This window comes from Mauremys reevesii, linkage group 8 (assembly GCF_016161935.1).
Source record: "Mauremys reevesii isolate NIE-2019 linkage group 8, ASM1616193v1, whole genome shotgun sequence".
NCBI classification, from domain to species: Eukaryota; Metazoa; Chordata; order Testudines; family Geoemydidae; genus Mauremys; species Mauremys reevesii.
The window spans coordinates 60,802,519-60,874,607 of NC_052630.1; the positions used below are offsets into that span (position 1 = coordinate 60,802,519).

The following is a 72,089-nucleotide window of genomic DNA, read 5'->3' on the forward strand; positions in this document are numbered from 1 at the left end:
TGAATAGTTTAAATAAGCACCTGAAAGTTTGGATTCGTAGCTGAACTACTTCATACACTTTATGGGATAGTACTTGTCCCACTGGTTTTAGCAGCTCAACTTGATGATGTCTACTCCTGCAACTTTCCCATTTTTTTTAACGGCTTCACATTTCTTTCTATTTTTTAGGTCTGCAAAACTAGCCTCACAGAAACTATATCAAACATTTTGGTACATTTGATAGTGTGTGTCAACTTTGATAGTTAACAATAACTGATATACAGTGGACTCTAAATCTATTACATAATTAATTTTACAAGGGATCAAACTGGGAGAGGGGGGCAGAGAAAGGAGTTGATACTCTTCCAAGCTGCACCCAAAACATGAGTTCTGCCCAGAGTAAACAAAATAAGATGATATTCGCAATATGTCAATTGTGCAAATGTTCAAATTAGGATTGTGCATGCTCTTTGAGCTCTGCTAGGTTCCCTCAGCCTGACTTCTCCTCAGTGGGACTTGCATGTGGGCTTTATTGGACTCAGTATTGAGGAAGGAAAAAAAGGAAGTAGTACTATTCAAAACACTACCCACTTGTAGCATGTAAGTGTAAATGGGATGAGTAGAGTCAATTTATGAATTTGCCAGAGTGCCTGTTAGATTTTTAAGATGAAATCTGACTAGATTTGCCAAATTGATAAATGTTTCAATGGAATTTAATAAGGATAATCCCTTTTATTGAATACTAGATGACTAATTTTTAGTGCTACGTTCTTCTCAAGTCAATTTTTACCTTGGACAGTACTTATCAAAGCATCTTTAGAGATACAGGGGAAAGTACAGCATCACCATTCATTCCTGTCCATGGCTTGTTCCTCCAGTACGCCCAGCCTTGTTGTGTCTCTGTGAATTATGTTCCACCATCTAGTTGGTGGTCCGCCTCTAGATCTGACTGACTTTGGTTGTGTTTGCATTATTTTCTTTGGCATCCTATCATATCTTTGTGTCCTAGAATCTCTTGACCATTGTATCCTTGTTGATTCAGCCAATCCCATTCCCTGATTTCACATCCTACACTTCTTCTAAATTCTTCATTCCACTTCACACCTGCCATCTTTTGAAGAATTCTCGTCTCTGTTGCCTCTAGCTGTTGATGTCTGTTACACGCAATGCAGCTGCTTCCAGAGCATGAAGTAATGCTGTTAGTATACTGGTTTGATAAAATTATGGATTAATTAAAAAAAAACATGTTTGGTACCAAAGTGAAAAATTATCAATTTCTGATCAGCACTTGTAACTAAAGCACATCTCCTATTAACCTCATTCTTGATGGAGCCATCAGCATTGATCAAGCTTCCTAGATATACACAAGATTGAACTTGTTCTGTGACTTTGCTGCTAGGCAGTCATTTGGTATCTACTCTTCCTCCTACACCACCTTATATATTTATTCTAATGTTTTGATAGTACTTGTCCCACTGGTTTTAGCAGCTCAACTTGATGATGTCTACTCCTGCAACTTTCCCATTTTTTTAATGGCTTCACATTTCTTTCTATTTTTTCTGATGGTGGTTCAATGCAAATATCCCTTCTGCCTTGCAAGCTGCCCTGTTCAGGTAGCATGTCTTAAATATTTGCATTTGGGTGAACTACAGTGTTCAGCACTTTGTCAACATGATCCTTCCATGCTTCCAGCACCTCTTTGGCATTTGTTTTCAGTTCACTAGTAGCCTTTCTTATTGCTTGCATTGTTGGCCTGATCATGTTTCCCTAAAATTTAACCCTTTTGTACATCATTTCCATATCTTGTTTTTTTCTTGATGTCTTCTCTAGTTCTTGAGTGTCTTCTTTCCAGAACTTTTGCTTGTCCAATCCTTGTGATTTCTTCACTATTTTCTGCAACACCTTTACTTCTATTTTCCCAACAATCCTGGCCTTTTTACACTTTTCTGGTAATATTCTTGTTTTGTTGCTTGTCCAGCTTTTCCTTGTTTGATTACATCTTCCAATAACATCCTCCACTTTATTTTTTATCACTTTCTTTAATATTTTCCATCCAGTCTGTAGTAAGATTTCTTCATAATCACAAATTAATGGCCTGAAATGACCTCCAAGCATCATCTTGTATCCCTTCTTCATAAAGCTATCCTTTAACTTATCAAGATCAAATCTGGCTCCAGTTGTGCCCATCTTTTTTTTTTCTTGGACTTCAATCTTTCCCATTAGTAATTCATGATCATTACCATACTTAGCATTTCTATGGATGCTAACATCCAAAAGTGACCTCCTATGCCTTTTATTTATGATTTAGTTAATCTGCTTTTTGGTTTGACCATATGATGACTTTCATGTCACCTTGTAGATATCTTTGTGAGGAAACCAAGTACCACCAATAATCAGACTGTACATCATACAGCAAGTTCTTAACCTTTCTTCATTATTGTTTGCCATTCCAATGCCATGTGGTCCACCACTATTCATTTGCTTACCACATCCGTGACAAACCTTTTCATTCATATCTCCCATTATCAAAATCATATCATGATCAGGAATCTCATCTACAGTGCTGTCCAGTTGTTGATAAAATTTGTTCTTCTCTTCCTACTCTGATGTGTCTGAGCAGATCACCGTTATACATAATTTATTGTAGGCAGTAGTAAATCTTGCTATGCCAATCCACTCAGATACCAGTTTCCAGCTATTCATTGAAGTAACTTTTTTCACTGCTATAGCAACCCCATACCTATGCTTTGCTTGTCCACTTAAATGTCCAGAAAAAAAGGAAAATAAAATTTCCAGCTGTGAACTTTTCTGTAACCAACCAATGTGTGTCCTGAATGGCAGCAAAGAAAACTTATAACTTCCATAACTCCTCCACTACTTGCTCAGTCTGGCCTGGAATGAACAGAGTTTTGACATTTCCGCTCACAATATGTGTAATATGTTTAGACAAAATCCATGACCACTTCCATTTGCTAGACTTGGCAGTCCTTTGCTGAAATCCGTATAAGTCAGTCTGACTTGCTGTACTGTTTCTATAACAAGTAAAAACAACAAGGAGTTGGGATTTTTTACCCACAAAAGTTTATGCCCAAATAAATCTGTTAGTCTTTAAGGTGCCACCGGACTTCTTGTTGTGTTTGTGGATACAGACTAACACGGCTACCCCACAATACTATAACAAGTAAGTTTAAGATGTAATGGCTTGTTAAGGTGGATTGGCCTATCTGACTCATAGGAATGCTAAATCATAGCTTGTTTGCCTGGTGGTTTGCATCAGTGGTTGCACCCTAGCCCTCTTGTCTTCCATGGCTAATGAGCTTGAGTTGCTTGTGTTTGATATCAGAGTTTTCCTTCTCCTAGACAGACTTACCTAAAGGAGCCCAAATGAGCCTTGTCTGCCTCCATTTGAAATCAGTTTCCCTTCTCCTAGAAATAGTTGGTTCACAGCTATTATGGAATAAGTGTAGGTACAACATTTCTGGGTATCCACAAGACTGGTTACCCCATCTGCCACCCAGGGGACTCGCCTCTGTACTGTTGCATCCTAGCATGAGGTATCAAATCAGGACACTTAAAAAACACACTCTCTTTTTGCTGAATGAATTTGTTTTAACCAATCAGTTTTATTAAGTGTCCACTTTTATTATCAAATCAGAACATGTAATAAAACTTGTTGATTGGTTAAGACTAATTCATTGTACCCCTGGTTCTTGGTGAATCAACAGTTTTTAAAAGGGTATATAGATTAATTTTGGATACCTGATGATCTAGGCATGTACTGAACACAATATATAGTTTTAGAAATAATTGACTTCAATTAGTTTGGGGGCCAAGCAGTTATACCCTGGAACAATAAAAGAAATGAGCAAGATCTTTTATTCCATCCACTTAATATTAATCAGTTATCAGTTATTTAGTATTTCTTATACATTTATCCCATTTCAAGTAATTCTCCAAGAAGTAATGTTGCTCTTTGTCTGAAGGTATCTGCTGTTTCTAGTATTTGATTTGAAAAGGACTAGTTTAAAGTACCAGACTCAATTGCTTAAACATTATTTCTTTAGTGTTCCTGTAGGCCAGTTTACTTGGACTTACAAAGAAAAAACATACATACAACATTACTTAGTACAATCTCAACATGTAGTTCTTTGTGGTCTCACTAGAAAGAGCTCAGATTCAACAAGGTAACTTTCAATTATTTAGACTAAACAAAAACAAAAAGCAATACAATGTCTGAAGTGAAGTCTTGCCACTTCCTCTTAGCCTTGATAATCTTGTTGGAGGGGATAGGCTGTCTTCATGGCTGATCCAAACGCTGAAGACCACACAGTGACCTCCATGTTTGTGTCCTATTTCAGGGATCCTTGGAGGGTGGCTGTCCTATTATTTCTATTAGATGCTTGCCAACCAGCTCTTCGAATCCCGCTCCCCAGTTTCCCTGCTACTTCCATCAATATCCAGTAGATGACATCAGTGTATAACAAACTTCTTTGATCATTCTCTTGTCGGAAGCTTCTTATGTTTTATTCATTTCAATTGTATCGCTATATTAACTCAGAATATTAATTGAACTTCCTTTTAAGAAATTTCTTAATTAAAGGACACAATGGGTTCATCCTACATAGAAAAACAGGATTTTACCTTTGTTTGTCGATCTTTGGGGGCTTTTTAGGTAACTAGAGATAGGACTTCTATCTGTATGCTTCAATTTTGTAACAGTAGTTTAAGATATTGTTTTAACAGCCCAGTTTCTATTACTGGGGGAACAGTGATTCCTATTTCAGTTTATCGGGATCCTTAGTCAAGGTGTCTCACACATTATAATTGGAATGTTGATCTCCCATTTTCTCTAGTTTCTAAGAAGAAAGAGAGTTTGGAATAGCCACAGAGGTGATCAGTCGTGACTTTGGATGTCACTGAGAAGGGATCAGACTGATAGCTTTTCTATCTAAGGGTGAGAAAAAACTATATTTATTAACCATCTATTCAAGGCATATTTGACATCTCTACATCTCACAAACACTAAAACGAGACATCATTCCCAGGTCTAGTCTACATTTAAAATGTGCGTTTTGTATAGCTATATCAGTATAGTTATACCAGCAAACCCTCCTAGCATAGATACAGTCTATACTGGCAGTGAAGTCCTTTTTGCCAGTATAGCTTATACCAGTTCCCTGAGCAAAATAAGGTATACTGGCACAAGTACACTTTTGCTGGTATAACTACATTTCTTCTAGGGCTTTGACATAGTTATATAGGACGAAAAATAAATGCCACCCCTAATCAACAAAGCTATGGCAGCAAAACTTTTAAGTATAGACCAGGTCACCATAAATTGTGCACATCTGCGACCCTCCTCCTTTCTTCCACGAGGAATGAAATAATTAACAATGTTGACACTTAAATTATCATCAAATTACACCCATTTTAAGACCACTAAAAGAGTCAGGAGAAAGTGTGATGTGGCCACTTTGCACAGGTGGAAATGACTACATGGAGTTCAAGGTGGTGGAAAATTGGGTATCAAATTTCTAATTTGAGTCTAGCACCCTCCATGAATTGATGTCAACATGATTTTGTTGATGCCTCATCCATCATGCAATATTTCATTCTCTAGGATTGTGGGACAGCCTCCTAGTAGAAAAAACCTTTCTCTGACCATAGCCCAGTTGATCCCCCAGCAACTCATAAGCAGTTCCTGTGGAACTGAGATCAGCGGTGCATTGGAGCATGCATTCCCAAGCACTTGTCTTGAATCCTGGCCCCATACCATGCATGACCCATGCAGGACCTTAAGGTGGAAATGGATAGACTGTGCCACATAATTTCTCGAATTAGTTTTGCATTATAACTTTACATGATTTCTAGTTTTTCTACAGTATAAATTGCCACATTTTATTAAGGAAAAGCATATAACTGTTATAAGACCAGTTGCCCATTAGTCCACAGAGTGGAGTTCTTTTGTTTTTAAGGTAAGTTTTTCAGTTATATGATACTTACGCTAAGGCTTAACAGATCATTTTAAATTCTTTATTACAATTACTGGTAATTCATAATGATTGTCAATTCTTTTAAGCACATTGTTTCCTTGTTTTTAATGCAAAATTAGCATACATTTTAGGATATGTACCAACCAAATTGGTTTTGCAAATGTTATAATGGCCCACATCAAGACCATATTTATTTGCTGGATTTACCTAAGTGGCATGTAATAGCTTTTCTTTAATAATCTTGATTTGTATTGCTATTTAATAATTTTTAGCCACACTATTTACAAAATGAGGCACCAAAGTAAGTTTGTGATCATATATTAATAATGCAGCAACCCTCCAAAGATAACAAGTTAACCAAATCACGTATTAAAATGTATTAATACTGAAAATATGATTATGTTGTCCCTTGGTAAAGGTAGTTAATGTCATGCATTTCTTATTTTGAAAAAAATAGTGAAGGCTTGTACTAATTTTGAGTTGCTGTAAAGAACTCTGATTAGATGCATGAATCTAACTCAACAAATACCCTTTCCTTTACCAGAGAAAGGAACTTCATACTATATTTCTCACTTCATTTTATCCCTTTCTTTTGCATATTCATATCCAGAGTAGGGAGGGGATGGAAGAACGGAGGGATAAATGGGAGACAGGAAGAAATGGGAGGAGGGGAGTTTAAGAACACACCTTTAGTTTTTGAAACCAAAATGTTTTAGGGTTTTGGTTTGTCATCAAAGACAAAGAGGTGTTGCCAGAAACTTTGGGAAAACTTTTTTTTTCAATATACCCCAGGGAAAACAATAGATATTTTTCTACTGTCTTTAACTGTTCTCCATCTGCTCCTCCAACCTGAGATTCTGGTAGCCCAGCAAGGAGACATGGGAGAGCCAACCAGCCAGACTTGAGCTGCCTTTCCACCGAAGTCACCACAAGAAGGAAAGATGTGGAGAATCTGTTCAGTAAAGAATGGCTTAAGCAGGATCAGCACTAGCCATGTGGGGTGCTGAGGGAAGCCCAGATTCAAGCAAAAGGGGCAGCCAAAGAGGTTCCAAAGGGTCGAGGAAGAATAGATGAGGTCCTTAGGTGAACCCTATCCCCATCTCACTTGACTAGTTATGACCACTGCTCACTGTGTGAAATCATAATAGTTATTTCTTGGGGCTGTGTTTGTATGTCTAACAGATGTTTGAAACATAAGCTGAAAAACACAACATTTTCATTAATACCCCTGTAAAATTCCAGGAAGTAAACATGGGCATTCAGGAACACGTGCATGGTACCTCATTGATGCACTGTAACTTTTTTTTTTTTTTTTTTTTTACAGAGTATTATGTTTTAAACTTCAGACTAAGCTTTGGATTATGTTGGTTGATTTTGAGTGGACACAATAGTCTTCAAGTTACTCTTCCCACACTGGAGGAGTATAACTCCTATAATTGGGGTTGTAGTACAAGTACATGCATTTACATATTACAAAGTCACTTTCTGTGAATAATTTATAATATTTGCAGTTTTAATAAGCATTCTTGCCAGTTACCTTAAAGAAAATGAACACACAACTAGCATAATCACAGATAAAGTGCATTTAATTCAAGTGAATATTCAATGAAAATATTCACCCAGCTCCTCTTGTCATCAGAGAGGTGTTCAGACAAGGAACACCTTTTAGTTTAAATCTCTTTGATTTTTCCTCACAACTTTTGCTGAGTTGCAGTCACACTGTTTATGCCTTTACGCAGGAAAAGGGAAACATTTTCTTTCTGTTCTTTGAAAATTAAGAGAATGCTGTAGAAGTTCAGAGAGAAACACAAGATCCCCTCCAGAACTTGTTCATACAAACCACAAGAAAAATGTTAAACTTATCTTTAACTTATCATTAAAGGACAAATGGGGAAAAGTTTCAAAAGCAACTAGGAATGTAAGTCACATAGATGCATTTGAAACTTTTACCCAACATCTCCAGGGTACTGGAGAGGTAAAATATTGGGCTTGCACCACTTCTCCTCAGGAATGTTCTCTGAACTTCTTATACAGAAAACAGATTGGCAAAAGTAATAATTCCCTACTGTGCATCACTCAGTCAGTCCTCCTTCCCCAGACAATTAAGAGAGAGAGGAAAAACAAGTAAACAAAAGTTCCTGAGGAGACAGACCATCCTGTTGCAAGTAAATCATTACCATTTCTGATGAGAGTATACATGACCGGTTACTATTCTCCTTGGGCCCAAATCAGCTCATGTTTAGTTCAATAGGAGATGGATATATGGTTCCTTATCAACTTCTGGTCATGTCTCTTGTATTTGCTGGTTGGCACTGCTTTCTTCTTCCAGCTTAATTATCTGATAAAAAATTTGAGAATTACATGAAACATATGACATGTTGTACTTCTGTGCATCTCTGTTCAGTTTATTTGGGCCAGTCCAGGCTTATTGCCTCCTGCAAGATGATTAGTGTCCTCAGCTTCCAATGATTCTCTATGGAAGTTGAAGGTATTCAAGATCTTGTAGGAGAAAATCAGCATATTGCAAGATCCAGCCTCTTAAGCTTTTGTATGATCTTGAAGTTCTCTGCTGGAACATTCAGAGTCTATATTAGGCATCCATTAGGTTCTATTTCAGGAAACAGTGATTCTAAAGTCATCCATGATTTTCCAGTCTCCCGCATAATTTTCTTCACCCACCCTTACTCTTGTTAAAGAAAGAAAAATGTCATATAATTTATTTTATCCCTTTCACAGAATTGCCATTAAACATGAATCTGACACCCACACTTCACAATTATTTCAATATTTTCTCTTTAATTAGTGTGCTATTTTATTCCCTTTTCCCTAAGTTACTATAATTTGCAATATTTTTTTCTTCTAACAAAAATTTATATGACACTTCAAAAATGGTCTAGTCAAAGATATCCAGATCTCAAGTAGGCCCCATTAACTACTTCTGAGTATGACAATATTTTTCAAAGCCATATTTGCCTTGCCTATCATATGGCTTTACTTTAAGTTTCTCTTAAGAAACCCATATGAATATTCTGAAGTTTTCCTCTTGAAAGAAAATAAATTGATATCTATTAAGAATATAGATGATTAATCTTGGAGACATCCAATGACAAGGGTCTAGTGGGCTGCAGATGAGAACACACAGATAGGATGTGCGTTCAAGACCCATGATTCTTTTCCTGGTATATTTTGTTCATGCAGTTCTATCTTGCTATCTTGTCCACATTTAAAAACAAAACAAAAAAAAAAGCCGCACAATAAATTGATGATGTATGTTCTAGATAAGAAGATCAGACCAAATCTTTCCACATTCTCTTGTTATGAGCAGTTTTTCATCTAATCCTAATGAGAGAGCGTAACCCAAGGAACATAATCCTAGCTCTCATGAACTTTCATGAGGTTTCAAGTAGAGTTCTAAATCTGATGCTCACTGTGTGGTTTTCGGAGTCATTTATTCTATCTGCTTCAATTTCTCCATCTATGAAATGGGGATAATATTTACCTTCCTAGAAGTTTTAAGGTTCAATTAACATTTGTAAAGCACTTTGACCATGAGAAATACTGTACAAGTGCTAAATATTATCATGCTTTTTCATAATTTCAGCAGCTGCAGTCATATTATTCATCTAATGGAACAGTGAATGTCTTTACTACTTTTTTTTTTTAAACTCTACAAAATTATTTGGCACAGATGTTTCAGAAATTTTGACACACTGGGGACTTTCATGTTGCCCAGTGATGCTCAGATTTGCACCTCCAGCTGTAGGGTAGGTCAATCTATTACTATTCCGAACTAGGAAGATCAACTAGAAATACTGTTTTTTGCCAGACCTACTAAAGGATTTTCTGAAACTGCACAGTTTCAGAAATATTTACAGAAAACATGTGGTTCTTAAAAACACTACAAAAATATTATAAACTCCATGTTTCCTCTTTTATGAACAATTGGTCGGATCCTGAAAATGCACACCATTGAACACATACCCAGAGAAGCTCAAACAATTAATGTTAAACCTTATGGTTCAAAAAACCTAGAATTGATATTACCAAAGGAAATAAAACCTGTGAAACAAATTTTCCATCAAAAATATAGGTAGAGAAGTTAAGCCCTTTTATATGTATCTACATGGAAAACCTACATAGCATAACTGTGGTACTTACAAATAATTATATAATATATATTTTATCAGTCACAATGTAGCAGCTGAAATTTGGAAATTCCATTGAAAGCCAAATGTTAATCTTTCTTCTAGCATAATTAAAAAACATGCTTCAAACCTGAACCCCTGTAGCAGAACACTTTTCCCATTATGAAAGAATAATTTTGTGTGAGGAGGTATAGATGCATGTCAGCCCTAATAACTGTTTCATGACATAGATGCATGTTTCTCAAAGCTAAGCACTAGCTTAGTGTTGCTGTACTCTAAAAATGTGGCATCTTCTTATTCAAACGATCTGCTGTCTCTGTATTCATAGTTTATGCCCTACTTCCTTATTTAAGTAAGAAAAATAACTTTGCACTGCCTTTCTATTCCTATAACTTCGCATATCTAACCCAGTTAAGAGAGAGAGAGAGAGCTGGATTCGGCTCTCTTGTATACAGTCAACAAAATTGTTCAGTGGTTTATAACTTTTTACACCAAAAGTGCTGAGCTCGCTTAGAAAATGTGACCACTTTTTTTTATGGCTAAATGGAAGCTGACTGAGCTTTTCTGAAAATCACCCTAGTAAGTTACCATTGGGAAAAACAATTTGCTTAAAACTTGCACCTCCACAAAGAAACATTTTTTCCTCTGGGTCAGGTGGGTCAGCGGTAGTAACATCTTCAGGCCTCTGTTACATAGCTAATCAGTTCCCATTGAAGAATAAGTCCTGGTTTTCTTCTATTTTAGAACTGTGCAAAACTCAATGGGTTTGATTTTCAGTGTATGTAAAACCAACTTTCTCCAGATTTCACTTGTTTTTAGGTTGAAACCATAAACTAGCATCAAGTTTTAGTTGGTTTTCATTGAAAATCATACATTAGTCCAGATTTCTTGAAATTTGGCCCATTCTCACTTAATACTTAAATTTGTTCGGACTGCAACAGATCTCAGCAGTATATCCTTCATTCACTCGTTCTAATTCTACCTGTTTGCCATATGGTTATTCTTAACAATTCAAGGTTTATAAACAGCTCCTGGAATCACATTGTGACTCAAACATTAGATTGTCTAATGTAAAAGCACAAATGTTATTCTCTCCCTATGGTAAAATTATTTGGCAGGTGCTGCAAATGCCATTTCATCTCCTCACTTTTATTATTTTCAACCTTTGTTCTGTCCCTAATATAAACCTCTCTTGGCTTTTATAAAATGTCACTTTGCCTTTTCAGCCAGTACTATAGGTCACGTCAGGCACAGCCAAGTTGTAGTTATAGTAAAAGTTTGAACATATGACTGATTATAGGAAAAGTAACATAATAAACTGTCTCATCCTGTGTTGTGCTTACTTGTCTCAAAAGCACTGCAAAAAGTATTCCTGGGCTCATAATGCAAGACTAAGGAAAAATATTATATAGGAAAACATTATAAATCTTGTTAAGAAAAATGTATTTGATTGACTTATTACATGACAGTATTTCCTAGAGACCCCACCTTGCATCATGACCCTAAGCTGTAAGGGGTCTGCTAAGTGCACATACAAGGCAAAATGTGTGTCATGAAGAGCTTACCATCTAAACGGAGAGACACAAGAGCGTGAGGGGAAAGAGACCCAGACAGTAGAAGGAACTGACCCAACATCAAACAGTAGGTCAGTGGCAAAGCCAACAGTAGCTCCCAGTTCTTTTGCTTTCCAGTCTAATGCCCTTACCACTAGACCATGTTCCTCATTAATAAAGTGCTCTAATATAGCAGTGTCCCTTCAGAGATTTCAAACCACTTTCCAAAGGAGATCAGCATTATCCCCATGTTTACATATGGGAAAACTGAGGCACAGACAGAGGAAGTGACTTGCCCAAGATCACCCCACAAATCTGACAAATCTGGGACTAGAATCCATAACCTATGAGTCTTAGGCTAGTGCTCTAGTCACTAGGCCAAAGAAATAAAGGACTGACCAGCTAGCCTCACTCCACTATCAGTGAATAAAGTGAGGGACAACAATAATGCTGGTACTCCATTTTCTGACTACTTAGTTCATGCTAAGATTTCAAGGAGGGTTTCAAGGAGATGTTTGTGTCTTGGAGATCATAATGAATTTTTCATGTGAAGGACATTAATATCTTGTGTGAAGTGTATTTCCTTGTCTCTTGGAGGTAGAAGGAAGTTCTTTGTGATGATGTTGGCTCTGCCACAGGCAGTGGGAAGTGCTGTGTGGGCATCAGGGTATGGTATCTTAGCATAGTGCTCCCTCTGAGAGGTTTGCCTTAGGTGGGTATCGCATTTCCATAACCTTAACTTGCTTTATACAAAGATTTTCTTTTCAAAGACTGATATTATTTCATTTAAATTAGAGATTGGTTGGAATAATTAAAAATGATTAAACACATAATGAAAACTGACTAGTTCCACCTCTGACATTTTATTTGCGTTCTGCATTCGTAGCTCTAAGATATTGAAAATGTCCTCAAACAGAAACTGTATTCCCTTCTTCTCAATTCAAACTTCTGTCCCTTTAAATAGTTATGAAAGGCATTCCCTATTCCCTAGTCTCTCTAGAAGGGTATGGCTTTCTCAGTAGACAAAACTTTCCTTTTCTTTGTTTACTCAAGATTAGGGTAACTTCATTTTTACTTTGCACAAATCAGGAAACCTGTCACCGAAGGGATGTAGCAAGTGCACTTGGCTTGGTATTGCTGGGATCAGGGAACTTTCCTGGCTGCTTATTCCTCTCTATCTTCAAACAAAGGCGCGTCACTCCCTCTCCTCCCCCTTGACTTTGTGAATTTAACTCAAGGGGAAGGTTGGCTCAAGGATTTGGAGGGTACGTCTACACTGTGATAAAACAATAAAAGACCTGTGGCACAGCCATGGCTGGCCCAGGTCAGATGGCTCAGGTTGTGGGGCAATAAAATTGCAGTATAGCTAGTCAGGCTTGGGCTGGCACCTGGATTCTGACCGTGTATGGGATCTCAGAGCCTGAGTCAAACTGTGAGACTTGTATGGGGGGGGGGGGGCAAAGGGTTATGGCATTGCAGACAAGGTCCAGTGGGAGGCCTTTTGGCCTCATCTACATTAGAAAATCAAATCCCAATATTCCATCAGTTGCCAGCCACGGTACAGTTGTGGTAGTAACTGGGTGCATATCCATTAGAGTATATAGGGCTATGGTGCTCCTATCTGAGCAAATGGGGAAAATGCTAGAATCCCATCCAAACAAGGAATTTAACTGAACCACCTCTGGCAGGTGCTGTTACTAATGAATCTAGTATAAAATGTAGCTGCACCTCTTGGGGAGGGAGAGAAAGCAGTACTGCCAAACCCAACGATTCCAAAATCAGTAGGTGGTTCCCTCCAAAATAATGAGACTCACTTAAAAATAATGAGATTTTACGTTCTGAATTCTTTTTACTTATCCTCTGGGTATTAAGCACTGGGGTCCATTCAGGTCACATTTTCAAGCTTTTGTCTGAAACCCTGGGGCTAGAATTTTTTTTTTTAAATATAAGATGAGATTCTCACATTCACATGACTCCAGGAACCGAGCTTTTAAAAAACAAAAACCCACAGCAAATATTGCAAGATGTGATTAAAATCCTGAGCTGATATAGTACTTATAAGTTAGAATATGTAGTTTACATTTATACTAACATACTTCTTGATATAAGGACTGGAAGGAACACGGGGGCTCTATTTTCCTACTGCCTGTCTCTTTAAGATTTGGAGCAGTACTGAAGAGGTCAAAAGAACACAGCTTTGGTGAACATGGGTACGGTCACAGATGCTCTGGGAAGATGCTCCAGAAGTGGGACTTGTGCAAACTCTGCGCGATGGGGAGAGAGAGAAAACAAATATGGTTTTAATAAAATGCTCCAGTTAAAGAGAGCCTCTTGATCTGGGAGAGTAACAGAAATACAACAAGCCTGGAGAGAGGTGGTGGTTGAGCTCGACTGCTCTCAATTTCTTTCTCTATTTCTTGAGGTGGCCAGTGTATAGAAATTTAATAAAAATAACACAACTCACGGCTTTTTTATAGACTGAACAGAGGCATAGGCATTTAGGACAGGGTCATTTTTGATTAAGAGACATAAAGTGAGATTGAGAGACAGTTATTTTCTTTACAGAATAAAAAGCTGAGCTTCTTCCCTCCTGGAGCCTTGCATGTTCTCACTCTTCCCCTCTGACAGCTTGCATTGCTGTCCTCTAGCTTCCTTTTCACTGTCTCACTTTCCAAATTGCACCCATTTCAGGAGACTGTAACCTTTGCAGATCCATGAGCTGACACCAAGTTATTCTTCCAACCAGTGAACATTATTTTCTTTTTTCTTTTTAACAGTTAGTGCTTTGGTATTTTCCCCATTATTCTCCCACTGGAATAATAAGGATAACGAAATCTCATGCTTGGGGGAATAAAATGATTGCTGTTGGCATTAGGAAAAAATCCCCCACCCCTTTGTAGAGCACTGTACAGTCAGGTAGGTGTGTTAATAGGGAAGAGAGGGTTCGAAATATCAGCTTCAGGCCACAAACACAATCCAGCAAACAATTCAGGCCACAAATATAATCAATAATCTGATTCAGGGAGGGAAATGTTATCTACCTGATCTGTCAAAAATATCCGATAGGCCCTTCAAGTTTGCTCCTGCTTTTCCAAATGTTTTTACTTAAAATAAATCTGGAATTGCTTCAACAGACTTTACAATGAGCTACAGGAATAGCTATCCCAGCACACTTTAAATGATTTCAAATAGTCTTTAGCAGCCTGCAGAAAGCACAGCCACAGGGCTCCAGTCATTCTCTTAGGCACATCTTCTGTTTTGCGTTCTGTCAAAAAGGGTAGTGAATTCAGTGTATAGTGAGGTTTTTTGTTTGTTTGGTTCCCCCAATGGACAGATTTCTTGGCTAAGACAAGCCAAGATGGCAGGCACAGTTGGAAGAGTTAAGTATTAAAATGTTATCAAAAGGGCAGCAGAAGTGACTTGATTTGCTGAGTCCAGAGGATTAATGTGTCTTCAAACAAAAACTTGGGTGGTTTGCTTGGCTGATGCAGGACTCAGGACAAAGTTCCTCCCCTCCCCCCTCTAAAAAAAAAAAGTCAACGGTGTCACAGTAAAAGAAGCAATTTGAAGGGCAATCATACAAAAACTCATGGAAATAAGGACTAGATAAATGGGAAAAGCATTACAGGGATTTGGTTAGTTTACACCACCTGTGTGAAATGTCTTCACTGGAGCATGTGATATATTCTGATTATAGACTCTGGTGCCAGATCCTCAAATGGTGTAAAGTAGCATAGCTCCACTGCCCCTCTTTATTTACCAAGGAGCTTCTAATGGGACTTTTTTGATAATTTATCTTACAATAAACATTGTAGCTGTCCTGGGCAGGGTGGATATTTTCAAATCCTCTTTAAACACACATTGCAAAACAAAGGATTGGTTAATGGCATTATTTCACCTTGGAAATTTTACATGCAAGGAAGCTTAGCTCATGGACTTGGAAGCTGAATGAAGGAAATAAAGTCTATATGGGTATAACTACATCACTCAGGGGTGTGAAAAATCCACCCTCCTGAGGGACATAATTATACCTACCTAACCACCAATGTTTTGCATAGCCAGTGATTGTTGGGGTGAGGAGGAGATCCTTCTCTGAAAGTAGGCACCCTGTTCCCTTCTCTTTCTGACCTGGAAACTGAACTTCTCAGTTGCTGCTGTTTACTTGAAGAGGGAAAGAAATAGGGAGAAGCTGAGGCTGCTACTCTTTCCTTCCTGCCATCAGGGAATGGGGACTGAGGGAACTAAACAGCCCCTGGGCTACGATGACCAAATGTCCTGTTTTTAAAGGGACAGTCTTGTATTTAAGCCCCCTGCAGGTGTCCTGAATTTTCTTAAAAACGGGCAAATTGTCCCGTATTTTCTGTCTCCCCGCCATCAGTATGGGCAGGTCCTGCTGCTGGTTGGATCCCTGCTTGCCCGCCCCGTCCCGTTTCCGGCTGGCACTGGCTGCGCACTGCAAACTGAGGTGACTGGTGACTGGTGGTCAGGTGCCAGGCGGCGGCCAATTACTTGTCGCCTCTGCTGCCTACCCATTGGCCTTTTACATGCTCCCCCCGTCCCCTCTCTGCTTTTCCCCTTTACCCCCTCAAGCCCTGCTGCTCCTCCATATCCCCCTTGGCAGGGTGCATCCCACTCCCAGTGCTGTGCGGAGAACCAGCCCCTGGTCGGCGTGCTCAGCTCACCAACAGCCTCGCTGGCTTCCTTCCCCCACTGCCTCTGGCTGGGCTGGCGACCTGGGAAAGCCCAAGACCCTGTGGCTCAGGGCACTGGCCAAGAGGAGCCAGTTCCTGCATATGCACAGTGCTGGCACGGGAAAGCCTCTCCATACCTCAGCTAAGCTCCTGATGGGAGGGGAAGCAATTTCCAGCCTGTTCACACCCCAACCCTGCAGGATCCACAGAAGCCCACCCAGGGCAGGGGCTTAGCAATCTCTTCACCCAACCCCCCCACTACCCTGGGTCCTGCCCAGGCACCCTCCCTTGCTGAGTCATATCTCTGTCTGGATTCCTAGAAGCCCCTGCAGTCAGATTCCCTGGGCTTGGTGCACAATGCATCGTTAGGACTTAATTCCTTCCTGCCCACGCTGTATTCAGAGGTGGCTGGGTTATGTTGGTGGCTAGCAGCAGCCTGGAGGTGTTAGCTTCCTTTCCACACTGTGTGGGCAGGAAGGGACAAGTTGCTTCCAGCTATATGCGGGCGGGGAAAGGGGGAGATGAGTTCTGCAAAGACATGGGCCAGGTCATCCCTCCTCCGCTCCCCCTAAGCTGGAAGCAGATCTCATCCCTACCCTTCCGCAAAGTGCCAAAAGGCTGCTGCTGGCCTCATTCTGAACCCTGGCAGAAATCAAGGGGGGGGGGTACATGTAACCCTGTGTGCCCCCCCTTAGGGGGGCCTCGGGAAGACTCAACGGCAGGTACCAGGAGAGGTGGGACCGTCCCTGGGGCTCAGCCCGGAGTGGAGGGCTGATAGCACTGGGCAGGGAGGGTCAGGTAGGTCAGTCACCACCACCCCATGTGAGAGAGGTATACAGGAGTATGTGTGTGTGTCACCTCTCCCCTTGTATGTGTGTGTGTGTGGAGGTCTTGGGGGGGGGGGTGTCACCCCTTCCCCCTGTGACTCCTAAAGCCTTAAATATAAGAAAGTAAATAAAAAGAACCCAGCTACACAGTATTTCTTTTTAACAGGGGCTCAGTCAACCTGATATTAATTTGAATGTTTGTCCCACATAGTTCTGATTGATTGCCATTGAACTCTCTTGAATACGAATAATTTTACCAGGTGTCCCATATCCAGCACAGGGAAATATGGTCACCCTACCCTGGGCACTATTGCTGGTAGGCTCTATTGCCTCTTTCTCCCTCCTTCTGCCACTGAATTGAACTGGAATTTTACCTCTCACATGTAAAGAAGCAGTATTGGCCTAAAATATATGATCTAGGGCCTCTCCCCTGTTTGACAATGAATTTAGAGGGGAAATAGGGTTGTGTTGTCTGGCTAGTTTATAACCACCTTGGCTGTCTTTTTGTACTGCTTGGTAGTGGAAAAGATTTAATCTTCTGTGGGGGTGTGTTTTGTTTTTCACTTGGGACCAATGTTCCCTGTAAGCTGTGTGCACATTTGGCCATGCAGTAATCTTGTAACTACCATATTCCTCACATGGCCGGGAGTGTAGCCAATACCCTGGTCCTGCTCTACTTGCCAGACCTCAATCTGTCAAAACTGTGGCACCTCCTACTGTTCCTGAGGACAAGGAAGTGGGATGGACCCAAGACTCACCAGCAGAGAGGCGGAAGGAGTGGGGTGAGGAAGGCAAGGACTCCTGGAAGGAGATAAGATGGGGCTCCCTCAAGTAAGGGCTGAGGTAGGGGGCTGGCCATAACCTGGTTTCTGCATCTTGGAGATGACAACCCAAAGGGCAAAAGCCCTTGATTCCGATGTTTTGAAGAGTTTCTAGGAGAATACTAATTTGAATAACAATGCTAATAAGTTAAACACCTGTTGCCTCTGCAGATATTGATTTTAATGGGAATTCCAGGAATAAATCCCTCTACCACCTTTCAAAAATCTGGGGACGAGTGAGAACTGAGTAAGATGATGATGTCTTTTCTTTTGATTCATTTTCAGAATTCCCATTATAGTTAATGGGAGTTACACAGTTGGTAAATGAGATTCTGGCAAGATAGCAGTTGGATACTTAAGAATTTTAGAAAAGTATCTCTTTTTTATTAGATTGTTCAAAATTGACATTGCATGAAACTATATTCTTTATTCAGCAATTAATTTTTAGTTATTGATCCAATTACTGGGATAAGTGTAGATTTGTGTGCTTTTGTGTTAGGTTGAAAAGAGAAAAATCTACTAAATAATTTTAGTGAGTTATGATTGCTTAAGAGATGATAAACACTAGAGGATGATCATTCTCTGCCAATATATAAATTGGATTGACCTTAATAAGAAATCACTATTGCCTGTTCTACAAATAATGGAAGGGTGGGGAAAAAAACAGTATATCATATATATTGTGATAGTTCCAAGTCTTATTAGAAATGAAATGCTGGCATAATATGAAATAAATGGCTATAAAAAAGTTAAATGCATCCCAAGATGATAAAATGTGTCAAACCATATAGGCTGTTCATAGACGCTTTTCTACTTTAATCAGATGTCTCAAACTTTCAGCTGGTGAAACTAGTTGAGGTGAATATGCCTCTAATACTTACAACCCAGAGAGAATAATCTCCTTACTTCAAACTATTATGGTACTATATAAAATCAGAAGACAATAACAATCTATTCAATCATAATAAAAGGAAAATATCTGAAACAGCTAATCACCAGATATTTTTGTGGGTCTGATTCTCACTTACATATATTACTTTACACTGTTCTGGCACTAAAAAGGGACCAGATGTAAATTTAACTTGCACCCGCTGTAAGACCACTTTTCCCTGCCAAAGCAGTGCTTAGGCAATTCAAAATGGCTTAATTGTAAATAAGAATCAGGCCTGGTATCCTCTGTAAACAAGAAATTAGTTAACATTTTCCTATTATGCAATTATACAATAATAAAGTACCACTATGGACAAAATAAAGAAACCAGAGACAAATTACAAACACCCTGTTAGGTTATCTCTTGGTTTGTAAGTAGGCTTATATAGTGCATACTAAGTTTAGACAGTAGTTCTGAATGTTCAGATGTGCTAGATTCTCACTATAGTGCCTGGCTCCTCTTGTCTAGATAATTTTCTGAACATCAGTATAAATACAATTGACAGGAGCATGATCAGAAAGAAAACCATGCAACCCCCTCCCTCTCCACCCCATACACATACTTTTTAGGTTTCAGGCTTCAGATTCAGCAAAGTTAAATGAGGCAAATGTGGGTTGAGGGCAGTGTTTCTATGTGCAGCCTGTAGTATTAGATACATGAATATAATATATATTCTAATTTTGTGTCAGTATTAACATATACATATACATTATTGATATATTCACTAATAATATACTATGCTCTGAGGATTATTTGGGCAAAAAGAATCAAGGACTAAAAGGAAAAATTAATTCTTTAGAACTATCATTGATTTACTGGAAAATCCTCTTTATTGCAACAAATCCTATTAAATTCTTGTGTGCCTCCGACATCATACACACCTGAAGTCGATGGGACTACTCATGTGAAAGAGTTTGCAGAATCAGGCCCTACTGATTCCATTAAAATAGTTTCAATAAAGTAAATGATAGGCAGTCAATGGGACTACACACATATGTGTTTGCCGGACTGGGCCCATTGCTTGTTATTCCAACCGAAATGAATAGAACCCACCCCTCCATTATATTTCTTCTGGGTGCCTCCATTATAGTTGATACGTTACTGATCATAAAATGCTAGACAGCTCAAGAATATATACAAATTGAAGCTGATACAGTCAACTGTTTTTCATCCACTTCAGGTTTCAAATAACATTCTGTGTATCTCCTGTGGTGTGTTTCCCATCACAAATATGTAACCATTTACTGTTAAATATCACTGCAGAGAAGCTGGGATTTGAATGCTGTATCACCCTGAAAATGTAAAAAGCATGTGGGTCTTTTTAAACCTTGAAGATAATAGATTTCCCCCTACCTCTTCCCCCGCACCCCCAAATCTCTCATTTATTCAGTTGATGTTCTGAGGGCATTTTCCATTTCCAGTAACTTTTCAATACACTGGGAACAAAAGTTTCAAAAATGGTATTGGAAGATCATTATCTTCTGATCCCCCTAAAAGCCTGTTTAAATTATGTTTTCTGATTTCTGCTTTCCTGAAATTCTAAGTCCATTCTGATCCAAATGGTTTAATTTGTCATCTGGGTAATTACTTCCTAGGTTTACTTCTACGCCGCTCACTTGTAAAATGACTACTTATATGTGTAGTTCAGCTAAACAGTTTGGAAAATTGGGGGACGGGGGTCATTGTATTTAGCGTTTTGTATTACTTTTCTTCTACTGTGATTAATTAGTCCACATTTGAAATGTTGAAATGTATTTGTAAATGTTCTGTTTATCTGCATACCACAGCTAGACAAATAGTTGAAAATGTTGCTTCACTGCCCAAGGAGCAGTGTTTGTTAAAAGGGATCCAAGCCAGAGAAAAGACCATTAATTGAAAGGGCATCTTTTTTAGAAGGTTATGCTCGTGAAGATATGGACTGAGCCACACTCTGTAGTATTATGTATATATAAAAACGGTGGCAGATCCTCAGCTACTGTGAATTGGCTTCAGTGAGCTCAGGTCCTACCCCCATATGTGTGTGTGTGTGTGTGTGTGCATCTCTCTCTAAGGGCTTGACTAAACAGAGACGTTAGTGCAGAGTAGATAGTGCTCCATAAATTTGCTCCCCAGGTTGCTGTGCACTAATTCCCATTGTGGATGCTTTCTGCTCACTATAGAAGTATCCTTGGGCAGTTTAGGTTAATACACTAAGTCCATACCCAAACATCCAGGGGAGAGCAGGTACACACTCAGGCATCTAGCCCACGCGACTGCCTGTACTACCCCAGCTACATTGCTATTTTTAGCACACTAGCTCAAGTAGAGCTAGTGCAGGTACATCTTTGTGAACTGGGAATCACACCCCCAGTTGCAAGTGTAGATGTTGCCTTAGTGTATAGTAAAAGTGTCCACATGGGGAGTTAGGGAATAGCAACTGCTGCACTGTAAACTTCCACTACAGCTCACTGAGCACTAATTTCTCTGTGAAAACAAGCTTAACTATTGTATGTAGTATGGCTCAGTTCTACACCTTCATAAAATTTAGCCAACTGAGGATCATTTATGGATTATAGTTAGAGAAAAATATAATTGTCTTTTGTGTGATCTCCTAGACCCAGTGGTTTCATTAAAAATTCCATATAGGTTCTGTTTATATCTTAAAATGTATTGCAGTCTAAATCCTCCACACACATCCATTTTCAGAGTGTTCCTTGAGCCGAAACAAACAAAGAATTAGCCACAAAAATGTATTTCATGCCCATACATTTTCTTGGAAGGAAAAAGCCTTGATAGGGCAGATTCAGAAGAATATTTTGAGACATAATTTTTTTGGTGGATAAACCACACAGTGTTTTGCTTTTAGGTAAACAAATCAACATTTCGTGTCTGATCCAAAGTCAAAGGGAGTCTTTCTGTTGACTTTGGGCTTTGAATCAAGCCTTGAGTACATTTAAATGTGAAACCGATATTTTGTTCCAGAAATCTTTACAAGTTTGTAGTGACTGAATGAAAGTTTTCATAGTGACACCTCTAACAGCTGAAGTTTTTTTTTTTCCTCTCTATGGTACTAATACTGTATTAGCCTAGAGAGTTTATACTCCCCCCACATTGTGCCATCAACATGTTAGTCTTGTTTTAGAGAGCCTGCTTCTAGTGAAGTGAGTCTAGTTCATTCTCCTTAGCTAGTCACTTATTCTTGGTGCTGCCATCAAATAGTTTGCAAATTGGTGTCAATGTATTCTTTGTATCCACTAGGAATTAGTCTAATGCCATCAATTCATTTAATATTATTCTACAGACAGTACCCATTGTCATAGGGCCTTAAACACCTATAAGACCAAAACAAATAACCTAGAGATGAAAAAAAATAATAATTAAAAAAAAACTTTGTTCGGCTATGCTAGAAGGAGGACAGGAGACAATGGCTACAATTTTATTCCTAAATGTCTGTGAGTACCCAGCAAATAAAACTGTACCATGCAGGTAATTCCATAATCATTTACATATACCCAGGTGGCTACTGTCAGCCCTCAGCCTTTATCCATCCTGGTCTCCAGCCAATCTGCTGCTGGGACGTCACCATCTCCCTTTGAATGAGCATTAAGGGAGTCAATCTCCCTCTTTACAGTCCTCCTGACATATCAGCCATAGGAGTTCTGAACCGCCCCCTGTTTCTGCTCCAGTAAAGAATACTTCCCTTAAATCCTTTACTAATCCTATCTGGTCACTGTATCCCTTCCCTGTGGAGTACCTGCACTGGACATCCACCACAAGGGGGTGCCAGCAATTAGCTTGGTTTCCACCTCACAATGCCTTCATTCCTGCATAATTCTGATGTCCTGTATGCTATCTCTGAATAAGACATTACTAACCCACCTATACATTTGGCCACCTACCTATTCACATATCTTCTAGTCTGGTCAAATCCAAGGAGGTGCAAGTGTTTGGACCGAGGATGTTTCCAGGTGGTCTTAAATTTGTTATTCTGCCTAGAGATGGTATTTGTGTTGAGCAGGTCATGCTCCACACATTTGTTGAGGAGAAGAATACCATTGGGGTTTACCTTTCTCAACCCTTCTTTGCCTATTGTACCGCTCCAGAGTTGGGAGTCCCATCCGACTCTGGCATTGAAATCTCCCAGGAGGATGAGTTTGTCTGGCTTAGGTGTGGCTCTGAGGACTGCATTCAGAGTGCTATAAAACTGCTCCTTGTTGTCTTCCTCATCATCAAGTGTTGGGGCATATGCACTGATGACCGTGGCATATTGGTTATTGCTGAGCTTGAGCCGAAGAGTCATGAGATGCTCGTTGATCCCCACAGGAAGCTCCAAAAGCTGACTGGTGATCTTATTTTTATGGCAAAACCAATCCTGTGAATGCATCTCTCTTCAAGTGGCTTTTCTTTCCAAAAGAAGGTGTAGACACCTCTATCCTCTTTTAATTGGCCCTCATCAGCCCAATGTGTCTCACTAAGAGGTGCAATGTCAGTGTTGAGTCTTGCCAATTCTCTGGCAATTATGGCAGTTCTTCTTTCTGGGCGTTCACTGTGCTGAGAGGCCATAAGGGTGCAGACATTCCAGGTGGCAAAATTCAGTGTCTGACTATGTTATAGTCAGAGCCTGAGGTTACGCCAATGTCCTTATAACACGAGCCATAAGAGGTACAGATCACTGTTGGACAGACAATTGATTAATTAGATCAATCATGTACCTGCAACACGTGCCACCACATCCAAAGACTAAGCAATTGGTACAACATCAAAGCACTTCAAGACCAAGCCAACATCTCTCTAACTTGCCTGATAACATCATTGACATTCAAGAGTACTGTAATAAATTTAAAAATACCATTCACAGTGCATGTGCTGAAACTATAGGATATTCCACTCATCGGCACAAAGACAGGATTTCCTCGTTTTCGTCAAACCAAGCATTAATTCAAGAGAAAAGAACTGCATTCTGGAACTGGGAAAATGATTCCTCTATCCAACGAACACATGAGGCTTATCACCTGCTCAAAGCCAAAGTCCAAAGGAGGCTATGTGATATCAAAAATAAATGGTGGCAAGCAGTGTTCCCTCTAATTTTTCCCATCCATGTGCGCAATGAATTTTGTTATGTGAACCAATATAGAGGTGATGTGTGACATATCACTTTCATAGTGGTGCACACAACAAAATTCATGTGGTGGGGGGTGGGGCCGAGGGGTTCGGAGTGTGGGAAGGGGTTGGGGCAGAGGGTTGGGGTAAGCGTTGTGAGGGCTCTGGCTGGGAGTGTAGGCTCTGAGGTGGGGCTGGGGATGAGAAGCTCAGGCTGGGACAGAGGGTTGGGTGCAGGGGGTGAGGGCTCCCGCTGAGGGTACAGGCTCTGGGGTGGGGCTTGGGATGAGGGGTTTGGGGTGCAGGAGGGTGCTCCGGGGCTAGGGTGGGGAGAAAAGACTCCTCCCAGCTCTCTCTCCCTGCAGAAGCACCTGGGATGGGTGGGGAGAGGCACCTCTCACATCTGTGGCAGCTCTGGGGATGGGGCTGCAGGATAGGCGCCCCTCCCCCAGCTCCAGCAGGTCCGGGCTGCACCTGGGGCTGGGCTGGGCCTGGGGGCCAGGCTGCACCTGGGGCTTCCCCAGCCATGGCAGGTTGTAGCCTGGGCTAGGTTGGAGTTGAGACAGGGGTGCCCTTTTCCCGGCCAGTCCCCAGAGGGGTTCCATGAGCACCTGTGTGGTGCTAAGTAGGCTGCTGCATGGCCATGCAGCTTACAGGAAACTTAGGTGGCAAGAGAAGACCTCTGAGATCCAGGATTTCATAGACCATAATGACATGAGAAGCTTCTTTCAAGAAACAAAATATATATATGTGTCAAGCTCCAAAGGCCCAACCCCCTTACATTCCCAGGATGACTCCACTCTCCTCAATGCAATGAAGCCATTAAACAATGCTAGAAGGAACACTTTGAGAGCCTACTAAACTGTGAATCCACAGTCTCTGAAGACACCATCGAGTCTATTCCACAAGGCTCAGCAATGGAACAGCTTGCTGATCCCCCATCTTCTGAGGAAGTCCAGCATGCCATCACCCAGACAGAAAAAAAATCACAAGGCACCAGGCCCAGATGGCATCCCAGCTGAGGTTTTTAAATGCTCTAGCACAAACTTTGCCAGCTCCTTGCCAAAATCTGGACCTGCAAAGAAATTCCACCTGACTTTAAGAATGACAACATTGTTACAAAATTCAAGAAAGGGGACAAACCTTTGTGCGGGAACTAAAGAGGTATTACCCTCTTCTCCATCGCAGGGAAGATCCTTGACTGGATCCTACTAATCCGACTTCTCCCCCTTGCCAAGGAACTCCTCACTGAATCACAGTGTGGCTTCAAGACTTCCTGAGGCACAACTGACATGATCTTTGTGACACAACAGATTCAGGAGAAGTGCAGAGAAGAACACCAGGAACTGTTCATTTCATTCATCAATCTAACCAATGCCTTTGACTCTATCAATTATGATGTCCTATGGAAGGTGCTGTGTAGGTTTGGTTGTCCACAAAAATTCATTTCCATCATCAGACTACTCCATGATGTGATGACTGCCGCCATTTTGTGCAACAGCTCAGAGACGGAACCATTCACCTTTTGCACCGGTGTCAAGCAGGGTTATGTCATTGCTCCAGCACTCTTCTCCATTTACCTTGCCGTAATCCTGATTCTCATCCATAACCGCCCTCCTGATGGAATCAGGATTGAGTATCATATGGATGGTCAACTCCTCAATCTCCGATATCTCCAAACAAAATATAAGATCATGAGAATTGGCATCACTGATAGTGTGCAGATGACTGTGTCATTCTTGCACACACAGAGGCCAATCTGCAAAGTATCCTAAATCTTTTTGCAGATGCCTATCACAGCCTGGGTGTCTGTCTCAACATCGGGAAAACCAAGGTACTCTACGAGCCCTCACTTGCACAAACTACTTTTCGTACTCCACAAATTACTATCAGTGGAGAACCCCTGTAAAATGTGGACCATTTTCCATACCTTGGCAGCCACCTCTCCCAAACCACCAGCATTGACACAGAAATTGAATACAGGATCCACTGTGCCAGCACATCCTTTGGAAGACTATTCAAATGAATCTTCAATGATAGAGCTCTGCAAAGAGGCACCAAGATCTTGGTTTGCAAGGCAGTTGTCATACCCACCCTTCTCTATGGGTGTGAGACCTGGGTAATCTATAGAACACATCTCAAGCAGCTGGAGTGGTTCCAACAGCGCTGCCTCGGGAGGATTCTCAGGATCTGCTGGGAAGATTGACACACTAGCATCAGCAGTATAGAAGTGCAGGTCATGAAACACCAACTCTGCTGGGCTGGCTATTGTGTACATATGCCTGGCACTTGTCTCTCAAAACAAGTATTCTTCTCTCAGTTAAGTCAGGGAAGAAGGGCTCGCGGATGGTAGTGGAAGTGCTTCAAAGACATACTGAAAGTACACCTTAAAAAGGAAGGCATCAACCCAGCAAAGTGGGAGGACTCAATGCAGAACAGAACACACTGGTGCTACACCATACATCAGGCCACAGCTTATTTTAAAGAGAACAGATGTGCTCATGAGACAGAGAAGCAACAAAGGAGAAAAGAAAGGGCACAACAGTCCAGCCAACAACTATGTCTCCTCCAAGATTGCACCTGTCACTTCTGTGGGAAAATCTGCAGGGCACGAATTGGGCTCCTTAGCCACTTAAAAACCCACCAATGAACCCCCTTGGCAGACATCATCCTCACATTGAGGGATTGCCGAAGAAGAGTCTGGTCAAACCATGGGGGCGCCACAGCTCCCTACTGCACCCTTCATTGCAACATGTCTGATCAAATAATTTTTCACTCCTGAGAAAAGTTCCAAGATCTGCCCCAAGTCCCTTTTAGCTCTGTGCATTAAGTCCACATTTTTACACATGCCCAAATCATCTTCACTGAGGTGAACCACAAGTAAATCTGGTGCCTGCCCATGGGCTACCACAGTGTACAGAAGGGGCTTGGGCTGGTTCTGTAGCATGTCCCTCTTATAATTCATATAGCAGCTAATAGATTTACTTGGAAATTCTCAGAACATTCATTCTGTATTCAGACTAAATACTGGTGGCAGGGGGATGTTGCTCTACATTCTTAATATGTAACAAGGTACCCTGCTTTAAGTACAAATCTCAAATCAATGTACAGTGCCTTTATTGCAACCCCATAATAGTAATTGAAATGTTTTGTGAGGGGGGGTTAATGTTATGTTTACAGCAAGTCTTCATATGTCTGTTGCAGTATGTTCTGTATTGGCATGCTCTTCTAAAACAATCCTTATGATTGGTTCAGAGTGAACCATTTTAACTTTTCAAATGAATTAAAACAAGGAGCAATATTACTGCCCTGGGAAACTGAGACTCCTTCCCAGCAGGAAGAGAGTCTGATGACAACCCTTCAGGAAGGAAGAAGTCAATATCTGCCCCAAAGGAAGTTGTCAGATGAATTATGACAGAAGGAATTCTGTAAATTTGTAGTTGCTGCTATTAAAGAAACTAATTCTGCTACTGAAAATTGGTTTGAGGTGGACTAAATTGCTACATCTTGAATGTAACATTCTCCTGTGCCAAAAGTCTGAATTAAAGACAATCATTGCCAGCTCTTCTTTATTAGTCAGTTAACTGTTCCAAGTCCCAAAAGGGACATAATATTAAAGAGCTGTGTCAAGTAAGCATGAATAAATACTGTTGTATACTAAAAGCATTCAACTGATGCAAACTGTTCTATTCCCTGAGATTCCTGTAGGGCGAAGAGGAAGCCATTTGGTCTTTGGTTTGCACTTCACTCAAGCTTAGTGTTAGTTATGCCTTTGAGGTAGCCTTGACAGATGGGACATCAGAAAATTTACTTCCATTGCCATGTTAGGCAATGAACATGGTACAGGGCAAGGGGTTCTGTGAGGGTTCTACTGCAGAATTAATATTGTTCTTAGATTAGTAGAACTAATCAAATGAATCAGAGGGGTAGCCGTGTTAGTCTGGATCTGTAAAAAGCAACAAAGAGTCCTTTGGCACCTTATAGACTAACGGAAGTATTGGAGCATAAGCTTTCATGGGTCAATACCCACATTCGTCTGACGAAGTGGATATTCAACCACAAAAGCTTATGCTCCAATACTTCTGTTAGTCTATAAGGTGCCACAGGACTCTTTGTCGCTTTTTAATAAAATGAATTAATCTGAACTCATATAATGCAAATAGGTTAAACACATCAGGCCCAATGGAGCTCTGAGCAATACATTTCCTTAGACACTTTTACAGCAGAGAGTTAAATTACTACTTATTATACCTATGGTTTCAGATCCAGATGCCTAGGGAAGTACTTTGTTTCCTCTAGAGTGAATCAAAATCACAGTTTTGCAACATTTGTAGTAGAAGACTATCTTTGTCTATGTAACAGAAGGACACTATTGCTCAACAGAATTTATCTTGTAGCTGAATCAAATCCTGAAAGCTTGGATTCAAATCCTGATCTTCCCAAAATTTCAGGGATGTTTGGAGCTGGAGTTTTTGTTAAGCCATACCTTCAATGTATCCTAAACTTTCCACTGTAAGATGAATAGTGTGCATTGTTCTTATGGAGAATCGTTGTTTATAGAATGGAAATACACTGCCACTGCAACAATATATCAGTTTGTGCAAAAGGGACTGCTAGAACTTTTGATTTTAAGCCTTCTGAGGGAGGAAATCCATGGCCTATTTTCAGAGCTGATTTATCACTGTTTTTCTTTTACCCAGTCTCTCCAAAAAAGCAGCATGTGAGCTTAAGAGATCATCAGAAGGGATGACCTAGTAATGGAAAAAACACTAAATAAAACCAAGAGAAGAGGAACAGAGAACCCCTAGGGGTGTTGGTGAATGTCATAAAGAAAACAGTTGGCAGCACATAAGGAATTGAAAAGTGGCGTTGGGACTTGCGTATAGCACTATATGTGCATATACCAAATTTTCCTACAATATCTTACCAACACAGGTTATTAATATAATAGGGCTTCAATTAGGAAAAGTACCTGTCCCCCAAAATCGCACAGTGAGTTGCAGTGCTGGGAACAACTGCAAGATATTGTCAGTAAGCGTGTATCGGGATAAGTGGGGAATAAATAGTCTAAAGGCCCGACCATGCAACACACTACATTCAGGTGCACTCCTGCACACACACACACAATCCCAGTTACTTTGCAGTGCTCCACTGGGATGCAGGGATCTGCCCACCGAGAACTCGTTGGAGGATCAACATCTAAAGGACTAACCTGTGAGATGGTGAGTTCCTTTAACCTCCATTGGCTTTAATATAAATTGTGGATTCTTGGCAGTTGACAGCATTAGTCCTAAAGAGAGCAAGTCTAATTTTTTTTCCAACTAATATTTTATTTGGTTAACTTATTATAAACAGAGCACCAATGGGGCATTGATTCCTTGACAATGCAGCGGTGTGGCAGTGCGAAGATTCACCGGCACAGCCCCTCCTGCTGGTCGTCCAGGGAATTGGCATTTCCAGCCTCCAAAGTGCCCTCTGCAGGCCAGTGTCCCACTTGCGGCTGGGCCCGGGTCCCTCCTGGTCCCCGGTGCCCCTTTCAGGCTGGGGTACTGCCCCCTGGCAGTACCCTCACAAATCTGGATCTCCCCGGGGAACCCTCAACCACCTATCCCCACCTCCCCTCAGTCTATGGCTACTGTCAGTCTCAATCTAGCCCCCATTCACTGAGGCAGACTGCAGTGTAAATGCCACTCATCACTGGCAAGGGGGGTTGGACTTGCTGCCTCTGCCTACGTTTGGGCTGCCCTCTGCAACCCCAGTACCTTTCTCTGGCCTTTAACAAGGCCTGCAGCCTGGGGGGTTTCTAGGCTGGTGCTCCCCAACTCCTCTAACCTTCCCCCAACCCTGCTCCAGTCTCGGTACCCTGCTTAGCTCCTAGCAGCCAGGCCCATCCCTCTCCACATCTAGAGAGAGAGTGTCTGTGTGCTCCTGGCCCAGTGCCCTCTTATAAGGGCCAGCTGGGCCCTGATTGGGGTTTGGCCACATCTGTGGCTGGTTCCCCAATCAGCTGAGGTGCACTGCTTTTCCTGGCAGCAGCCCTCTCACAGCCTCAGCCCTCTCCCAGGGCTGATTTGAGCCTTTTAAGGCAGGAGCGGGTGACCACCCTGCTACAAGCAGCCTTGGGGCCCGCCCACTTCCCAGAAACCCAATAGGTACAAGCGGCCTTGGGCATTGGTGCACTGGGGTCCCTCCTGTTCTCAGCCTGTGGTACACAATAGTTTAGTCTTCTGAGTTCTGTAACACATTGGTTCAATTTTTGTTGTTGGACGTGGTGTGGGGATGGCTGGATGGAGTTTAGTGGCTTGTAAAATACAGGTGGGATCAGACTAGATGATCTGGGGATTCCACATTTGGCCATAAACTGTGACAGTTTTCTGTAGCCTGTGTCTACAATAATTAGCACTACATGTTGTATCAATAAAATAAATAACTGAAACTGAAAAATCCCCTCCACAGTATGAGACTCACCAGGGTTGTACTGAGGCAAAGAGCCAGTTGGGGCTCAGACAGTCCTGCACTGACCTGGCAATTCATCTTCCCATTTCAATTGAGTTTTTTTCATCACGGGGCTAAGCTCCCTTCCTGCAGTGAGAGCAAAATGAGATGTAGTTTACAGCCTGACTCTTCTTTATATCTTATGGCTTAGATATTAGAGGGGATCCAGAAATAATTGCAATGAATAATGAAAACACTCAAAACATGTTTTTTTGTTGAGAGTGTGTCTTCCATTGTGTTTTATGAAGATTTTAATGCTCAAAGAAGCTCATTTCTAAGTGAAAGTAAATAGAGCTAGGTAAAAACTTGGAGGAAAAACTATTAATGAAAATGTTACTGGATACTTGTTTTCTGCTGAAATTTCAACTGAAAATTTTATTGAAAAATCAAATTTCATCCATTTCCAAAAAGAAAAAAGGGGCTTTGAAATGTCAAAATCCAAGGTCTGGAATTCACAATTCAAATTTCAAAATTGCCCATATGTCCAAAATAGCTAGTTTGTGAAGTCACACAGAAATGCACATTCAGAGGGATGCAAACGCACCTGGAAAAAGTAAATGGAAAATATTTTCCATTTGAAAATCTGCCTTAAAAGGTTACAGCAGTATCACTCAACTCATCTTCCTGTGTGTGTAGAGCCTGATCCAAAGATCTCTTTGTCAATGAAAGTCTTTGCATTGCATTCAATGGGCTTTGAATCAGGGCCTTTGTTAATTTTGCTTTCATGTTTCAGTTGGAGACTATATCAGCACTAATCAAGGAGAACCAGGATTATTAGCATCAGCTGAGCTTTTCATTTTTAGAATGGATTTTTTTTTAGTAGAGTCTGATTTCAAACACTTGTTAGGTTCAGGCATCCCACATGTCAGTACATAGCACCTGCTGATAATTATTGTACAGCTGCAAATTAGAGTAACGTGTTGGAGCACAGCCATACCATACAATAAAAACAGTTCAAAGGATATTCCGTACCAAGGTTGTGACAGTAGTTTCAAAAATATTTTTTTAAAAAGTATCATTCATTGGAACATTTTTGCCAACAGTGAGCGTACTGCTGTACATTAAATTCTTGATTATTGATGTGGAGTGCCATGGTGGAGGAAGATAATAAAGTTTATTAACTGTATACTGAAGCAGTGAAGTTCACGATCAATAAAGTGGAACCTCTTATCTTAGAAGAATATGAAAATCTTATTTTCCTTTGTACTTAAAAAAATGACATCAATAAATAATGTGTAGCACACTATTGTTTATGTTGAAAATAGTTCAACAGTAAAAATGACCTATTCTCCTGCCTGAGATTAGATTTCAGCTTGGTTTTGTGTTCCTAATGTGACTTTATCACATTTCAATGACTTTTAAGCTGTTGCAAAGGTGAGGTATTCCATTATTGAAAGTACTTACACTGATTGTAAAGTGATTACATTATTTCAGTCTAATATCATTCTATCTTAATCTAACGCTCTTGTAACCCTTTTACGCACCCAAACTACTTTGTATATGGTGCCTTCTTTCCTGCTGAATAGAGAGTGATTATTTGTGGTTCAGGAAAAGGTCTATTAGATTGATTGACATATAAAAGCAGGACAATAAATGAAAAACTGAAGGGTTTTTTTTTTTTGTTGTGGTCCTTGTTGAGGGTCACCACTGCTTCAGAGATGAATTTAACCATAACATTTGTAGTACCTGCATGTAGAGATTTTTTTTCAAGCTTGTAAAACCATAGCTAACTTTTATTATGGCTCAAGATCAAAAACCCCTTATTTGCTGATTCTGTCATTTCACTTCCTATCTTATGCCTCAGCAGGATCTATTAGGAAAGCGAAATCAATAAGGTCTAAGTATTCTTGGATTGAGATGGGTTAGAATTGGTCAGAAAGAATACAGCGAGAGACAGCAGCTTTAAGAATAAAGAAAGAGTTGGGAGTAATTCTGACAAGCAGTTATAAAAGAATGGTGGGTGAGGTAGAGACTCATCATAGTTCCAAATTAACAACACTGGAGGGAATAAGGAAGGAGTCATCTTATTAAAATTGTTTATTTCATTGCTATTGCAAGCAGGTAGTAATCAGGACATGGGCCCAAGCTACAAAGTTCAGATATAGATCCATATCTGGACCCATCTGTAGTAGCAATTAACATAAAAAAGGATATGCTAACTGTGGGGTTGTGACTTTAAGCCATAGCCTTGCTATCATGGGGAGCAGAGATGCATTGGACAGGTAGTAGCTCCTCGTGACATTATACAATGTATCCAGAAGTGTTTGATGAACATCACCCACCATTAAACCATGTTACAGGATATAGAATTCTGTGCAGCTAGGCTTGGAAGGCTTTGATTTGTATTGGTAAATGTGGATTTCTTCATGCACACAAAAATCAATGAAAAAATATTTCCAGCAATGATAATCAACATTTACAGACAGGCAAAGTAATAAAAATGCTGCTTGAGAACTTATTACATTCAAAACCCAGTGATTTAGACTTTTGAGTTAGTCTAGCAAATGAATTGTGAAAATAGGCATGATTTGTTGATTTAAGGATATTTATTTTTGATATTTTGATGTGATGTTGACAACTTGAGTTTTAACAGTTTATGCAGCTTTCACTTTTGGAATCTCAACCTCTACTGTCCTTAAATAATTGTCTGACCATCCCATAATTTCGTGTATCTGTGAAAATTTAAATCAGTCTTAAAAAGCTTAAAAATAAACATTGATACTAGCTATCACAATTACCCCCTCTCCAAAAAAAAATAAATTCTTCCAAGCCCCATGCCAGCTCAAGTGTGATTGTTATAGTGGAGGGAGCAGAAACATTCCTTGGCATCCTCTGAAGTTATTTTTAATCAACAATATTTCAGAGCCCTAGGCAACAATGACTAAGGCTTCTAGGCACTACCATTAATAATAATAATCAAAAACCCAGGATGCCACTGTGCTAGGCACTGTACAAAAGTGTTCAAGTTTTTTTATTAGTAGGACAAAAGGGATGCCAAATACGAAGAAAGCAAATGTTAACTTTTTATTCAGAACAGCTTTTTAGTGTGGCAGACTCCATAGCGACTAAAAAAGCAAATCTGCCTCTCTGCAGGCAGAGATTGCCTGAATACATAGCTAGGAGATACGGGGGGAAGCATAGGCTCTGGCGATGGAGGATAGGAGGGCTTTTTGAGCACTAATAAATATCTGTGCTTTTCTGATGCCACTTATGGTGTGGGAGAGCTCTATATTTTCTTATATGGGCCTTAGCTTACATCAAAATATTGGAGCCAGCCCCTTTGTGGTACCTGAGCACCAATATGTGTCTTCAAAGTAACCATCTTTTACTAGCTGAGAATTCCCCTTCAAAGGGGAGCTCTCAGCTGGCCAGAGACTAGACACCCAGCAGCTGTACTACAGCTACCATTCACGAGGCATGATGGGTATGTCAGAAGAGGGAAGAGATGTGGCCAGACCTCACCATGCTCCAGCAATGCTCACACTGTGCTTCTGCCATAGGGTATCTATAAAAACTGTAGCCAGCTGACATAAGTCAGAGCAGAACTTTCTTTCCCTTAATACAGAGGTTCTCAAACTGGAGGGTGCAGAATGTATTCTATGGGGCATGAGATGCTTTGAGGGGGGAAAAACTTACTGTGCACATTTTACTCACAATGGGGAATGACTAGCAAAGCTGGTTCCTCCAGACATATCAGGTCCTCGGATGCCACTGTGCATTTGTCTCTAGATGGCATTGTGCATGTTTATGGATTTCTATTAAGCTTGCATAGCATTATACAAAGTTGTTGTCATGTGTACGTTAATCCATTTACTACAACGTGGTGTGCACATTTAATTGTAAGCATGGACCACAATCACAGTTTTGCTTTTGCTCTTATTATAATGGATTGTTGGCTCATCTGTGTAACAATAAGCCAACTCCAGTGAAAAAACAAAGAAGCTGAAATTGATTCAAGTGAAGCACCACTGCATATATTGGTATATGTACTTGTGTGGTGGGGGTAGGAGGCGTAAACTAGTACAGACACAAAGAAGGTGGGTGCAATAAAATAAGTTTGAGAACCTCAGTACTGCTTTAATAAATGCTGAGGTTCAGGGTGCTGCAGGTCTGCCATGAGAATCAAAGAGTTGTAACTGGCTCCCTGATGCCCCCCTGCTGTGACAGAGAATCTGGGCCACTAGTTTCAATCAGCTTTTACCCTCTGTGGCAGGGGCAAGCAACCTACAGCACACATACCAAAGGCGACATGCAAGCTGATTTTCAGTGGCACTCACACTGCCTGGATCCTGGCCACCGGTCCGGAGGGCTCTGCATTTTAATTGAATTTTAAATGAAGCTTCTTAAAAATTTTAAAAAACTTATTTACTTTACGTACAACAATAGTTTAGTTATATATTATGAATTATAGAAAGAGACCTTTTAAAAATGTTAAAATGTATTACTGGCACGCAAAACCTTAAATTAGAGTGAATAAATGTAGAATAGGCACACCACTTCTGAAAGGTTGCCGACCCCTGCTATACAGTATTGTAGGGTTGGTTGTGTTGTGTGAAACCCTGAACATATGGTGATGAGAAGCAGGATGTCACAGCGGCTGCTGTTGCTCTTTCTGTTGTTTGCAGAGTTGTAATTTTCAGATCTTGTTCTGCAGAGAACACATTTCATCCATAGTTTTCAGATATAAGTCACTGGAACCATAGACATTGCAGGCCCTGTATTCTCAAAACTGACAGTCTAAAGTTAGGTTACAAATTCTGCAATTAGGCACATAAAGGTGGAATTAGGCACCTAATTGTAGACACTGTCTTGAAAATCTTGACCTGGTGCTAGTTTGGTTACATAATGACAAGGTCAAGTGTCCTGTCCTGTCAGTGCCTGTATGAAGAACGTACTATTAAGGCTAAAATTTTGTCACAGATATTTTTAGTAAAAGTCATGGACAGGTCACAAGCAATAAAGAAAAATTCACGAAAAGAAAAATTCACGGAAGCTCTGACCTGCTCCTGCCTTTTACTAAAAATATCTGTGACAAAATGGGGATCTGCAGGTCCCCACACAGCCTGCAGTGGTGCAGCTGTACAGCAGCTAGGAGCTCTGGGGCCCCCCACTGCGAGTTGGGTTTCAGAGTTCCAGGCTCCCCCGCTGCCAAGGGCCGAAAGCGGTGGGGGCCCTACTGCCTGCAGCAGCTGGGGGCTTTGGGGTACCCCTGCTGCCTGCAGCTCTGAGGGTCCTCCTGGCAGCCGGGAGCTGTGGAGGGCCCCTGCCGCTCAAAGTAGCTGGGAGCTGTAGAGTATCTCCACCGCCCGCAACTCCTGGGGCCACTGCTGTTGCCGGGAGCTCGGGGGTTCCCCCGCCACCCACAGTGGTCAGGAGCTGTGGGGTACCCCCACTCCCTGTGGTGGCTTGGAGCTCTGGGGCCATCAGAAGCAACGGGGGTATCCCTCAGTTCCTGACTGCCGCAGGCTGAAGTCACGAAGGTCGCTGGAAGTCATGGATTCTGTGACTTCCACAACCTCCGTGACTAAATTGTAGCCTTATTTACTATCAATCGGCTACACTTGGTACAGTACTGGCATTGGTACAGTAAAAATATACGTACATTTAACAGCAAAAGACCCTGCTGTGTGACGAGTCAATGATACTTAATAGGAGAGGAAATGAAAAGTTTATTTTGGAGGTTGGATCTTCTTCATTCTCCTCTCTTAAGTAGTTCCCCTGCAAAGTATTTCAGCCATTTGCTTAAAAAAAAATAAAGGAATAAGAAAAGTAGCTCCAAAAATCAAAGTATTTTTTAACTTCTTGAAAAGTTAAATTCTGAAGTACCAGAGTTGCAATGTAAAGTTCTGATCTGAAGCCTATCAGATGTAATGGGTTTTGGATCAGGCCCTAAATACAAATCTAATTTGGAGAAAATAAAATGACAGACCTTTATTATGACTTGTGTAGCTAAGTAACTGAAATGAGGAGGTGTCTTTGTATGTTCTGTGTACTGCACCTTTAAATGTTGAGTTTCTTCCTGCCTGCTGCAGAGGTAGCCAAGAGACACCTGCCACTTTGTGTTTCATTTAAGATACAGAATGTCGCCGTTTGTCAGTGCATTTTTCTCTCTGTCACCATACATTTTTTCTTGGTTTTATTTAATTCTCATCTAGAATGCGAAATACTTGTTTTTCTCTTTGTGCGTGGGGAAAATAACATCTTGCTTCTCTGCAAAAACCTATCTGCTTCAATCTGACTTCCAGCCTATCTTCAGACTTCATCATAGCCGTGTGAGCACTTGTGGCGTGAATATTCACAAATGTATGCTTATCAAACATATAGTTGAACCTTTTTCTCTTCAAAAACATTTTCTGGAACAAAATTTTACGTGCCTGAACAATTATGGATAGTGAATAAAGGGTATCTCAAATACCATCAAGATGAATTCACTGGTTTTAGTGAAAAGAATATTTGCAAATACTTAAAAAAAAATTTCTCAGCCATTTCCAGCCCTATATATGCCTGTTTATTTTAAAATAGCTACATCATAATCATGTTGGAATATAAACTAAAATATTGAGGTTTTTTTAAACTGCTATTGCCAAGGAAGCATTTTTCTTTTTTCCAGAATATGTGGCTCCAATATCTAAACCTTTAACCTTGCTTCACCTGAAAATAATTGAAACTCTTCAAAAGATGACAGTATTTGAATGGTATTTTATGTAAAAGTTTGTGCTAAGGTCAGAAAATGTGCCTGGAATTTTCCCAGTGTAGAGCATAACTGAGGAAATGCCAACTTGTCACCTACCTTCCTTCAGGTACATTTTTGTCATGGACCAGATTTAAAGTCTTCAGACTAAGTTCTACTCTGATTTACACCAATGTATGGAGTAACTCCTTCAACTGAATTGACTTGAGTGACCCTGGTGTAAATACAAGCAATTCTGGGTATGTCTGCATTGCAATTATGAGGTTTGATTGCAGCTTGTGTAGATATACCTGAGCTAGGTTTAATCTAGTTAGTTTGGGGTTGGCTTGCATAGCCTATGTCTCTGCAGCTTCACTGATCTGTGACCAAAGCTAGCTGGATTAAAGCTAGCTCAGGTACGTCTACACGAGCTCCAGTCACACCCCATGACTGCAGTCTACACATTCCTTCAGAAACATTAATGGTATGTTTTTATACCCTAATTGTTTAGTATAGGCAAACCATTGCTCAGTCTATATTCCTGAAACCAAATGTAGGCCTTAAACATTCTATCCAACATGTCTATGATTATTTATAATATGTTTACATTGTCTGGGTGCCAAGACATTTGTTAGAACATGTAGAGTGATTTATATCAGTTCAATATGCTAAAGATACAATTTAATTGCCCTTAAATACACAGATAATCTTTTCTGGTCTATGAAACTCTCTTGAGATGAATGACACAAGCAGAGAATTGACTTGTCCATCAGTCAATGCTGTGCTGTGCTCAAAAGTGAGGGAAGGGAGGGGAAGGACGGGAAGGGCAGTGACGGGGGCAGTCCTGATCTATATGCATCATTCAGGATCAATATTAATGTTGTGGAGACAGAACATCATAACTCTGAGGGAAGTAATCAAATTAATATTATAGCTCCAATGGTACTAGATTAGAGATGAGCCATGCAATGCTTTCAGGATACTACTGCCTGATCTGCAGTGCCACCTCCAACACAATACTTACATATATGAACTAGTGCGAAGGAAAGTGAACATCAAGGATGCAATCACTTGAGGATGAATTCAGGAAGCCCATATTTTGCATACAGGGCAACCTGGAAGAAAGCATTGACCTGTTTGTGTGAGAAGCCAAAAGGTAGTCAAGAGTGGGAATATTTGGAAGTAGGTTAGGAGCGTTATGAAGCAAGACAACCTCAGCTAGAGACAGATTGTCACTTAGTTCAGTGGGTCTACTTGTCTACCAGCTCAGTACTGTGACTTAAAGCATTCACAGTCTGGCCCACAGATCTTAGAAGATGGAAAGATATTCACCAGTATGCGAGAGAAGTAACAATAAACTTTTGCTCTTTACAAGTGGTTGGTGTTTCCTTGTTTTGCAGCAGTAGTGCATTGTTGTTACATTCCCTTCCTGAGAAAGGAGTGCATCATTTAAATCTTCAATGTGCATCATTCTAATTTCCTCAGCTAGCCTCATTTATTACAGACTTATAAGAACTTCTGTATAATGTAACCTAATATTCTTTTTGCTTTGAACAGTAGTAGTGAGATGAACAGCCCTTTTTGGGAGCATATGTGTGGTATGTTTTGATGATGCAACTTTAAATAGTGCAGCAGGAATTACACTAAACTTTAGACTGGGGAATTCAATCAATATTTTATCATAGGCTTTTTGTCTGCAGAGCAAAGTAGTAAACGTAGCCTGCCTTTTTTTTTCTTTTTTTTTTCTTTTTTTTTTTAAATAATATGGTGGATTTTGTTCTTTTAAGGATTGAGCAGATGGGATTAGACTGGGATGCGTGTGCCAATTCTTTTCTTCCTCAAAGTTTGTTTCTTCAGTGTCAGCATGACTGATACAGCTGGATTCTATACTAAACTCTTTACTAGATAACCTACGTTTTCTCTTACAAATGAAAATTTGTTTCATGTTCATGAAAATATACTCATTCATCATATGTATATGTAGTTAGTGGGTGCTTTTAAAAGATAGATATGGTACAATGATATCAACTCTGATATAATATTTCCTATATTTAGCACATATACCACTGTGTGCCTGTTAAGTATACTTTGTAAGGACATGTGTTGCACGTACATATGCAGGTAGTGGCACTGTTCGAGAGTATACAGTTGTGGTTGTTTCAGTATGAACCTCTATTTCAATAGGCTTATCGTGGATAAGCAGAGGACATGAATAGAGAATTATCCATGCTTCTACTGGAATAAGTACATGTGACCAGCTCTTCAGAAAAATGTTACTTATTATACCTTAATGGAATTTCTAATGGATATAGGAAAAAGTCAGGAATCAGGAGAATGCTGGTATGAATCAGGGCCTTGCATAGTACCTATTATGGTGGTGTCATTTATATATTTGTAAAATTTAAGGCACTAGTCATCTCTGATTTACAAGAGAGTCGGGGATATGTGAAAGGAACCACCTTCTCCACCCACATGAGAGCCAAGACTTTTGGTGTGGTACAGCGGATGGGGCTCTTGAACAGAACTCAAAATACCTCAATCCTGTTCCCAGCTCTGCCACTGACCAGCTTTCCAGCCTCAGGAAATCACTTCATCTCTTAGTACTTCTGTTTTCCTTTCTGAAATTTATCTGTCTTGTCTCTTTGGGTTGTAAGTTTTCCAGGGCAGGAATTGTCTTATATGTGTGCAGTGCCTAGCACAGTGTGGGCCTTTAGACACTATTGTGTATACAAATAAATAACAACCGCTGTGGTGGATGTTAGAGACACAAGATGTGTGAGATAATATCTTTTATTGGATTACCTTCTGTTGGTGAGAGAGAGAGACACATTTCTGAGCCACTCGGAGCTCTTCTTCAGGTCTGGGTGGAGCCTGGGGCAGCATGCATGGAACAGTCCCTGAAAGGAAAGATCAGGAATCAGGAAACTCTGGGTTCCTGTTAAGACTGTCTAGGTTACAGGTGCTGTAGTGGGTATTATATAGTAACCTAGATAGCTTTAATAGGGACTCAGATTCTCCTTATTCCTGACCTTTTCCTTCAGGCATTGTTCCCTCCATGATGCTCCAGGCTCCACAATGATGCATGGATTCTGAGAGAGGTGGGTTTTATCCTGTGCTTAATTTGTAATGAAAGAGGTGCCTGGGGCTCAAGCAATTTTGTTTTACTTTCATAACGGATGGTGCAAGCCTAGAGGTGCTGGGGCTATGAACTACCAAGCCTAGAGATGCCAGGGATCAGCCCTGGCAAGCACTAGCATAAATTAAGCACTGTTTTTGTCAGTTTATAAAGGATCATGCAGTCTGCAACTGCCAACCTCATGGAGTGACCATGTCTGCGCAGCATCACATGCTTAGTCCCTCAGCATCACGTGCTTAGTCAATGAGGTAACACATTGCCCCACTTAGAGCTGTGGCTAAATGCCACAATGTAGCTTTTTTATTATAATTGAACTTCTGACAGATTTTTTAAAAACAATTCCTACTCATCACAGTTTATTCTTATACCCTTTTGCAGTGTGATCAGTCTACATGCAATATAGCCTTAGGGTTCTTCTGCCACTACCATTTTCTCTTTGTCTTCATGTCGCCTAAAGTGAACTCATGGCCCATTGTTTCTGTCCGGATAGGCTAGACAAATTAGATGATATATTTCAGAGTACACTGTAGGTTAAGTTACCACCATTTCCTGGTCAGTCTATCAAACAGGCTTAATGTGCTTCATGTATTTTTCTATTTGCATACCGATGAGACCAGTTGTGGTCATATACAAATACAGGAAGTTCCACTTTAGCAACATACACAATAAATGGACTAGCTCTACTGAAAGAATTATTAATTTGCATTGATGTTTTTAAATTGTAATGGATTTTTAACAAGAAGAATGCTGATTAATTATGTAATATTTCCCTTTGCCACTTGGTCTCATATGATTGAAACTGATAAAAATAAAAGGCCAAGGACAGTATATGTACAATACGTGTCCCACATATCTGCTTTTTTTTCTGCCTCATGTGTTGTGTGTAGACGTGTTTCTTATATTTCTTATATATTTCTTTCTTCTGAACTAACACAATCCTGTATTAGGATTTCTAATCCTTAAGGGTATTAAATAAAATATCTTTACTGACACAGCAGTGAAACTACTTGTAAAGTGTCTCTCTCCTTTCTCTTCTCCCTCCTCCTCCCCACATGTGTGCGCATACACTTTCTCTCTCTCTCTTTTTCTCCCTAGGTTGTTGGCCTTAGGTTCATTCCTATTCCCCCTAAAGTTGGTTCTGCTTTGATGGATATTGTTCCGTATTATCTCTTTTCTGAGCTGCAGTTTTGAAAAACCAAGAGTCAAACCTTTTAGTCCAGGTCATTGGTCCTATCTTGAAAATACTGATGCACAGCTTACACTGTTCTACAAGAGTTAGAACCTTCAGGCCTTACTAGCATGAGTCCTGTTGGGGCCATTTGCATAAGGATGACTAAAATAAACAAACAAACAAAAGATTGCATGATCTTTCCTTAAGCTTGCCTTTATTAATCTATACGGTCCTGAGTCAAAGAGGTGCTGGGTCTCTGTTGTATCCTGTGAATTCACTAGAAGTCAATGAGTTCTGGGAATAGAGGAACTCAGGATAAGTTTGAAATTTACATGATTCATTCCTCATTTTGGCATTCTGGGATTAATCTTACACTCTAGCAACTAGCTTCTCTCTTGTTGCTTCCTACAACCTTTGTGGTGTTTCAGCTATGATGGAGTTCAAATAGCAATTAACTAAAAAAAAGAGGATTTTCCCCCGTTGGCCTAAACAAATACTACAAAACAACTTCCACTAGTATTTCTTTACCTGTAGGCAAACTGACTTCAATCCCATTCACACTCCTTTTGTGTTTATTTTATGTGAATATTCTAGAAAATGAGTTTTTTTTCCTGAGATGAATGTTCACCATAATACTGAATTTCAGATGAATATTTTCCAAAATCATAAAAAACTTATATTGAACTTTCTGGGAGTTCTTAGAGTTATAGTTATCCAATCAGAGGAAAAACATACCACATGACCTATTTATCCAATCAAAATTCACCACCACAGCTTTAAATGTCAATATTAAGTCTCTCAAAATTTGTACTCACAATTATCAAAAACTATTCACCAAATGATTGTCATAAATAATTCTGAACTATAAATTGCACATTATTATATTATTTGCGGACAACTTGAAAACAGGTGATATTTGCTATTAATTATTTGAGCAGCCTAATCTTTAGTCATTTAAATTACTGTTTGGGGCTACCTACAATAGGTGAAATCAGCAAATCTAAAGAACCACATGGTATAGTGTGCACTTGTTGCAAATATATTAGCATATTTTTGATGTGTGTGTTATCTACAAGTCTGCAGCAGGCTACCAGTGATGCAGTAAGTATTAATGATAAAAATTATATGAAACCCAAAGGGACAGGAAGAGGTTCTTGGTGGGCCGACACAAACAAGTGCAACCTTTCAACATGGCAGTTATTTTTCTTTTTTCCTAAATGTCTTCATGGAAATGGTTCTTTAAATAGCAATATGTGTGTGAAGAGAGGCTCCGAGCATATTCACATGCCAGACAGAGGAGCTATGGTTATTTTCTCAACATTGCATGTGAACAAAAAAAGTCTAATGCTTTGGAATGTCTGAATGTCAAAATGCAGCATGTCATTTAGGGGCTAGATAACTGGCAAAAGTGATACGGTGTTGCAAAAGTGTCAAAGGAATTTGACAGATCCCCTTTGTTTAAGCATGGCTTGTACTAAAAAAGATTGCCACATTCTATAAAGCTAGGAGTTATGTTCTTCATTATTACAGCAGCTCTGGAGTAGTTTGTAATTACAAAGTTTATAAAAGGCTATTTTGAGATTATTTTTCAGTACCTACACAAGTCTATTAAATTTATCCTTTTATCTAGAATTTATTTTTAAACACAGTGAAAGGAACATATATAGTGCTCAGTCCCCTCATATTCTGGGACACTTCAGTATCTTTTTTTAAATGGCAAAAGTAAGAGTTCTTCCCCCAAGCTTCTTTCATCCTACAGAATTGATTTTGAATGCTTGGAGAGGCCCATGTTGTCTGAAGAAGAAACCCGAGGCGATGAAATTACCTTTGGGGTAAGTTTGTTGATGTTGGCATTGAACAACAAGCTCAGGAATCATTTTTACACTTGAGTAACATTTAACTGCTGCTGTTATCAGACGTTCTGCAGCTCCCATCATGCAAATGCTCAGGTGTAAAGGATATATAGAACAGATATGCTTTGAATGATTAGTATACTGATTTTCTTCTGGCCCTCATAAAATTAGAAAAGCTATCCACCTCTGTTTATCCCAAAATAAGTAAAGGAAATAAGAAAATGGTTCACATCATGTGAGACACTTTGTCTAAGGACCTGCATATCAGCCAAGGTCAGGTGTTCCCCTCCTCCAAAATAGAAACTCAAATGACTAAATGAGAGTATTATAATACAGTGTAGTTGTAGCTGTGTCTGTCACAGGATATCAGAAAGAGAAGGCATTGCTAATCAGCTAGGCAAAAATATCTCATAATCTGTATATAGATAAAACTTTTCTCCCTTCCAAACTAGCTGAAAAGAACTTGAAGTTACCAAGTAAGTGTGACAGCCTGTTTTCTTATGCAAAGTGACCCATTGCACTTTGTGAATGGATCAAGAGATGGACAGGGAAGCTTCAAGTTAAAAAAAAAATACTGGCTATAAAATTGAAGGTCAAATTAGACAAACTACCCCAAGCCATGTTTTCATCCCAGAGAATGGACTATATATTGTTTTCCCTATAAATCAAATATACCACAAATAATCTGTCTTTCACACCACATTAAAATCTGCATATTTGTTTGACTTGTGAGTCAGATCTACATCCTTCTATATGTGGAAAATGTCTATTGCAAGTCCTAATTAATGCAAAATGCTTATGTATAATCAAAGAATGTGTGGAGTGTGTCCTCCAGATTTAGACATTTATAAGGAATTCATTGGTTTTCATTGCAAATAATTGTTGCACTCTATGGGTATTAGAAATTGTCTAGTAAAGGAGGAAAAAATGTTAAAAGATATAAACCAGAGTATAACTTTGGTATATTAAAATAAATTGCTTAAACTGATAATAGGGGCTAATAATGAAATACAATCCTTGAAATAAATCAAATTTTAAAAGCCCCTGATAAGAAAAGGATTGAAGAAATCTGTTACACATCAGCACCATTTACTGGATACCAATGGAAATAGCAAAGAGACTGAAAGAGCTAAAACCTAAGCACTCACTTGGCATGTGTCCGATTGGAATAAGAGGGTGGCCCTGAAATGAGGGTATTTAAACTCAAGTCACTAGGTGCTCAGGAGAATTGACTGAACCCAACAAGCAGCTCAAGATTGTGTGGCTGATGCCTGGACCAGCCATGTGGAAAGGACTCTTCCCCCCATCCCAGAGTTAAGAGGATAAGAAAACATTTCAAAGATTGTATTTCCCCTTCTGTTCTTTAATATACTTAACTGTAGGTTATCTTGCTGAGATTACACTCTCTAGTGAGAGCTCAACCAACCATATTTTAGATTTAAATTTCTGTATAAATCCAAGCAAATTGTCCTGAGAGAGATTGAAAATACTAACTTTAAGCAATTGCTTTTAATATTCTAAACTTGTCCCTTTTGGATCAATCTGTCAAAAGTAAGTAACCACACTCTTCAAAGCACCTGAAAAGACAAGTGCACCCTGGCAAGTGTGATAAATGTGTTCAGTATTAAAGAACTGAGAACTAATTATCATAAGTAGATATTGGTAATTTTCATTGTTCCTTGGTATGACTGCTGAGCCTCAACCGTAGTCTCTGATAATTGTTTGCAAGACTGTATTATGTATGTTGTACACACAATTGGTTGTGTCTACACTTGGGTGGTGAACTGTTGATTATATATATATATATATATATATGTGGTTCTGGGTGAATATAAATTGTTGGTTCATTAAGAGTAAGCAAGTGTCATGAATTACGAAATACTGTTCAAATTAAAAAATGACCCAAAAAGAACCTAGAGTTGAAACTAGTAAACTAATGCTCCCTGGACCCAATAAAAAGAGATTATTCTACTGGATTCTACTATATATGACAAACCTAGTAGGTTAGATTTCAGCTGTAAAATATAACTGGCATCCTGTCAAAATTATAAATTGACCTCCTTTCAAGTTTACATAATCACTTTACTCACACATTTGCCAATTTTCAGAATCTGGGCCTATACTTATATACTATGCTATGGCTTACAGTGCCATAGTTATATGTGTGAGGTAGTTGATGAATTTTTTTAAGAGAAAATCACTTGTTTTTTTTACCATGCCAATGTTTTTAATAAAACAATCAGAGAAAGAGGAAAACAGAAAAGATCTGAAATTAGATTAAATTGTATCTTTGGAAGGATCTGGGGGTGTCCTCGTGAATCTGATAAATTCAGGTTGGCCTGGTTCAATAGAACTCATGACTTGTATGTGTTTCTATGGATTTGGGTAGGGTATATGTGCCAGTGTTGGCAATCATTTGGTGGGTTTTGAGTTTAATGTTCTAGTTATAATTTTCATCACAGCATTGAGCTGAACATATGAATCTTTGGATGGTATGAGCTTCCTCACCTAGACTGGTGTGTCATATTCAGCCGTCAAGTATACCAGTGCTAGAGTCACTGTTTGAAGTATGTTAGCGTTGGAAACCCATGTTGTGGCCATGAGTTTTCGGACAAAGCTGGTCCTTGCTTTTACCTTTTCACTTGTCTTGTTACATTCAAATACTTCAGACAGGCTCAGTTCAGATCCATTAACCACAAAAGGTGATAAAGTGGCTTCTAGGCAGCTTTGTTTATGGCATAGGCTATTACTAAGGATTTGGAAGCACTGGGGTAGAGTTTCCAGTACTGAAAGTATTCCACCATTACCATGAGGCTGCTGGAAAGAATGTTTCCAGTGGTGGTAGAACTGAGTGAAAATAGATACAAGAAAAGCACTTTCGGGCAAGGACTGTCCCTCACTCTGTGTTTGTACATTGCTAGCAGAGGGAACCCAAAGTACTACTGCAAAACTACTACTAATGAAGTGTGAAGGTTGCATTGAGTCTGTCATTTTCCACAAGATATTCATAATCCCTCCTTTTCAAAAGCAAAAGGAAGTGTGCCATTTTTAACAGTTAGCCATCTGTAAATGGCAGTTTAGATGACATTATGGCTTGCACATAAGTCTGTTACAATTATGATTTATCCTCTCATGCTTTCTTTGCTACTGACAGGTTTATGTTGAGTGCATACATCATTTTTCACTGACCGAGGGCAGAGGCTTTTCTGGATATGCCTTTGAGCATCACTCTGGGAAGGATGTAGCCAGTCATTCCCCCTTAATCATGGGCTCATTAATTGATGCTTAATGACAAGGGTGATATAACTTTGTGAAATTTACATGGGCAACAAAAGAAACAGATAACTGCAAAGCCACCAAATATCCAAAGAAAGAGCTGCTTTCTCCTTTACACAGTAAATGTACTTGAACTAAATTCAGATGTTGTAGTCTGGATTGAGTTCTCCCTTATCAGTTCTCACCAGTAATTCTATTTAAATGCGGCTAGTATAAAACAAGTGCAAGAAGAGAATCAGGCCATCTCTCTTAGAGGTTCCTTAACACTTATGCTTTCCCTGTTCCTTTATTGTACATTGGTAATCTCTGTTTTGCTCAAACTGAAGTTTTTGAAATGTAATCAAAATAATAGTTATCGGAACCTTTCAGAAAGTTCCAACACTCTTGTCTGGTGGCATTCAACATGCACTGATCACAAGGGCATCTAGTTCATATACCTCAAAAGGATAGACAATGAGCCAGAAATAGCCTCCTAGACCCTTCTTTGAGTGTGGGTGGTAGGTGTTGGAGAGATAATGTAGACTGTAACTCATAATGTAAATATTACAAATAAAAATACACACCCTATTTCAAATATGCAGGATGATCAGGCCCTAATATAGTATAAAAAATTACAACAGGAACAAGCATCTAAAATAACTACTTAGAAAAAGTGGTGTGCAGTGGTAATACCAACCTATACCATGTGAGCATTAATTGCATTCTGCACAGGGCAGGCCATGGAGGGGCAAGTGAGCAACAGCCTGCACATTATTCCATCTGTTCACAAAGTTGCTGCAAAAGCAACTGCAAACAGTCATAGGAAGCAATTAACTCAAGCTCGCAGAGGTAACACGATAAACCACGATGCGACTGGCAAGACTCCCACTTAGAAGCATGATTCTCTCACTTTGAGGCAAGGCAACAGACAGCATCTGCCCTTGCCCCAAAAGTGCATTCAGGCACCAACCCATTCCAGAAATTCCTGCGTAGAAGAGATGGCAGGGGTATAGTATGAAGGTGATGCCAGTGGAAAGAAACAGTCAAATCTACAGCTGTTTGGCCTGTGAGGAGGAGACAGTTTGGTGATGTCAAGATGGCTGGAGGGGTAGGCAAGCCCACTCCTTTTCTACATCCTCCTTTACACCTGCCTTCTGTGATCAGCATCTCCGCTGCTCCAATTGCTATTGGCCTAATTTTGAAAGGTGCTGGACAGCACTCAGTAATTCTGAAAAACTAATTTGACCTAAGTTCCCTTCCTCTTGTTGTGAATATACATGATGAGAGAGAAGCATGTGGTGCAAAGGGGACTGTTTCCTTTATGGACTGTACTGTACTCAGTTCAGTCTCCTCTGACTTCTCGTTTTGTCAGTTAACTGTTATCTTCTCCTTCACACCCAGGAAGTTTAGGCTGTATACAATTGGGAGGGAGGCTTCCCGCTGGCTGTATTAAGGAGCATAGCAGTGGGGATGAGTAAGAGCTGCACTGTCTGAAATACCTTGCAGAAGAGTTTAGTGTTTATTTATGTTTAGTTTAGTTTGGCACGTCGTACCTCCCCTTTTAATGGAATCGATACAAAAATGTGTGTGTTTTAGAAGAGAAAAAAATAAGCTGTTCTAGTGAGTTTAAGTATCAGAGGGGTAGCCGTGTTAGTCTGGATCTGTAAAAGCAGCAAAGAATCCTGTGGCACCTTATAGACTAACAGACGTTTTGGAGCATGGGCTTTCGTGGTGAATACCCACTTCGTCGGATGCAACGACGAAGTGAGTTTGTTACTGTGCCTATATTATTGTTTCAGTTTATTTCCTCTGTCCTCACCCTGCAGTGATCTAAGTGCTGGTCTGACTCATGGAAGAAGAAAATAATAATCCTTTGCACTTCTCAATCAACTATCACTGTGGATGTTAGTGGGTTATACATGATTAAGCCTCACAATACTCTGTGAGGAAGATAGTATAGTATAGAATAGAGATTGGCCAACTGAAGTTTGAGATTTTGTAGCTTTATTCAGACCATGCTGACAATAACTAATTGCTTAAAATAAATTAAACATACAATTTTTGGATTTGTATTGCTCACATGCTTGAGTGCTAGTTATCATAACACCTTCTAATATACTTTGCACAGCTGCAAAGAGCACTGTAAGACATTTGGCTAGTATTCCATATATCTTGATTTTAGAAGTTGCAGCATCTATTCAATTTAATTACTTCCCCCTACAGTATGTTACAGGTGTAACTACTTAAGAGAAGTGGTTAAAAATTGAATTCTGCTCCTCAGACAGTGTATTTTTAATGTATTTGTATCTTCTCTGTATAAATGCAAGAAAATCTTCTGTTTTAGTTGGATATAGTGGAAATAGTATGGTATGGGGTTGGTTCAGCATCCATTTTAGCATCCAGCAGAGTTCTTCAGCCTATCTAGACATGAAAATTTTTAAATTCTTTATCTAAAGAATGTCTGAATGCACAGCTGTAAGTAGCTCAAGGGAACCCAATAGACCTGCAAATTGTCTAGCCAAGGTACCATGCATTTTAAACACAGGATTTTTTTACCCTTGCAGCCCATGTTTATTGCAAGCAGTTACTCAGGATTAATCTGCAGGGTACACTTTGCCAATGGGTATGAGTTTCTTTGTTGTTCACTTTTATTCTAATGGATTCCCTCCTCCAGTTCCTATGTGTCAGGCTTCTGATTTATTTAGATGATAATCTGATAGCAGCTCCCTGAGGAGAGAGACTGCCATGCCATATCATACTTTCAATCCACTTGCTCTCTGCCCTCTGGATTCTAATCAACAAAGCAAAGTCAGTTGCACTACCATACAGTTTACTAGACTTTCTAGCCACTTAATCATTTTACCCTTATAAACATGGAACCAACTTCATGCAAAAATATGAAAGTGTGTTAGAAATAACTTTGCTAGAATAAAAGATGCAGTGAAATGACTGCTGGGGGTAATATCTAGGAAAGTTTTTTAAAGTTGTTTTCTTCTAAAAACTGGGAAAACATGCTTTATTTCAAAGAGAGTAGAGCATAGTTTTGATTTATTAATCTATTTTATCACAGTACTTTCTATCATGGAGAGAAATGCCCATCCTACCTTACACATAATGGTTTCCCTTGCATCTGTCTTGCATTAGTTTGCAGGGGATTTCATAAGAGCCTCAAACATTCCAGATTTGGCTATCTCTAGCAGATCATTCTAAACTGTTTTTTTTGTTTGTTTGTTTGTATTTGTTTTTTTTTTAATCTCTTGGTGGGTATCACTCTGTGGAAATTAGAGATGAGTGAAATTTGAAGATCTGCATTCAAGTTTGGTTTTGTTAAATATCCCCAATTTTGGATGCTTACATGAGGCTGATCCAAACCTCTTGAGTCTGTAAAACTGGCCCAAAGTATTCTGAGAACATCCTTGCTCTCTGTAATTCAATAAATCTTGTTCTGATGCTGACTCAAGTGCAAAGATATATTAAAAACATAACAAATATATCCAGACACTTCAGAAACTCAAAAAGATTCCATTCTCTCTCTCTCTCCTTTAAAAAAGTTCAGCAGTGTGGAAGAGTTTATTATGTCCAATCCAGCTTGTTTGTTACCAGTGGATATACTTACTGTGCAATCTTTAGTTAAATGACATATTTCATACAAATTTAATTCCAAAGCACTCTATGGAGTTACTGTAAATAACTGTGAGTGTACAGAGTTAAATAGCACACACTCGTGCTGCTATTATTTAAGAAGTAAGAATAGACAAGAGAAAAACACATTTTCATATGAGATTTGAAATATGGCTGAGAGCCACTCAATACCTTTCTAGATGGCAGGAGACTTTCAAGAAACAATCCCAAGCAAAACACGCAAACTATACAGGGATAGGACTAAATGGTCAGTTTTCACAATGGAAAGAGGAAAATAGTGGAATTCCCCCAAGTAGTGGGACCTGTGCTGCTCAACATAGTCATAAATGATCTGGAAAGGGGGGTAAACAGTGAGGTGAAAAAGTTTGCAGATGATATTAAATTATTCAATATAGTTAAGTCCAAAGCTGAGTGCAAAGAGTTGCAAACCGATCTAGAAGAGCAATGTTAGGAACCTTTAGAAAAGGAATGGATAAAATAGAAAATATCATATTACCACTATATAAATCCATTTGACACCCCAGGTGCCCTGTCTTTAAAAAAAGACATTAGAATTGGGAAAAAGTACAAAGGGCAATAAAAACCGTTTTCGTATGAGGAGAGATTTAAATGACTGGGCCTGTTCAGTTTGGAAAAGGGAGGAGTAAGGGGGATTATGGGAGAGGTCTTTTGAATCATGAATGGTGTGGAGAAAGTGAATAAGGAAGTGCTATTTACCCCTGCACATAACACAGGAACTAGGTATCAGGTTTAAAACAAACATAGAAGTACTTTTTCATAGAACACACATAGGAAACCTGTGGAACATGTTGCCAGGGGATGTTGTGAAGGCCAAAAGTATAACTGGATTCAAAAGAGAATGAGATACATTACTGGAGGATATGTTCACCAATGGCTGGCCCTTAGGCAAGATGGTCAGGGATGCAACACCATGCTCTTGGTGTCCCTAAACCTCTGACTGCGGTAAGCTGGGACTGTCAACAGGGATGGATCAGTGAATAATTGCCCTGTTCTATTAATTCCCTCTGAAGCATCTGGCATTGGTCACTCTCAGAAGGACCATTGGTCTGACTCAGTATGGCCATACTTATGTTCTTATATAGCTCCTGTAAGGAACTGTAATAGTCACATCACAGAAAAGGAAACTGCATTATTGTTTGTATTACAGTAGCACTTAAAGATCTCAACCAAGAATGGGGTCTCATTGTACAAGATGTTCAAACATACAGTAAATGATAGTCTCTGCCCCCCAAAAGCTCATGCTGTATATAGACAATAGGTGGAAACAGGAAGTAGTATGCCCACATTTTACAAATGGGGAATTCAGGCACAAGGAGATTATATGACTTGCCCAAACTCTCTGTGACAGAGATGGAAGTAGAACCTGGATCTAGGCTGAGCAGGAAATATTTTCCCCATCCAGTGATAATTGTCAGGATTTCAAAATTTTCCTTCTACACATCAGGACAAAACAATCCTTTTAAAAGTTGTAATGAACAATGAGAGATTTACTCTACACTAGCCAATACCCTGGGGGTTAATGCACTCTATTCACCCTACATAGCTCATGTCTCATAGTTCTAGCTGCCTGTCCAGGCTTTAATGATATGGGAGTGGGAGATACAGTGGCCCAAATTGCAGAGCTTCTCTCCCCTACTGCTGCCTCTTTCCCAATCTCTCCAGTTTAGCTGGGGTCTCCTACCATGGAGAGCTGGAAGCTGGAAATACTGACTGATCTCACATTGTGATCCTGTGTACCAGAGAGAGAAGGCAGTCTCCCCATGGATCCAGTCTGCTTGTTCCCTGGATAATCCCAGTTAAATTATAGTATAGTTGCTTGGGTGAGAGACGAGGGGAATACTAATTACATTAGCAGACATTTTAATAGTCTTGTTACCTGTTTTTGTTGTAATTTTGATTTTTATTTTTGTAATTATTTTCAAGGTACTTAGCTTTTGTAGATTTCCCCACACAGCAATCAATGTTACTGATGGTCACCGCCATGCCGTGGCATCGGAGATGCTGCAAAAATTCCTATTTTGGCTTTGTCTAGCTTTGTCACAGGTGACAAGGGCATAGATTTAGTACAATATGACATTGGAATCCTGAAGACGTTCTTTATCCATCTGACTTGAGTACGGGATGTATTGTTACCCATTGACAGTAATGGGTAAATCTCAGACTAAAATTTAACAGCTCTTCCCCACTCTTATAGCCAGAGACTCTAGCTTGCTCAGGTAGCACAAAAGGAGTGAAGATTGCCCCTAACTCACTTGGTGCATGCGGGGTTCCTCAGTGGCCATAGCTAGTTTCTATGTTCCTTCCCCAGGAAGGAGAACATAGGGGAACAGGGAAGGGCATGTGGAGAGGAGGAATGGGCCAGAAGACAGTGCACTTGGCTATCCCCAGCTGGCGGATGGCCCCTCAGTTATCTTTGCCAGCTGGTGCTAGAACCCCCAGGCTGCTCTAACCCATACTGAGGCTTTGGACAGAGAATTGGGTAGTTGCAATCAGCCCAACACAGAATAGCAGAAAAATTGGCTCCTAGTCTCCATGCTGGTTTGTAGCTATCCCTTGGAATCTCTACCCATTACAGACTCTTGAGGCATGACCTGTTTTTCAAACTGCATTCAGCCTTGATTTATGCAATTTCTGCCTCTCTTGTTTTTGACAGGAGTTCTTGGTTTTTAATGGGTAGGCGAATGACAATCTTAGTAACCAAATCTCAGTTTAACATTCTCTCTTGCAGGCAAAGATTTTTAAAGTGTCTTTGCAGAACATTCTTTTCTTATAAAGTCTCCAGATGAGTGGAATCTTTTCACTAAGATGTCATTTTATTTCATTTATAAGCTCCTATTTTGCCCAGCATGACCCTAATACCAGATCTGAGTCATTATGTCAACCCTAATATTACTTATTCACATTAGATATTTCAGTGTATCTATTTCCCCCTCGTAATATTTTTTAGGAAATCAGTATGGTTTCTCTGGATATTATCTGACACATAATTTGTTCAGATTTCTAACATTCAGTTTAAAATACCATCCCCAGGATTGTGGGGCTTGAATTATAAAAATGGTCTATAATGACTTCCCAATTTTTTTTCTATAAAATTCACATCTAGATGATGTATCCTTTTGTAAGGGCACAGATGGACAGAAGTCTGTCTGGCCTTGTCCAGTTTCATTATCTTTTGATCCTGGGTGAAATGTACTCTGGCAACAGCCAGTACAATATCTGTTATTTTCTCCCTATTCATCTTGAGATGCGCTTCTATTTTCCAGTCAGTTGGAAAAGCTCTCTGAGCAAGACCACCAGTCTTTCAGGAGGCTACTTATATAGCACAATGTCAGAAAGGCTCATCCTGACAAAACATGTAATGCTAAAGCTAGTAGTCACCTGTGAAGTACTACATATGAGCTTAATGCTGATCTCAATTACATCAGCCTATAGTAACTCCACTAAGTCAATCGAGTGACTTGCACTGGTTAATTGAAATCAAAATCTGGCTCTGTTTTGGTAATTCAGCATTTACCATGTTGACTCTGTCATAGGCACATCTAGTATCTTTGTAGTGGACAGATGACCTTCTGGGGCATAATCCCCTGGTCTTTATTTTGGCAGGAATCCCTTTTGAATTAATGGGAGTTTGCTTGGCTCAAATAGGCATCGAGGATTGGATTAACTAATAGTTTAGGCTACCCTAGGAAGACACAAACTTATCACTTTGTTAGATAAGTTTGGAAATTTTAACTTTTTTATTATTAGGGACTGCAGTTAAAATAACAGAATAATCAAGAAATGTCACACCTTAAATTCTACTGAAAAGGGAACCTCAAGAGAGTGAAAATAATTAAATAAGAAATGTTTGAAGTACACAGTCTAAAACTTTCTACATTGTTCCCTCCTCCCCCAATTCCCAGCACATAAAAATATGACTGGACACAGATAATTTTCTTTTTGTATTGTTTGTTTTATTTCTAGTAGATAATCTTTCTGGAAATTAATGTTTCAATTAATGAAACCACAAATAAAAATAGTAAACACACTGGCGAATGTTCAGTCATTGTTACTTTATAATGTTACTTTTTAATGAAAAAAACAAAACAGCAGAAAGATTTTAAAAAGTCGCTGGTATTTACAATGATCATCTTCTTAAAAGCTAAATTAAATAGATCTTGGTAACTTTTGATTAAAAGCCTATTTTGAGAATTTATATAATGTAAATGGTTATCACGCATCATAATGCATGGAGTGTGCACATGCAATATATATCATACCAATATATTTCAGTTTCTTAACTTCATTATATAGTTTAATAATTCAATGTATACTTAAAAGTATAAATCAGTAATGGATATAAAGTCAGTCATATCACTTGATTTGGTTGAATGAGTGATGTTCTCTCAATCTTAGGACATGGTTGCTCAAATGGAACATGTCTGATCATTCATCTCCTAATTGATCACCATTCCAATAATTATCATAGGAATCTTTGCCACATTGGATAGAAGAGGAAAAACCTTCCATATGGTATTGCAAGACATCACATTGGTAATGTATTCATTTAACTGAACTGGTCAACTTTGAACTAAATATTCCAGGATGAAAGGATCACATTTAATTTACAGAAAAGTAATTCCAGTTGAAACCAAACAGCTTGATGGAGTTTTGATTTGTCTTTACAATACTGATCAATAATGAACGGTAAGAAGGGCTAAACTAAGACCATCTACAGGTGATATAACACTTCATACTGATTATGGAGCTACATAACCAAAATGACTGTACATCAGTTTTAAAGCCTTACAGATAATAGACTATTCCAAAAATGTGTGCTAAGTCCCATTTTGTAAAAACACAACATCATAGCTTTGTAGAATGAAACATTGGGGGAAAACTATGATGTCAGTTACATTTATGGAAACACATTGCAATTAATGGGTTTAGATGAGTCCTAATGAGTACAGAATTTGGTGCATGAAGTACAATTTCCCCTGTGAGTATTCCAAACAGGTCATGTGTATTCCATTAATTTGTGTATGCCTTTAGGTTATGGAATGTATACCACATGTGTGTGTTTTTGTTTGTTTGTTTTTTACTACTAGAGGTTCAATAATACAAAGTGCTGAACACTAATTCCTGGATCCATCAAAGTATTTAAGTTTGCACTTAATTTAAGCATGTTAATAGTCCCAGTGAGTTGAGAATCAAGCCTTAGGACTAAAACCTTCATGAAACCAGTAGGAGTAGGTAGTTCACTACCACCTCTGTGAATCAAACCCAGTAGATCACTCACAACTATCATAGAGGTTAAGTGATGGCACATTAAGACCCAAAATTTTCCAGTGCTCTTTAATTTGGAGCGTTTTAATTTTTATTTGTCCAAACGGAGTTATCTGGGACCTTATTTTTAGACATGCTGAACACACAGTTTCCAGTGAAACTGTGGGCCTAACCTTCTTAAAGCCATATGCTGCTGATGTTCTTGAAATTTACTTCTATCTGACTATCCTGTTAATATTATTGCTAGTTTCCAATTGTGTGATCATAAGGGTTTGAGTCTCTGGTGACTCCATGCTGTATTCCAAAAACTTGGGGATATAATTAAGGCTAAAAATCTATTGCAGATTCTGTGATTTTACGAGACCTCTGTGACTTATTGCCTGGTCCTGAGCTGTGGGGCTCTGGCTTCAGCCCTGGCAGCAAGGCTGAAGTCCAAACCTAAATCCTGCCACCTGTAATTTAGCTTCACATGGGCCCCTGTGGCAGGGGGACCCAGGCAGTTGCCCTGCTTGCTACCGCCTAATGCCAGCCTTCTGTACATTTCCATGATTTATTGTTTATTACCCGTGTCCTATCCTTGACTTTAAATAAAAATACCAATGCCAATAGCCTTAGATACAATGGAGAGAGCATTACATTGTTGCTGATCAGTTGTCCAAATTCACAAATTATGTATATCCTTTATGGGCACTGAATTCCAAAGCAATTAAGTCTTCTGTGAGGGGGCAGATGTGTGTAGGTCAAGTTCTGAGCAGCCTGTGATCACACTGGAGAAGTGGTTACTTACTAAATATAATGTAGTAGTGTAAAATACTTGAGGATGCTTTATGGTGCCCACTTGGGACAGGTGGTCCCTAAATAAATGTGGTTTTGAGCACAGGGTCCTCTGTCATTTAAAATGCAGTTCTCCTATATAGTCAGCCATGTATATTGGTGTCACTTGCCTAATAAGAAGTGTCAGTGTTCCCGGCATAAAGGTGAGAAGATCATTAAGCTAAACAGTTCAGTCACCCTATGGACATGTGAGGTGACACTCTCAATTAGACAAGTTATGTCAATGTACCTCAATTTATATTTTACAAATGTTTTTTATTATAGAGGCACTCATCAGAAGAGATGTACAAGGATCTCAGCTGCATAGAAATAATTGATTCTAATTATTTCTTCCTTCCCTCCCCCCTTACTTTTCCCTTAGTCAAACTTCTTTGGTTTGGCAACTCAAATCTGGTTGATCTCTGGGGTAACAGCAAAGAGTGTGTTGACAGGAATGTTTACTATCTCTGTTTGGCATTAGCTTAACATACTTAGCCATGCAATCTGCCATAATACAAAACCAAGATCTCACCATTATTATAATAGCTGTCTCCACTCAGTTTCATGTGCTATGGCCATACTATATTCTGACTTGTAACCTTTACCCAAATGGGAGTGGAAATAGACTGGGAAAACTCTTGCTTTCAGTTACTGACATATGATCTTGCTGGACAATGAGGCTCGGATGGAAACGTTACTTGAAGGGCCAAATTATCATGATGTTCTGAGAAGCTGGTAATTTATTTTGGTGCCTAAATGGGAGCTGAGATCTTTTGAAAATCTGGCCCTGATTGTGGATGTTGAACATTTTTTTAAAAGCCCAACTTTCTTCAAGTGCTACAAAAAGAACACATGCTGAAACACTACTTGATTTTTATTTGCCCCTTTCATTCCCCCAACCTTAATGCTTGAACTCTTGACCTCAGCAAGGTTGAACAAGATTTACCCATTGACTAGATAGAAGCAAATCAATTTCCTTGACCTTATTGTGACAATGTCCTTATTTCTTGTAACACAAGACACATGCTTTGCACTCTTAGATGGCTATCCCTTCACCCGCTCTCCTGGTTCTTGTCATACAGACAGAAAGCAGAAGACCAGACATCCGAAGTACAGGCAATGCAATGTTTATTGGGGTTTGTTTCCAGCAAGCATGTATACCATAACTCTGGTGCCACAGAGTCTCGTTTCCCAGTGTTCTGTCACCCACCCCGCTCCCTCAGCAGGCATAATTATACCTGAAATTCATGCCCACAGTCCCACTTCTTACAATTTTATGGTCATGTTCTGTTCCGGGGCGTCATGGGTCTGGGGTCTTCATCCCACTTCTTTTGTACCCCATGGGAGGGGTAAGTAGTGAGGTTGTGCTAGGGTCAGGGGCAGGCATTTCTCTGGTCTTTTAGTGTTTTACCTTCCCCCCAATTCCTCCTTGCCCCTCCCGACTGGTTGCTTGACCTTGCCTTGAGATAGGAGTTGAGGCAGTCTTCAAGTGTGCACTTATATATTATACTCCCACCACACCCAGTAACACTTTAACTGCTCTTATCTGTTCCCATTATACTAAGAAACACATGTGGCTAGGCGGAAGCAACATACATAGTATCTTTGTCCTTTGTTTACACATATTAGTAAGAATGCATGTATATCAAACAGGCAAGCAAAACTCAGAATACTATCTCAGGAGAAAATACAGGCCTGAATCCTACATTGTCACTAGTACTCCTAACATGGACTATTAAGAGATTGGGCACTAAATTATTAGAGAGTTAGAATCTAGTTCAGTTCAGTTATTTAGTTAATTTAGATTAACTGTTGCTTCTGCTGCTAGATCTAGCTAATCAGTGGTGGTGGAGGAGGAGATTATACTGTGCATACTGTTGCTGCTGGAACTTCTCTATTATTTATACCTTACAATTAATTATGAATAATATCTTCCATTTATAGTGCAGCTTTCTTTCCAAAGTGCTTTACAAACTGAACAGGCCCGCTCCCACACCACTGAAATGCAGTAGCTGTTTAACAACAAACTGCAACATAACATAACAGGGAAGGCACTGAATTCAGGGGAAGCTTCAGGGATAATTTACGTAGGCACAAAGTAATTCCTCAAACTAAAATTTGATAAGAAATGGAAGATAAACTTACAAAGAGCACCAAAGAATCTGTTGTACTGGGTGACTACAGGTTGTCAGCTTCTCTGTTTTTGGTCTCATCCAAAAGATATCAACCTAGTCCCTTCCCACCCCTGATTTTGATGGGGAAAGCGCTACTTGCTGCAATGAGTAGTTTGTTGGAGGCCTTTTACCCAAATGCCACATGACATATGACACACAACATGACCTGCCTAATATGTGAGAGCTGACAGGATTACAGCACAAGGTTGTATGGCTTCTTGTTGGTAGCGCTATTACTCCTAAGAGCTTTGGCTTTGTTTTGTCTTGCAACTTTTCTCCCAGCTATTACAAGCTTAAAAAATGAGATACACAAATATCATAACCAACATTATTTCATAAGTATAACAGCTTCTGCTGTTTTTCCTTTGGGCATGGCTACACTTGCAGATGTAGAGCGCTATGAGTTAAACCCACCTTCGGAGAGCACAGTACGGAAAGCACTGCAGTCTGTCCACACTGACAGCTGCTTGCACACTGGTGTGGCCACATTTGCAGCAGTGGCATTGGGAGCAGTGCATTATGAGCAGCTATCCCAGCATGCAAGTGACTGCAACGTGCTTTTCAAATGGGGTGTGTGTGTGGAGAGTGACAGGGAGTGTGTTGTGTGTATGTGAGGGGAGAGAGTGTGGGTTTTGGGGTGTCTGAGAGCATGTCAGCATGCTGTCTTGTAAGTTCAGACAGCAGCAGACCCCCCCTTCCCCTCGCCGCTCTCTCTCACACACAGCATTCCACACTAATGGCTTGCATGCCAGCTTGCAGAAATAGAGCTTTTAAAGGGCATTTCTGCATTTCTATAGGAGTTCAAAACAATGACAAGAGTGGCCACTTGACTTAAGGGGATTATGGGACATTTCCGGAGGCCGATCAGAGCACAGTAATGCAACACCTCATTCACACTGACGCCCGTGCGTTGTAGTCAAGGCGCAACAAACATTATTCCTTTCACCAAGGTGGAGTACCAGCAGTGCTGTAGCATCGGAGACAGAGCCCTCTACGTGCCTTGCCAGTGTGGACAGGGAGTGAGCTAGTGCACCTGGGTCTCCTTATTGCACTGTAACTCGCAAGTGTAGCCAAGCCCTTTGTCATTGTGGATACTCGTACCATCCTATAAATCTGATGGCTGCTCAGAGAATTCCCAGGCTTGAATATACTAGTTTGAATAAAAGAAATGTCCTCCAGAAGTTTGCTCATCTTCTCTATGTTTGCATGTGTATCTATGTAGGCTTTATTATGCAAGCTCTTTTACAGAGTCCTTATCAAAATCTGCTGTTCGTGTAAGCTCAGTTCAGATACATGAAATTATGTTTAACTAAAGCTGCAATCAATAATGCAAATATCCTGCTAATTCAAGGGAGTATGTTCAAATGATTATAAGTTGTAGGAAGTAAGTGTGTGTGTGTGTGTGTGTGTGTGTGTGTGTGTGTGTGTGTGTGTGAGAGAGAGAGAGAGAGAGAGAAACACTTTTTTGCATGCATGTATACTTTAACTATACCTCCACAAGAGGCTTCCCATTACAATTAATTACCGTTCACTTTGAGAGGAAACTTTCCACCACCATTACCCCAACTGCAATCTTGTGTGTGCACATACATGCATTTAAATTGTGCGTAATATATTTCATCTGACATGATTTGTGCCACCTTTCTGATAACATCCTAGGAATACACTTGCTCTACCTACAGCTTTTCATGAGGAATGATTCCATTTGCAGCTGTTAACTCACAATTTCTTGGACTGATGTTCTGTCTGGCACAGTGAGCTGTTTAAAAAAACACACACAAAGCAAACACATAACTGATAGAAAAGTTTAACCACTTGCCTGTGGCTTTACTGTTCATTACTAAAAGCAAAGCATTCCCAGCACTTCAGGTGAGCTATTCTGTCTGAATACCAATTAAAACCTGTTTAATGTAACAGTGAAAAAGGTACTCCAATTCATCACTTTGGTAGTAACAGAATGACTCTTTCTTAATAAGTCCTTGCTTTTAGAAACCAGAATATTTATAAGAGCATTATTAAATTCCTGTGTAAAAATAGCTGGTTAGGAGGAAAAATAGTAGTCAAACAAGTAAGATTAGTTGTCTGACCAATAAGGATTCATACACCGAGTTTGTGTTTTGTCTTAATTAGTTTGTGTCAAGTTTCTGTAGGCAGTGAGCCATGAACAGAGCAGAAATTGTTTGTATTGACTTGAAGGAAAAGAGAATAGTCAGAAGACAGCATATGGACCTAGAGGCCCCAACCTACCGTTGTGCTAGGTACTGTCCATACACATCATGAGAGAGTACCTACCCTGAAGAGCTGACAGTGTCAACGTGTAAAACAGGCAAATTTTGGAAGGAAACAAATATGAATATCCTTGTTATATAAGAGGAAACTGAGGCACAGAGCATTTAGATGACTTGCCCAGGGTGAAATAGGAACTTTGCAGCAACACTGGGAATTGACTCCAGAGCTCCTGAGTCCTATTCCAGTGCCTTAACTTCAAGACCAAAACCATACCGTGACTAGTTGTTGTACACTTGGCCCTTGGACACAGTGGTGGTTCTTGTATAACATCCAACGTGGCACTAGCAACAGCAGTGTCTGCCTCTAAACTATTCAGTAGCACTGACTGGTTTTAGGTGCACACTAGGTGGCATTACAACAATTGTTCCACTTCGCTCTCAAGAACTGTGTTATGTCTGAAGCGGGAGCAGTAAGTAATACCTCCCAGTACTCCTGCACACACACATATACACACACACAGGACTTTGTCTTAAATATGATGCACACTTGTAATGTGTGTAAAGATTTTGTGTCTTTCCAGTTGTGCCACGTCCGTATCAATTTAATTAAAAGAAGAAAGGGAAAATATTATGCATTAGTGGTGTCTCATCAATCAAATGTCATGCAGACACTTTTCATTTTTCGTTGCCTTATTTATGAAGTTAAAGAAACTTCATAAGCAAAATTCGAGAAATCACACAAATGGGGTTGGCCAGATTTAGCCCTTTTGTGACTCTACTGCTTTCAAGGATGGATTTGTCCCAGAATACTAGAATATCTCATTCCAAGAGCTTTTCATTCCAATCTCAATCACATTGTCACAAATCTGTCCATGGCAGAATGTCCTCTACAGGAGCTACATCAGTCAGAAAACAAGGTAAAGGTGGCAAAGAAACCTGTAGGATCCTGTGGGCCCCTCTTACTTCAGAGGGCCCTAGAAGTCACTTCAGATTTCACTGGGGCTCCAGTGCAAGTCTCAGTCTTTTAGTTCAGGGACTCTGCAACCTCTTTCTGCAAGGCCAGAAGCTCTGCTGGCTGTCAGCCTTCTTTGGGCTGGAGACGCTCAACAGTAGTATACTCCCTTCCCCAGGTGCCCCTATCTGAGTGGAGTTCCCGCTTTTAACTCCTCCTCTCGTCCTGGCATGATTGTCAGGTGCAGAGGGCCAGGGCCACTTCAGCCCACGGTTTTCTGCAACTAGAGGGTTGCCAACTTTCTATTTGCAGGAAACTGAGCACCCTTGCCTTGCTCCATCCTGCCCCTTTTCCAAAGCCACACCCCTGCTCTCTCCACCCCCCTCCCTCCATCGTTCGCTCCCCCCCCACACTCGCTCACTTCACTGGGCTGGGGCGGGGGGTTGGGATGCGGGAGGGGGTGTGAAGGTGAGGGCTCCAGCTGCGGGTATGGGCTCTGGGGTGGGGCCGGAGAAGAGGAATTGGGATGCAGGAGGGGGGGAGGGCTCTGTCTGGGAGTGTGGGCTGTGGGGTGGGGCCGAGGGTGAGGGGTTTGGAGTGCAGAAGGGGGCTCCAGACTGGGGCAGAGGGTTGGCGTACAGGAGGGGGTGTGGGCTCTGGCATGGGGCTGGCGATGAAGGGTTTGGGGCAGGAGTGGATTTACCAAGAAACAACAGGGCCCCCAAGTACGGGGTCCCGAAAATGCAGGACAAATATCTGACAACATGTCCTCAAGTCCTGGCCGGCGGCATAGCGGGCCTCAGGCAGGCAGGCTGCATGCACGCCTTGGCCCCACGCAGCTCCCGGAAGCAGCCGGCTGCTAGCATGGTGGGGAGGGGAGGTGGCTCTGCGCACTGCCCCTGCCCTGGGCAGCACACAGAGACCTGCTGACCCCCTCTCCCCAAGGGGCGCCCAGAGACGTGCCAGCAGCAGGGCTGAGGCAACTCCCTGCCCGCTCTGCCTTCCTTCCTCTGCACCACTTTGCTCCCAGATGCAGTCGGCATGTCCCTTCGGCACCCGGGGGGAGTGTGTCTCCATGCGCTGCCCCCACCCTGTGCACTGACTCTGCAGCTCCCATTGGCCAGGTACTGCAGCCAATGGGAGCAGCAAGGGTGGCGTCTGTGGGCAGCAGTTCATGGAGACGCCCTGCCCCACCACCTAGGAGCTGCTGCCGGAGGGGTGTGTGTGCCAGTTGCTTTGGGAGCCGCAGCGCCCAAGGTAAGCGCAGCCTCCCTACCCCTTAAGCCCCTGCCCCAAGCCAGACCCTACACTCCACACCCAAACTTCCTCCCAGAGTCTGCACCCCTCACTTCTCCTCCCACACCCCAACCCCCTGCTCCAGTCCAGAGCCCGCACCCAGCATCCAAACTTCCTCCCAGCGCCCGCCCCCCTGCACCTCATCCTGCACCCCAATCCCCTGCCCCAATCAAGGTCTCTCACTTTATTTTCATTTACTTCTCATTACTTATAATATAGGAGGAGGAGGAAAGAAAAATAGAATGAAAAAGGTGTGGTGGGGAGATAAGAGAATGTTTTTTCTTGGCTGGGTCCCGAGGTGGGGTGTGTGAAAATGAAGCTGCGCACGGGGCCTGACTAACTCTAAATCTGCCACTGGTTTGGGGTGCAGGAGAGGGCTCCAGGCTAGGGCAGGGGCTTGGGAGTGGGAGGGGGTACAGGCTCTGGGGTGGGACCACAAATGAGGGGTTATAGTAATAGAGTAATAGAGCTGATTGAAAAACTATGAAAAATGAAAAAAGTCACTTTTTAAAAATAATTTGAATCAAGATTTTATTTAAAAAGTCAGATAATATTATAAAGATTTATCAGTTAAATTTGAGATTAATCTCAAGGCATCGTTAGGCTTTGCCACAAGAATGAAAAATGTATGAACTGTCCTATTGGGTAGGTCTGGCATCCTGTCCTGGGAAGTAAGAAATGCTTTAGTGGAAGTTTCAAGAAACCCCTAATGGACAAATATGACACTGAGAAAAGGATTTTTTCCTAACTCCAAGGAATTAATTAATGGTGAAGTGTTTATACCTCTTATACAAGTTTATCCTGCCCAAAGTAACTGTGAATGTTCTCATTGTCCATGTAAATGTTTAATTGTTTTGTGACTCCTGCTAGTCTCTTGGCCTCAACATTATCTTATGGCAGTCAGTTCCATGGGTTATGTAGGCATTGTATTAAATAGAAAGATTCCTTTTATTGCTTCTTAAATGTACTGCCTTTCATTGAATGCCCCACCTGTTTTTTATGAGAATGCTGGAGCACCCAATTTACTTTATCTATATCATTCAATGTGCTTGTATCTTGTTTCCTCTAATTTGTTTTCTCTTTAAATTAGTCTTAATTTTTTCAGCCTTAGTCTTTCCGTGTTTCCAATCATTTTCATTGACCCTTTCTGAACCCCTTCTATTTCTGCTATATATTTTTTGTGTCGGAGGAAGGTTCAATTGAGTCATTACTTCAGCATGGATAGTAAGATCCTCAGGGGCAACTCACTAGTGGATTAAGGCCCTGACAGAGTATCATAGAATCATAGAAGATTAGGGTTGGAAGAGACCTTAGGAGCTCATCTAGTCCAACCCCATCTCAAGCAGGACCATCTCCCTAGGTAACCCATTCCAGTGCTTCACCACCCTCCTTGTTAAATAGTGTTTCCTACTATCCAACCTAGATCTCCTGCACTGCTTCTTGTTCTGTCATCTGCCTCCACTGAGAACAGCCTAGCTCCAACCTCTTTGGAAACCCCCTTCAGGTAGTTGAAGGCTGCTATGTCTATAGTGTAGCATAGAATAGTATATGTCTGTAGCTTTTGCCACTCAGATCTTGTACATGTCTGTAACAGTGCAGGTTACTAACATAGATGAGTCTGGATAAAGTTTAGTAAGGGCTTCCTGATTGGTTTATCTTAAGCTACTTTGAAAATCCTACTCTACTAAGGGAGGCATCCAGCTGCCACTGAATTTCAATGGCTCTTTGGATGCCTAACTCCCTTAGAAAATCCCAATCTAAACTAATCAGTCAATAGAAGGGGCAACCAATATGATTCCAAACCCCGTCTGTCTATATTTAAAGACTGGACTCACAAGTTACTATATACCACATAGAAGGGAGACGGTGAGGGAACCAGCTCTTATTTCCTTCCTTATATAAATCAAATTGTTGTAAATGTCCTCCTAGAAAATCCCACAATGACTGAATTATGCTCAATGTCTGTAATGATATATATGAGCAGAGAACTGCCATGGAGGTCTGTTTTATGGGTCAGCAATTGGTGATTTTCTGAAAAAAAGATATCAGTGTCACAGTGAAGTATTTCCTATAAATCATAATTCTGTGCCTTACACTGCACTGTTCAATATTTGTCAGAGAGAGAGAGAAATCCTCAAGGACTGGAATTCAGAAGCAAAAAATGTAGCAGAATACTATCAAATAACAATTGTGTGTCAAAACAATTTTTTCTACATCTCCACTTTGGTGTAGGGTAGTGCCTCCTTTGTTTAATAAGTTAATGTACAGATAAAATATTTTGGTATCTGCTTACGTCCTTTTTAGGGTTTCAAATTATTATTGATTTTTCCACCTTTTATGTAGTGGTTTACATTTTTAGCATTTTTTCCTCCACAGCTGTAAGCTTTAGAGGGTTTTGCTTCATTACCACAAAATTCAGAGTTTTATATAGAGAGAGTATTCGCCTATCAGAATATGTTATGAGGTTGCACAGCAGGTAAACAAAAGTAATCTTTTTTTCTTTGTCACAATACCTAATAGTTTGGAATTAATGTGGCAATTGGCTAATTAGCATAATTGCTTAGATGCTGATCCTGCAAAAACTTATGCATGTGCTTATTCTTAACTTTACACATGAGAGTAATCCTACTGATTTCACATGCATAAAGTTAAGCACATCTGGAACTATTTGCAGGAGTGTGGGTATTAATAAATCTCAGATTATATACTGTAATGGTACTTTTTACATCTCAAAATCATCATCCCATGCTAAAGTCTCATCAAAAATAAAGCATCAACTCTCAGTAATTATGGAGTCGTTAGGGCTGGGAAAAAAGCCCTTCTGAATTACAGAACTGCTTTCATCAACCCTTACCTAGAGCCTGGAAGAACACTGCAGTTTGAACGTTCCTTGAGCAAAGGGAAGTTTCATCTTTTAAAACATAAAAAGCATGTCAACTTCCTTGTACTTTCCTCAGTAGGCATTTTATTATCTTCTAAAATCTGCATCCAACTTCTGCTCAAAGGCCACAAGCCAATGTATGCAGTTACTTTTTCAGAAGACAAATTGTGGGCTATAAAAAAAAATGACTAAAGAGAAAAATTTGATTATTGAAGCAGAACTTGGGTAAGGAGCGGGGAAAAAAAACAAAGACTTCATCTTTTCTTAGCTTCTTCAAAACATCCATGCTATTGTATGTATTTTGGAGGAAGGAGTGAGTGTGTCTGTGTGTGTATGAATCTCATTTGGTTGTTTTAATCAAAACAGGTGCACCTGGCTCAACATGGAGCATTGAAGCACAAAGCATATCCCTGTAAATACCATCATGGATTCTGCAATTTCCAAATGACTTTTAAAAGATATACCTATTGGGAACTTTACGCTCTATAGCAGTGTTTCCCAAACTTGGGACGCCACTTGTGTAGAGAAAGCCCCAGTTGGGCCGGGCTGGTTTGTTTACCTGCCGCGTCCGCAAGTCCAGCCGATCGTGGCTCCCATTGGCCATGGTTTGCTGCTTCAGGCCAATGGGAGCTGCTGGAAGCGGCGCAGGCTGAGGGATGTGCTGGCCACCACTTCCAGCAGCTCCCATTGGCCTGGAGCAGCGAACCGTGGCCAGTGGGAGCCACAATCGGCTGGACTTGCGGACGCGGCAGGTAAACAAACCAACCCGGCCCGACAGGGGCTTTCCTTACACAAGCGGCGTCCCAAATTTGGGAAACACTGCTCTATAACGTGATAGAAACCAGGGTTGTGAAAATGAATCAACGGTTGGTGAAAAAAGAATAAGCAGGTACAATAAACTGTACTTTCTCTAATGCTCGTCCTCTAAAGAGAACAACCCTCCTTTTGTATTTACATTCTCATTTTGCAAAAAATAAGCCTTACCCTTTGGTATGATGATGAATCAGTATTAATCTGAGGCTAAGAAAGTATTAAATGCAACTGTGAGAGGTGCCAAAACTGCTTCAGTAGTACTATTTGAATTGGGAAATGCCTTTACTTAGAAGTATGCATGTTTGCACCTAGGCTAATAATCATAGCCTGCCAGTTGACTCTTTTTTGCTTCTGTAGATTGCTGAATGCTAGAGATCACGTAGCTGCTTCTGTTCCCTCTTCTTTACTAGGTGGATTAAACAAACTGAAAATAAGACTTGCTGGAGCATCTTGGGGGTACCTTGAATGTCTTCCAGCCAAGTGCTGACAGGGCCCAACCCTGCCTATCATGTGAGATCTGATAAGTTAGTCCACGGCACTACATGGCTGCAGGCCATAAACATTTTAAAAACAGTTACTGATTGCATAGTAAGTTTGTTTTGAAGAGGAATTCTAACAAACTGAAGAGAGAAGCTGACCTGAAGGAAATGAAAAATGCAATACAGGAGCAACTTCTCAAACATCATTCCCTTAAAGCTTTGTAACAACAATAAGACAGAGTCATGGGATTTAATTAGCCATATAGTCACTCTTATGAAAAACTTTAGTAGTATAGTAGTGCTCAGATACATGGCAGAGTCCATTGGGAATGCAAATATTTATGGATTCTGTGCATCAGCTGGAGAAACTTCTATTTAAATAAATTATAAAAAATGGGCTTTCATAAGCAAGGTTTTGATTCTATTGATGATAACACAGAGTGCATCTGTTTAAAATTACTTAAACATTGTGTCCTTTGTAAAGCAACCTAATGTTCCCACATGAGTCAATTCTAATAAAAAATTACCCATACTACTGATTTGCATGTTTAAGTCATGGAGTATCAACATGGGAGTTTTGACCAGCATTTCTTTATTGCTAGATGTTGGTTAGGAAGCTCCTAGCATTTTGAAAAGGGAATATTGAATGTTTTTTATTGTAAGCTGGGGTCATGGGATGGCAACAACTAAGAATCATTGATTTAAACTCAAGTGGAAACTCAAGGCTTCTAACTTTTGTGATAAAGTTCGTCCTCTAATTTGGTGTGTCCTGCACTTATTGGCGGATTTTGCTAGCCTCAGGGATCTTCCTGTGTTGGATCAGGAGTTGGGAGGGTTTGGGGGGAACCCAGGTCCGCCCTCTACCCCGGGTTCCAGCCCAGGGCCCTGTAGACTGCAGCTGTCTAGAGTACCTTCTGGAACAGCTACAATTCCCTGGGCTACTTCCCCATGGCCTCCTCCCAATACCTTCTTTGTCCTCACCACAGGACCTTCCTCCTGATATCTGTTAATGCTTGTACTCCTCAGTCCTCCGGCAGCACGTCCTCTCACTCCTAGCTCCTTACGCACACCTCACTAACTGGAGTGAGATCCTTTTTATACCAGGTGTCCTGATTAGCTTTGATTAATTCTAGTAACTTCCCAATTGGCTACAAGTGTCCTAATTAGCCTGAAGGGTTGGTTTGTTTACCTGCCGCGTCCGCAAGTCCTTAATTAGTTCTAGAAAGTTCCCGAGGGTTCTGGAATTAGTCTCTGTTATCTTACCCAGGGAAAAGGGACCTGGTTAACTTGGAGCTAATGTATCTACTTTTGACCACTCTCTTGTAGCCATCTGGCCTGACCCTGTCACACTTTTTAAGCTTTACAAAACAGATTTTAAAAAAATCATATTTCCCTTTATAAAGTAAAATTGAGGTGGCTCTATAAAAAGGTTTATAAATTATAAATGAATGAATCTAACATTAGATGCTAAAACATGTCAAGATGTAGTCAAATCACAGTCCCATCACCACATGATAAATTCATTCTAACTCTAGATTATGCTGAGGGGTTGGTTTCGGTGCTTTATGCTTATAAAGAACCTTCTATCTAGGATCTCATAAATCCCATGTAAGGTAGAGAAGTTGTATTCTCCCCAGGAAACAATGAGCTCAGATACATTTAGATTTGTCAAAGCCAAACTGAAGCTGATGAGAGTTCTGCTGTTGACAGATTTCACCCAAAATCTGGATATCCTCATGAAAATAAGTCTCCTGAATCAGTGTCCACAAGGCCAGCCTTCTTCCTAATTGTTTGTCATCTGCCCAGGGATTGATGTAGGCTTGATCAACTGCTATTTTATCATGTGACTTCTTATTTAAGAAAATTGTAACTTAATACCAGTGTACTGTGTATTCAGTAATACTATGTGAAAATGCTTCAGGATATTGTGACATTTGGCACATAATTATTCTGTCAACGTTTATTACTGTAATAAAAATAAATAAGTATATCAACTAATCACAATAAAATTTACACTTTTTACCCTGGGTTGGAAGCATGCTGATAATATTAAATTAAGTGTTAATGAGTAAAATTATTATTTACTCCACCTACTTCCAGTTTTGTAATTGACTATCTATGTGGGTGCATACATAGGCGGCAGGTTCGTATAATTTTTGGTGGGGCCCAAAATGGTGGTCCCCCCCCCCGCTCTCACCCTGTAAGCTGATATAAAATGAGGCTACAATGCGTCAGCACCACAAGATTACAAGGGTCAATTAAAAGTCGAAAGTCAGAAGCAGCACTTGCCTGCTTCAATATACAGTATTACATTTTGTTGCACCTGTTGTGACAAAGTGGGACTGTTCTTAATGTTTTCTCTGAATACTGTGTGGGTGCCTCAGTTTCCCCTGCAAAGTGCCAACTGACGGTGTTGGGGACAAAGAGATCAGGTGGCCTCCTTGTCCGGAAGAGACACAAAGGCCAGATGAGGGAGTGTCAGTTTGGAGCTGGCTGGGGAAATCAGGAGAGGCCCAGAACTTGGGTCTGGGCTCCCCACCCCCCCAAGATGGACCTGACTGAGGGGTCCTGTTTTCTGTACCTACAAGCTCTGTTTTAGACTGTATCCCTGTCATCTAATAAACCTTCTGTTTTACTGTCTGGCTGAGAGTCACATCTGACTGTGGAGTTGGGGTGCAGGGACCTCTGGTTGCCCCAGGACCTGCCTGGGCACACTCGCTGCGGAAAGTGCATGGTGTGGAAGGGCATGCTGAATGCTCCGAGGTCAGACCCAGGAAGGTGTAAGCTTCTTGCCCTGGAGACAGTATGCTCAGAGAGGAGGCTCCCCCAGATTCCTGACTGGCTTTGTATGGAGTTGTTCCAAAGCATCCCAGCATCCCCTTCCACACCAGGCGCTTCCCGGAAGTCTGCACAGGCACTGACACTCCCTCCTCTGGCCTTTGTCTCTTTCCAGGCATTAGGAGGCCACCTGATCTCTTTGTTCTCCAACACCTTCAGTTGGCACCTTGCAGGAGAGTGGCCCAGGCCATCAGTTGCCTGGAGGCAGGGTGTCGGCCATTCTCTGTGCAGACAGCATCACACTGGCCCTCTAGGGCTTTACAACAATCACACCCCCTTATCCCACCATCTAGAGCCTTAAGAAATGCATTGGGGAAACTGAGGCACACAGACAGTATTCAGAGAAAACACCTGTATATGACCAGTTACATACTTTGAAGGGTGTAAAATAATCAAATATTGTGCTAAATACAATGATACTCCAAACTGACCACCAAATTTAAGTTGCATGTTTTTCCCCTCAGGTGAGGGTTCTGGGTCACCAAATTTAAGTTGCATGTTTTTCCCCTCAGGTGAGGGTTCTGGGGTGGGGCTGGGGATGAGGGGTTCACAGTGCAGGAGCGTGCTCGGTGCTGGGGGTGCAGGCTTTGGGGTGAGGCAGGGCTGAGGATGAGGAACTTGGGGTGCAGACAGGCTGCCCCAGGGCTAGGGCCAGAGAGGACTCCCCATCACCACCACTGGCAGCAGCAAGCTCCAGGGGAGGGACCCCTCCTGCCCCCCACGGCACACACACTCTGCACATGCTCCTAGGGCCCCTCTCAGGTCCAGAAAGCTCACTCCCCTCCCCTATGATGGGTACTGGGGGGGGGGCCACAGGTGGCCTTCCATGTTGCTGCCCCTCACCATAACTTCACTGTGGATGGGGCTGCCCCTTGCCCAGCATGGGGCAGAAGTGGGGTAGGCAGGGTGCTGGCTGGCTATGGGATGGGGGAGCAGGGTGTCATAAAATTCTCCCAAGCCCCAGCTGCTCAGGTCTAGGAAGCCTCCCTCTCCTATCCCTCCTGTGGCGGGTGGGTTGGTGGGTGCTGGGGGAGGGGGCATTGCCTTCACATGTGGCTTCCTGCCTCCCATGTGCAGCCTGCTGTGCCTCACTGGGGGTAGGAGTAGGGGCTGGGACTGGGGGGGAATCGTAGGGTCAAACACTCAAACATAATAAAAAATCATAGGGTCAAACACTCACGGAAGCCCCAACAGCTGCTAAGGTGAGTGATGTCTGTCTCCTGGCCCGTTTGTGTCTCCTCCAGGTAGGGGCAGGAGAGCGGAGGGGAGGGGAGGCCCCCTCCACTGCCTTCCCCCTCCTGAGTGCTTCAGCAGCAGTTAGCATTCCTTTTATGCTAATGCTGCAGCCCTTAGGCTACGGCAGCAGCAGCAAAGGAGAGCGAGACGCGCTGTGCGCTCTCTTTACATTCAGGCAGGGAAGCTCCGGGGAGGGGGAAAAATCTAGCTTCAAATATTGGTGGAGCAGAGCCCCTGATTATGAATATTCCTGGGGCTTTAGCTCCAAGAGCCCATATAAATTGGCGCCCATGGGTGCATATATGTCAACTTACTTTAAAATGCAGTCCTTCAGTTAGGGGGGTATTCAGTTATTGGTTGGTTAACTACTTAATGTCTTTCATACACATCCAAACACACGTAGTTTATATAATCAATAGATAAATGTATCAACAGTACTAAGTAATTTACTCTGAAAGAATTACTCTTCAGCAGGTAGTCTTCCTGGAATGGACCACTCAGATTGGAAAAATGAAGTTTCAATGTTGCCAATAACATTTTCTAATAAGTCCTTTTTTTTTCCTCTTTGATCTTAATTAACATTGTGCATTAGTTCCCTTTCTGTGACTAGGAAGCACAATGTAATTTACTGATCATCACATGCACATATTATATGATTCAAAACTTACATTCCCAGAGTCAAATCCTAATTGTACTGATGTGTCGTCTTCTTGCTTAGGGCCTGGTCTAAACCCCATGAAAGTCAGTGGCAAGAGTTCGGTTGATTTCATTGGGCCTTGGATCAGACCCTTGCAGTGTAGTTGTCAGATAGAAGAATCAGACCAGAAATGATGTTCTCTGATTTTTATTTTG

The 72,089-nt window shown here is 40.7% G+C and overlaps 1 long non-coding RNA gene across 1 annotated transcript; it reads right to left on the reverse strand.

The window, feature by feature from the left end:
- Positions 1-7,650: 7,650 nt before the first annotated feature.
- Positions 7,651-60,274, reverse strand: LOC120369797. Its single transcript, XR_005583439.1, has 4 exons — positions 60,238-60,274; positions 30,488-30,601; positions 8,150-8,310; positions 7,651-7,732 (listed from the first exon to the last, which is right to left on the reverse strand). It is a non-coding gene; the product is annotated as an uncharacterized LOC120369797 (long non-coding RNA).
- Positions 60,275-72,089: the final 11,815 nt, after the last annotated feature.